This window comes from Chenopodium album, chromosome 16, assembly GCF_948465745.1.
Source record: "Chenopodium album chromosome 16, dcCheAlbu1.1, whole genome shotgun sequence".
Lineage (NCBI taxonomy): Eukaryota > Viridiplantae > Streptophyta > Magnoliopsida > Caryophyllales > Amaranthaceae > Chenopodium > Chenopodium album.
The window spans coordinates 12,840,570-12,891,693 of NC_137849.1; the positions used below are offsets into that span (position 1 = coordinate 12,840,570).

The window sequence follows — 51,124 nt, forward strand, 5'->3', positions numbered from 1 at the left end:
GCACTCGATAAGAGACACAATCTGAGACGTGTTCATATCAAAGACATTTTCATATCAAAGACATTGGAACACTTGCCCTTTTGTACACTTTTATTGCTATTTTACTTTTTGAATTTTTGAGTTTTAGGTAAAATCACTCAAGCTTTTGTTCTTTAAAAATTGCATAAAAAGCACCATCCCATCCCAAGGTTAAGTAGATATGGGTCGAAGAAAGGAAGGTCTATCAGTAGACGAGGCTCAAAGTGGCTTGTCAAGAAAGGATTTATATTTTTAAAAGGGTGAAAGGTGATATGATGTGGCTACAAGGGGTGCCTCAAATCATTGGTATACCTTGTGCTTAGTTCGGCGTTATTTTATTTATTTATTTATTTTTTTGATGCAATGCAATGCAATGATCATATGCAAGAAAATAAATGCTCATTTTATTTAAAAAGTGAAGGGTAGAAATCAAAATCTAAAAAATAAATCTAAGGAGGATGAAGGGTGCCTATGCTAGACTTATTGGGGAAGGGTTTGAAAAAAGAAGAAGAAAGCATGAAATCTTGGTGAGAAGCTTGCCTTGTGCATTTGTTTCATCATTATATACCCTTTTTTTTTGTCAATCACATGACTCAAACTCGATTCAACATGTATGGATGGGAAAAAAGTGTAGTAAGGTGAATGATGTACGGAGGAAGCACGTAAGATGAAGGAATGATATAGATGGAGATATATGGAAGAATTTAGGAATAAAGTGGACCCCAAACTCAAATGACGGAAAGGACGACTCATGCATGAACCATAAGACATGGTCATGGTGACTATATAAAGTGTGTGCTAACACTAGTGAGTGTATGTAACATGTTAAGACTCTTGTGTAAGACCATGCGGCTAGACTATGTGACTAGACTCAATTAAGGACTTAACAAAGGTACTGTTTATTAATAAAATAATTGAACTGATTAGCAAATTGTTTAATTAGACTCGTCGTGATGACTCGAGTAAGAACCTGGAATGTCGCCGGAACAACAGAACTGTCGCCACAGTTTGAAGCTTGTCGCCAAACGACAAATTTGTCTCCAGGCGACAAACAGTAAACTGCGGCGCCACGGCCCAAACTTCTGCGCCATTGCTGGAAAATTAATCTGGGACTGTTTCCAGTAATTTTACTTTAAGGGGACATGCCCACAGTTGTACTAAGTCAGATTGATTACTTTATTAGTCTTTAATTAGTCAAATTAATTAATTAATTAGTTAGACAAAGTCCTTTTTAGTCATTAATTAGTTTATTTAGACTTAAACACAAGTCAAACAAACGGTTAGCACATATAGGGTATGCACAAGCAAAGAATGCACAAATAGTTCAAATAGTCACAATATGATGCAATGATTTGCAACCTAACCATGGCTCTAGTTCTCTAAAGTTCAAGGATATGGGTTAGTAAAAGAGGGTCCATGGTTATGAGTCTGAATGCACCGCGCAGAAGCCTTACCTTTGGAAGTGGTTGCGCGCATGGATGGGACCCCGCAAGTTAAAAACTTGCTTCCACGGTTTGGTGAATTCACAAACTCGGATGTACCCGTCGTTGCCCGGAGCGTTCGATTGGGTAGATGGAGCGTGAACCCCCAGAGGGTTATGTCCATATGTAAAACACATATGGGTTTCAGAAAAAAGAGAAAAACTCAACCAGGAAGTAGAATCGAGCCAACAGTGCTAGAAATGGTCAAAACAAGAAGGCAGAGTTCTGGCTTGGTATTGGAAGAACTTAGCGCCAGACTACAAGGACTGTCACCGCAACAGTACCCCTGTCGCCAAGCGACAGAACTGTCGCCAGGTGACAGAAGCACTTTACAGGCGACAAGCCCTGTTTTCTAGACGCTAGTTCCTACATGCCTCAGCAGGTATCTACGTTCTTAGAATTTTCCAGATTTCCCAGTATTATTTCGATTCTAGTTGTGAAAGATATTTCTCAAGTTTCCTACGTGTAAAAATCCTATATTTTTGACTCATTTCGGATGGTCTGTCCAATGAGGACCTTTTTTTATGCATATGACAATAATGCTAATCAAAATTACGCACATGAAATACTTAGAACTTTTCGAGTCTCATCCGCTCATTCTAAATCATTGCCAAAATAAATTTTAGGAATTAAAATAGAAATCCTCCCCAGTGGAGTCGCCAAAAACTGTAGGGAATATTTCAAGCATTACCCCAAACTTGAACCCCACTGTGATCATACACTTAAGCATGGTGGCGTTCAAAGGGAAGGAAGCTAGAGCAAAAGAGTCGCCAACAAGTTTTAGGAACTTGTAAACCGTTCACAAGTTGAAGATTACACCCCTTAACGATCCAGGAGATCGTCAACTCCAAAAGGTCTTGAACCAAATAGGGTTCGGGGATGAAGGTACAAATCCAACCTAAAAGAGATTGAACCTGCCCTAAAAAGGCCTCTACTTTATTCTTCTCGTATTCATGTGTGCTTTCTGACTAGCGTGCAAACATTAGATTAACCCTAAACCTGTTTATCTATGTTGGTTGAATATACTTCACAAGCAAAACTATTATTAGTGATCACTTGAATTATAATCAAATTAACCCTAAACAAGATTATTAATTATCTTATTAAACGTGATTACAAGTACTAATTCCCTTTAAACATGCATAAAAGGCGTGATCAAGCAATAACAATAATATAATATATCAAGCAACGTAACAATCATCATAATAATTATAATCATGTTAAAGCATAATATTAATAGCAAGATCCTATGCATGATACTAACAAGATTAATAACAAACCCTAGCATGTCACTAAGTAATAAAGAATCAAAGCTTTAACCCTAACATGATACTAACATGATATTGATATAATATTAGAAAGCATAGGAAGCACCCTAAACATGATACTAGAAAGCAATAATAACATCCTAACATGATACTAGGAATTAAACAAATAATAAACATGCTTTCTACAAGAATAGAGCAATAAGACTACATACTTTGATGCCTCATGCCTCTTTCTAATAACAAAATACACGCGTTAGTAACTTCAAGGGAAATAATAAATCAAACAATTAAATTAAATAATTGAAATAGAGACTAGGGACCAAACCCTCAGAAATTATAACCTTTCACGTCTAGGGCGAAGGAAACTTCGAACTCGGCTAGGTGTGTCTAATGCTAATGTATGAGGAATTGTGTTTGAGGGAAGGTTTAGAAAAAGAATAGAGAGAGAAGGAAAGCTTTTAGCTTTAGAGAGAGAAAGAGAGAGATGATTGTTGTAGATTATTGAAAAAAGGGGAGATATGACCTCTATTTATAGGAAAAAAGAGAGTCGAAGAATAAGAAAAGAATCCGAATTCGAATCAAAATAAAACTCGTCGGTCAGCAGTTTTTGCAGATTTTTTTTTATCATAACTTTTGATCCAGAAGTCCAAATAAGTCACATAATATGTCGTTGGAAAGCTCTCGAAGTCTACTTTTCAACCCAATTAAAATCAGATTAAAATCTTTTGTAGATAAAAACATATGGTCGAAATAGTGGAACGGTGTCAGTTTTGGATAGAGTTTCGTATTCCTTTCATATCTTTTTCGTTATAGCTCGGAATTAATATTATAATATATCATTGGAAATATAATTTCAAGATCTATCCAACCATATAACATTTGGATAAAGATTATGAGGCACGAAAATAATATCTGACTGTCTTTGAACATCTTTAAATTCGAATAGAATTAGGACTTAAGAAGGAAAGTTTTTATTCAATTTCAAACTCTTTGATTTTTATCTTTTCAAAAAGGATAATTAAGATCTTTTAGAAACTCATAGAAGCTTCTAATTAATCCTAATTAGTTTAGGAATGGGATTAAACCTTTGGACCCTCCACATGATCATTGGGTCGTAGTAAAATCCGGTTTGGGCCTGGTTTAGTATTTTGGCCATAACTTCCTCATTATTCATCGGAATTGGGCTTATAATATATCGTTGGAAAGGTCTTTTCAACCCCCATCCAACTACACTATTATTGGACCCATTTCACGAACCAAAATAAACTGGACTGCACGTTTTTATAAAACAAGGTGAGAAAAGAAATATTTTCAAAAACAGAAAGAAAAGATATTTTAATAAAAACATCCTCATCACTAGACTTTTCACACTTTCGCTTCGTTCGATATTCAAATGACATGAAAGGTATTCATCACTAGGTTTGGTTTTGGGGAGACACATTTGGGTGTCTACAGTTTCACAAAAGCTTTCTTGAACAGTTCCCCTCTCTTCATTTCAAACCAAGTCGCTTTCTTCTTCATCAGCCATCTATCTTTTGGGTCGGCCGGGAGTATCCCATCCCTTAAGTACGAGATGACTTCATCCATCCAAGAGGAGCTTCTGTCAATGGTTTGTAATGGCTCGGCATCAATACTCCTCTTTTCTTTTACTTCCCAAAATACTGACCTGGGAGTATCACATGATGCCGAGGTTGCTAATTTAGAGAGCGCGTTCGCTTGATGATTTTCTGAACAGGGGACTTGCTGCAGGGTAAAATTTTCTAGGTTCTCGGCCTCCTTTTTAACCATCTGCAAATATGTCACCATGGCCAGCTCCTTGGCTTCATAGTCACCATTCACTTGGTTGACTATCAGCTGAGAGTCTGAGCTTGCATCAACTTTTGTTGCCTCGACCGCCTTACAAATTCTTAGGCCGACCAGTAAAGCTTTGTACTCGGCCTCATTATTAGAGGCTTGGAACTGAAACTTCATTGCATATTCGAACTTATCTCCCTCGGGAGACTGACAAATAATCCCAGCGCCACATCCGGTCGCTGTTGCACTACCATCCACATAAATTTTCCAGATTTGGTCTTCGGCCGGCTGCAAGTCCGGCCGAGTCATTTCAGCCAAAAAATCAGCCAAGGCTTGCCCCTTAATTGCGTTTCTGGGTTCGAACGTGATGTCGAAACCTCTCAACTCTAAAGCCCATTTAAGTATGCGGCCGTTAGCTTCCAAAGTTGCAAACGACTTCTTAAGTTGTTAGTCCGTATAGATCACAATTGAATGCGCCAGAAAATACGGCCGTAGCTTCTTTGACGCCATATACAATGCAAGGCCAAACTTTTCAATAGGGGGATACCTAAGTTCGGCATTATGTAAAACATGGCTGATGAAATATACTGGAATCTGATGACCGTCCCTTTCAACAAGCAGGACGACACTTAAAGAATGTTCTGAAATAGCAAGGTACATGTATAGCTTCTCATTGTTGAGTGGACTGACGAGCCGAGGCAATGTATGCAAATGGCTTTTCAGCTGAATGAAGGCTTCCTCGGCTTCCTCTTTCCACTCAAACATTGCTTTCTTCTTGATAGTCTGAAAAAAGTATCGGCACTTATCCCCTGATCTTGACAAGAATCGGCCGAGAGCGGCTAAACAGCCCGTCAATATTTGCACTTCCTTCATTATCCTCGGCTACTTCATGTCCAAGACGGCTTGAATTTTCTCAGGGTTGTCCTTAATTCCTCGTTGGTCGATCAGAAATCCGAGAAATTTGCCGGACTCAACACCAAAGACACACTTCTTTGGATTCAGCATCATTTTATGCCGCATAAGTTAGGTAAACGTTTCTCGAAGATATTTCAGATGCTCGGCCGACTCCTTGGATTTGACAATCATGTCATCAATGTGCGCCTCCATGTTCCGGCGGAGCTGATCCGTAAAGACCGTATTGACAAGTCTCTGAAAAGTAGCAGGGGCGTTTTTAAGGCCGAATGGCATGACTTTGTAACAGTACAGCCCCTGCTCAGTCACAAATGCTGTTTTTTCTTAATCTTCTTCCCACAATGGGATCTGGTGGAATCCGGAGTATGCATCCATAAAGCTCATAAGAGCATGTCCCGCGGTAGAGTCGACAAAGCGGTCAATCTTAGGCAAAGGAAAGCTATCCTTCGGACACGCCTTGTTGAGGTCTGTGTAATCTACACACATTCTCCAGGTTCCATTCGGCTTCTTAACCAGTACAACGTTGGCTACCCAATCTGGATAATAACATTGCCGAATGAAACTGGCATCCACCAGCTTCCTTACTTCGGCTGAGGCCGCCTGATTCCTCTCTTCCCCGTGATTCCGCTTCTTTTGCCGGACGGGCTTAACAAGTGAATTTGCTGCTAGCTTGTGCACGGCCAGGTTTGATCTTATACATGGCATTTCATTGACTTTAAATGCAAACACATCTTTAAACTCCCTTAGCAGCTTGATTAGGTCGTCTCTAGCAGACCCATAGCTATAATGCCTACCTTGACAATCCGACTAGGTTGATCGGGGTCAAGCACTATATCTTGGTGATCGCCGGCCGGCTGGGGTCTCACTTCTTCTGGCCGACCCACGGTTAGTAACTGCTACGCCTGGTTGGCCATGGCCGACTTACGATCTGGCCGACCTAGTATGCTTGGAGTAACCCTTCTTCGGTTTTTGGCTCGGACAGCTTTCCTTGTCCGCGTACTGTTGTCTTTACCGCCAGCTAATTACACTCCTTAGCCATTTTTTTACTACCTTGAATTGAACCAATTTTCCCGTCCGACCTCTCAAACTTTAACAACATTAGATGGGGGACGATTACAGCTTTTACTGCGTTTAGTGTGGGACGGCCGAGTATGACATTGTAGCCAGTTAGCTCTTTGACCATTAGGAAATGGACAACCATGTCCCTTCCTTCCCCCTTCTGCCCAAATCGGAAGTGAAAATCTATCTGTCCAACTGGGTGAATGATGTTCCCCCTGGATCCCACCAAAGGGTGGGTGATGTCCTTGAGAGCGTCTTCTGGGAACTTCAGATTTTTCAGGGCAGCCAAGCTTATGATATCAGATGAGCTGCCCGTATCGATCAGCATCTGGCTGACTTTTAAATTGGCTATCTTCATAACAAACACCATGGGGTCGTTGTGCAAGACCTTGACCTCGCCTCGGTCAGCCTCACTGACCGTCACCTCTGGAAAGGGTTCAACCTTCACCCCTTCGGCTTGCATTACCTTGCCGAGCTTCCAAGCATCCTGCTTAATGCCCTTCATGGTCGGGCCGCCTGCAGCAAAGCTGCCTGATATCACGGCTACCAAACCTGAATCCGTACTGTTTCCATCATCTTATTTGTCAGTTTGCTCGGACGACACCAAATGTTTCGGGGTTTTTTGAAATCCGTCGGGACACTGGTCACGCACTGCTGGCAGCAAGACTCGGACACCTGCAAAACACGAATATTCCGGTGACGGAATATTCGCCTCAGACGGTCTAGTTAGTAACCGGAAGTCGGAAAAGCTAAAGAGAGAAAGTAGAGAGAAGCTGGAGCTATTTAGTGCTCTATTTAATGTTATGTCACAATCCACCCCTCCCATCATAAATGATTGGGGTATTTATAAGGGTGGGAATTTGTGCTCTTTTAGGGTTTGTGCCCTAAATTTCTGTGTCCTGATTGGCTACGCAATCAGGTGACGACACGTATCAGATGGGGGCGTCGTTTTGCTGCTTTCTACAGTAATTTCGGGATTTGGACTCTGATGTAAGAAAAGCCCTTTTTCTCTCATTTCAGGTGCTCTTTTGGGCTTTGGCACGTGTCATCTTTCCATAGGGACACGTGTTGCCCTTTGATTGAGCCACGTGTCACTACGGGATTGGACCATGTGTAAGGGGTATTTTTACCCTAAACAAGAAGTAATCACAATTTAACTAGCTGCCCTGCCAATATATAACACTTACTAATTCATATTACAGTAGGTTTAAAATTAACGAAACAGGACACAATTTCTTAAGACATAGAGAGACAAATATAAACATGTAGTCAAATTTGATACTATGCAGCAGAAATCATTATCGAATTTATAAAATAAAGTGATACATTTAGAAACTTTTTCACTAGAAAGTAATACATCTAAAACAATAAGAATTGTATATAGATTTTTGTTAATACATACTATTAAATTATAGGGAAATTCTCATTGGTGAACTTTAGTTATTCCATTTTACAAGTGGTGAACATTCTTAAAATTAATTATCATTGGTAAACCTCACTTAGAACTAATAATGAAATGGTAACCTTAATTATAATATAATCTGATTATTTAATCATGGTTAACACTAAAAACCTTATTTTTTAAATCCTGACAAAAAAAAAACCTTATTTTTTAAACAAAAACCTGGACTTCCTAATTTGCCCTTATTTACTTCCTTCAACCAACTGAAATTGAATGCTGAGGTGCATTGAAGACCAAGTTGTATCGTCGTCTCCTTCATTTCATCATCGTCTTCCCATTCGAATGCTGAAGTGATCTGCGAAATTATCACTGAAAAATTTCTAGGGTTACAAAATTCGTATTATAGCTTAATTATTTGGAGGGTAGAGAAATTATTGGAGCGAAATTTAGGGGAATCTGAAGGTAATTGGGGGAAATCAAGTGCGAACAAATTGCGCAAGTGTAGGGAGATAAACTTGCTTGTTAACCATCGTGGTGGAGTAAAAGTGCGATCTTTGCTGCAATTTTATCAAATACAGCGTGAATCGAAGTGAGGTATGTATTTTTATGCTTTCATTTGTAGTATGCCCCTGTTTTTGTTGTTTGAAATGGATGTTGACTGCAACCTTGTTTAGCGTACATGGTATATGTGAAATCGATGTTGTTTAAAGCGAAAGACGTTTTTTTCGTGGTTTATATGTGTGAATTGTATGCAATTGTTGTCAAATTTGTTGGGTTGTTCGATTGTTATCCTGTATGTATCTTATACTGTTGTTGTTTTTTGTCTTTGTGATTGACGCAGAATGGGTGATAATATAGTGTTAAGGTTTCAATACAATGGGATTGATGTGATTATTTTGGTTGAGGATGTTGATAAGGTTAATCTAATAGACCTAATTGTAGAGTATTGGGAGAAGGCAAAGGCAAACAATGTTGAAACCCCTAATCACCCCACATTCCAATATGTGTACAAGATGAAGCATGTTTCACTTCATAATGATAATGATGTGATGAAAATGTTTACAAATTTGCCAGAAAAAAAAAGAGATTTACATATGGGTTGGGTGTGAAGCAAAAGACAGTAAAGTAGTAGCTGCTGCTAGGTCATTGGTTAAGGGTAAGCAACAAATTGAAGCATCTGAAATTGGCAAGGAGAAACTGATTAAGCCTGTAGGTTTTAAGCCTTTAGTTATTGGGCCTACTAAGAAACTAACACCTAGGAAGAGAAAGACACAGGAAAAGGAAGTAGAAGTACAAGTAGAAGCTGAAGTTGTGAGTAAGGAAGAGTTTGAGAGGCATGTGAGTACATTGGGCAATACACAAGAGATAGTTGAACCAGAAATTCTTGATTTTGATCCTGATGAAACATGGCCTAAAATGGAACAGAGATTAGCAGAAGAGGGTTTAGGTAGAGGTAGAGGGAGGAGTAGAGGAAGAGCTAGAGGTAGGGGGAGGAGCAGTGTGAGAGGGAGGGGCAATGTGAGAGGGGGGGAAGAGGGAGAGGGAGGGGGAGAGGGAGAGGAAATGCATTGGAGAACTAGTTCAATATTTCCCCAACACCTTGGGAAGTTGAAGAGCCTGAGCAACCTGGGGAAACTCAGCCCATAGAACCTCAATACATACCCCCAGAAAATCAAATTATTCAAAACACACAGCCTGAGCAACCTTCCCAACACATTGTACCCCCTATTCAGAATGTAGGAGGATTTGGTGCTAATAACAACAATGAATCTTCTAAGTCATCTAGGGTCTCAACCTATTTCCAGAGGAGGGTGCCTAGAACTAGTGCTAGAAGAAAAGGTATTGTGATTAGCAGTAGCACAAGTGGTGGTGAGAGTGATGTGAACACTGTGCAACCAAGTGAGAATTTGGGAGCTGCTGCAAGTTTGGGTGAAGAAACTACTGACACAACCTTGACAGTGTATGAAGATGCTAATGATGATGGTGAATACCAGGAAAAGGATGATGAGCAGTCTGAGGATGTTGGGGATGGTGAGGACAGTGAGAGTTTTACTGATGATGAGGAGCAGGGAGATGATGAATATGGACCTATGGTAGAGGATTCTTTTGATCCATTTGAAGAAGCAGATTTTGTATGTGATGATGACCAGGATGATTACTTGAGTAAACTGTATAACAATGGGGAAGTTTACAAAGATGAGGGGTTTGGTAAAATAGTTCTTAAGGAGTGGCAGCTTTTTGTTGATAAGCAACACCTTAGAGATGTTGTTAGGGATTATTGTATACAGTGTGGGTTTGCTGTTGTTGTAGATTATGCTAGCACCAAAAGATATGCAGCTAGATGCTCTGACATTCACTGTAACTGGAGGGTGCATGCATCAATTTTGCCAGATAACACCACATGGGCAATAAAAAAGCTTAGTAATCCAGAGCATACTTGCCAAGGACTAGAGTCTAGGAATCCAATGGTTAATGTGAGTTGGGCTACTAGAGTGTTGTTGGATGATATTAGGGCTAACAATGATATCCCAGCTAAGTCCTTGAATGAGTTATTGTGGAAGAGATATGGTGTTGACATGGCACAGAGCACACTATACAGAGTTAGGTCACAAGATTTAATGGAAATTCATGGTGGACATGATGAGTCATACAAGCACTTGCCAATGTACTGTGATATCATTAGGGAGCTCAACCCAAATTCAATTGCTCATGTTGTTTGGACTAGACCTGAACCTGAGAGGCCTTTACAGTTCAGCAGCATCTTCATTGCCTTTCAAGCTGCATTGGATGGGTTAAAAGTAGGGTGCAGAAGCTTGATTGGAGTAGATGGGGCACACCTCAAGGGCAATTATGGTGGAGTGTTACTCTCTGCAGTAGCCATGGATGGAAATAATGAGATTTTTCCAGTTGCATGGGCAATTGTGGGAGTTGAAAATGCTGACAGCTGGAAATTCTTCCTTTGGCATCTGAAAAATGCTTTACAAGATTCTGGAAGAGGAGATCAATGGTGCATACTTTCTGACAGGAAAAAGGTAAAAAAGCTACATTTATGTATTGATTTGTGAATATGATCATCATCCTAATATCATTGCTTGTGTTGTTTTTGTAGGGTATTGATCCAGCTCTAACTGAAATTTGGCCTAAAGTGGGGAGGAGATACTGTTGCAAGCATTTAGTGAAGAATTTCAAAGGCCAGTTTCCTGGCTTGCTTATGTTTCAGCTATTTTGGAAAGCTGCTGGGGCATACAACCCTTTTACTTTCAAGAAGGCAATGACAGCATACAGAAGGCAAATCCACTAGCCTTGGTTTGGCTTGCAGAACTAGGCCCACAGTCAACATGGACAAAGCATGCATTCAATCCAGCCATCAAGAATGACATCAACAAATCAAACTTTGTAGAAAGCTTCAATTCTACTCTGGGGGTGGATAGATGTAGACCTGTATTGACCTTGCTTGAAGGTAACATTATTGATTAAAAATGGTATATTTTGAAACTATAACTTAGGCTAATATGTATACTCTACCTTGTATGTAGGTATAAGGAGGTTAACTATGGTAATAATGGCAACTAGGAGGGAAGCTTGTGAAACATGGGTTGATGATTTCTGCCCAAACATAATGAAAAGAATTCAGGTTATCAGGCTTGAGTCTAGATCATGTAAATGCTTGAAATCTGGTGATGGATTGTTTGAAGTATTAGATGGTAGATCTGTACTTGCTGTGAATCTAAAGGAAAAAACATGTGTGTGTAATGCATGGCAATTGTCTGGATTGCCTTGTAAACATGCAATGAGGGCAATTTTGCACTCACATGATGACCCAATGAAATACATAAGTGAGTGGTACTCAGTTCAAAGGTACAAGCTCACCTATGCACATAGCATAAAAGTGATACCAGACCCTGAGCAATGGCCTGACAGCACATATGAAGAGATAGGACCACCACCAATGAAGAGAGGGATTGGAAGGCCTACTAGGAACAGAAGGAGAGAGGAATGTGAGCAAGCTAAGGGGAAAAGGTCTAAGACTATGAAATGTGGCAAATGCCAACAGTTTGGCCATAATGCACAAACATGTCAAGGTGGGCTCACTAAGAAACAAAAGGCCAAAACAGGACAAGCTTCAAATCAAGGCTCAAAGCAACCCAAATCTGGAACAACATCAAAGTAAGCTTCAAACCAACCACCAAAGACAAGGAAAGGAGTTAGTCTAAGCCAACCTGAGCCAGCTACTGTTGTAGCTCCATCACAGCCATTAAGATAGTCACCTAGGACCAGGGCTAAGTCAAGAGTTTCAGCATCACAGCCTTTTTAGATAATTGTAATGGATGCCTTGTTTTTTTGTAATCAAACAATTGTAGGTAGCGAATTCCTGCCATGAACCTTTTTATTTTGGTTATGTTTTGAAGAATTATGGTTTGGTTAACTGTAAAAACATGGGCAGTTGTCCTGTGATCATTTTTGCAATATTATATCTGTTTAATTTCAATTACTTGTCATGTGAGTTTTGTCATGTGAGTTCTGTCAATAGTTCTTGAATACTTTAAGCATAATCAAATAACAGTAATATTTGCTAACAATTTGTTGTGAAATAACTTGCTTTTATTCATGAAAATGCATTACATGATATGAGCTTTGTTCTAACATACCCCCACCATCAGTACAACCTTAATCATCACTTAGAAACTAAAAATAAAAGCACAAAATACATTACCAGGGCCACCTTCACAATCATTTTCAAATATTTCACCAGCTCATCTACCCTATCAATTACCCCCAGAACAGAACGACTAGACTCTACCTCCATTTCCTCCCCGACCCTAATTATATCCCCTTCCTTCAACCAGGCAAAGAAATCGCAGCTTCTGCACTTGAAGAACAGCCTTCGTGGGTTCCTAATAGTCTCTGACATCATAACAGCAGCAATTTGCGGAGGAGAACAGTCACAACGAGTACGCTTCACCCACGCAATGTTGTCATCCATGGTGATTGCCTTCCTACCAGTAGACGAACGACTATTCCTCATCGACATTAGTGGAAATTGGGGGGTAATTGCTGGAAGACAAAGAGAATTGAAGAAATGGAAAAGTTAGGGTTCATGCGAATTGGAGGAAATTGGGGAAAATATAAAGACGCTGGGAGGGGGGAATAGTTTAGGAGGGAATTTTTTTTTATTTTTATTTTTTATAATAGAAGTTTAGGAGGGAATTAGGGAAATAATTTTGGAGGGAAATCCTATTTTTTAGGGCTAAGTTAGTAATTACACCTGTACTTAACCACACTAGTTAAATAATTAGTTTATATTATAATTAAGGTTACCATTTTATTATTAGTTCTAAGTGAGGTTTACCAATGATAATTAATTTTAAGAATGTTCACCACTTGTAAAATGGAATAACTAAAGTTCACCAATGAGAATTTCCCTAAATTATATAACCACAACAAAAATCAATACCATTATAACATATATAATTACAAGAAATTTAAATTACAAGAAATTTAAATACCTTTATTATCCTATTTTATTTAACACCCTAAACCCTTACTCCTAAATCCCAACTACAATAATTTGCACTAAGAAAGATCATATTATATTTTATAGTATCATATTGCATTTAACGGTATAATAAAATTTACTTAACATCCACACAAGTGTTGTCATACATAATAATATATATTTCATTAAAGAATGTGCTAATACCCTTGCTTAGTTGGTTTATGGAATTATTGTTTGCTACGTGACCCAAGTTCAAATCCAATCCAAAGCTATTTTTATAACTTTTTCTTAGGACCATTTGCTTTGGATCTAAATGCTATAAAAATTAAAGCCTTGGAAAACGAATTTCCAAGCTAAGCCATCTAATTTGGACAAGAGAAATGTACTGAATCATAATAATTTAACATTTATTTGTTCAAAAAAATTTAATGTATCAAACTCGTATTTGTGAAACATAAATAATTCACCAAGGGTTATGAAAATGTGATGGAGGGTTAATTTAATCCAAAATGATACTAGTTATATCTCAATCAGCCGCATCTATAGTATAAATAAAATAAAATAACCCTAAAAACTTATCCATTAACTTGTCACAATCGTAGATCAAATCAATTGATAATGTGGGATTTAAAAAATTGACTTCAAAATATTTAATTTCAAAGTTATAGGAGACAAAGTTGTGACTTATTGAAATTGAAATAAAATTATTACACCTTTTATTATGAACTTATTAGAAGCATTATTTTTTAAAAATTATTAAAAATCAAGGAAATTAAAATTGAAATAAAATATAAGCCATTAAGAATATACACGAAATACATTTACTGTCATGATAATTCATGTTATTCCGATATAATATACACACATCAGTTGTTGTTATAACAAATTAAAAATGATTGTTATGTGGATGATTAAGTTATCGCTCTTTATTGTACGACATAAAGACGGTACAAAAACTTCATGAGAGATATTCCAACTAATCCATTAATATGAAAATATTTACTAATAGCTCACTACGGGTTAAGTCCATCAACCACGTCTCTAATGAAGGGGGCTAAGTCTATCAACCACGTATATATCAACGTTATAATCCTCACACATTGATCATTGTGTTAATAATTAATGTATGATTGTAGTATGGACGAGTAACTCATCTCTCGTTATATCGCACCACACAATTTATCGCACCTCACAATTTAACGACAAAACTTTTAAATGTGTAGGATTTATGCCAACTAATTCATCAATATAAAACACATACTAATAATTCACTAAGGGTATCAAAAAATCAGTGGAGGGGTACAAAAAAATTAAAATGATACTAGTTAATTAATGAAATGGGTTAAGTACAACACCAACCACATATTTAGTGCAACACTGCAAAAATGATCCTATAAATTATTTAATGGTCTTTTAAATGTTGATTCAAAAACGAGGTTTATAAATAAAATTTTGAAGTTATTGACCGTATAAGTTGTGACTTATTGAATAAAATAAGCTTATGTCATAATTTACTCCTACTAACCACAAACTTTTTTCCTCAAAAAACATAAAAACTCTGCTTTTTATTTTGACATACTAAGTAAAATTTGTGAAAAAAAAATTAAAATAATTTGTTATAAAAAATAAGTCAAAATCTATGGAGGAAAAAAAAATTTCCTATTATGATGAGTTATTGGTGAGTCGTGACTTATCTATCTATCTATCTATTAACCTATACTAAAAGCAAATCCTTAATAACACTTGTCATTACCTTGTAACAAATTTTCCCGTTTTTTTTACCTTTTTTATTTTTTTATTTTTTATTTTTTTTTATTTTTGCAAAATCTTTAATTTAAGTGACTATTTATATCTTATGATATTTTCTTTTCATATTGACAATCATATTCCATATATATTCAAATGAATTATTTCTAAATATTTTTTATGTACTTTATGTAGTATTTTGTAATATTTAACAACCGTGCATTGCACGGGATTTTGACCTAGTTGGAAATATACTCCGTGATAAATTTTTATTTTGATTCAATTACTTATATTAAAAGATATTAAAAAAATATTAGAACTTAATTACTAAAAGTTGTCAATAAACTATGCGAGTGTCGTGTTTGTAAATTGTGAATTATTTGTGATGTCTTCAATCATTAAAAATAGTAGAGGGCCGGGTGAAAATAAATTTAGAATGATTCTAGTTTAAAGATATGCTAAGTTTAACATCAATTACAATTTTAATTCCAAATAAGAAAAAATGATCCTAAAAAATTGTTTAATGATTCAATAAACCTTGTTGTTGTTCATATCTCCCCTCATCTATGATTTGTATATACTCCGTAATTAATAAGCAAATGAACTATATAAGATCTATAAAATAAATACCCAAAGTTCATAACAATTATCCAACTAATTTATAAAAATACCCAAAAACTATAAAATATAATAAAATTAAGATGGAAATTATAAAGGATGTTATAAATTTCTTGCTAATTGAATCTTCAACATTATCAATGGGAGGATTACAATTGTTTGAGTTGGAATCATCATCTTCAAAACCCAAAATATATATATATATATATATATATATATATATATATATATATATATATATATATATATATATATATATATATATATATATATATATATATATATATATATATATAATAAAACAATGGCGTCCAAGGTGTTAGATTACATAATAAAACAAATTATTTTTTTTTATTTTTTTATTTTTTGAAAGGGAATTAATTTGCTTAGAATAGATTGAAGAATTTAAAGAGACTTGGGATAAGATAACTAAGAGCAACTCCAATGGTTGTAGGTAGGGACTTGCTTGCAATTTGATTAATTCCCTAACTACTAGCTTGACCATTGGAGCTAGAAAACTCAATTAGCTTGGCTAAGCAAATTAATATTGCCAAGCTAATTTGCTTGAGGATTAAACTTGCCAAAATAAAATACTCATTGCACCAATTAAGCTTTTTCCATGTATTTTCTATCCAACAATTACTATTAAACTAATAGCTAGCCATTAGAGCAAAAAGTAGCTAAAATGATAATTATCTTAAAAGCTTATGTGGCATGGCAAACTAATTGTCAAATTAGCTTGCCATTGGAGTTGCTCTAATGGTGGAAAGGAAGATAACTTTCTCTCTCCTAATTACAAGTCCCAAAACAATGTTGGCAACTTGGCGCTATATGAAAATATCGCGGCCACAAGGTTCATTTGGGTGGGAAGATGAAGAAAATTTCCCTCCTAATTTTCTCCCCTAAAATTTCATTTTTCCTCTTTTATTTATGGGACCTGCTTATTTGTCATAATATTATTAATGGTGTATAATATTCTATTGTACACTATGTGTACCTCTAAATTATTTTTTATTTTTGTACCGAAGATAACGGTCGGACAAACTATTAATAAAGGAATAAAAAAATCCGAGAGTACATAATGTCGTAAACCGCCTATCAGACATAATCGATAAAGGGCTACCACTCCACTTTGGACCAAGTAAAGGATGTAATCATAACAGACTAGACCACAATTTTGCAAATGGATTGATAATATGGCTGATCCACATGTTCATGTAATGTGTATGTGTGTAAAAGAGGTGTTAACACATACTTGTACATCCGATAATGGCAAGTTGGTAACAACATTCGTATTATTCAGAAAAAGGAAAGCGCCAAATGTGCGAAGTTTCCATTGCTTGTTTTTCTTTGAATTTCTCAATCTTTTCTTATTTCTGGGTATTATTTTGCTCTTCTTTTTAGGATTTCATTTGCATTTGCTTCCACGAAACCCTAGATTTTGAATTATGGGTCTTTGGGATTCTCTACTCAACTGGCTCCGAAGGTAATTTCTTCTTCAAGTTTTGATTTTTCCAATTTTTAACTTTTTAATTTTTTGTTTAAGCTATTGTAATATGTTTATGAATTTCATGAATTTTGATTTTGATTTGTGTTTTTATGCATCTGGGTATTGGAGTTATGTTTAGTTTAGTTGAGAAAAAATTGAAGTTTTTATGCTAAACTTATAATCACTTCATATTCATCAATTATATTACTTTTGCTGCTGTTTGAGATTATAGATTTTAGGGATTTGGTTTTAGTCATAGGTTAATTAGTTTTTTGGAATCCAAGTATGATGAAGGGCTAATACCTGTAAGCTAAAAATGGTCTAAATTTATTCCTCCAATTTTTTTGAAAACACTAGTAGTCGGTGGACATGTTAGACTTGACAAACTTCATGCTCATCTCGACTTTCCGGTGAGCTTTTTATGATTGATAGCGAAATTGCAATGGAGAGCGAATATGCGACATTACGATTTATGAAGCTGTTCTATAAGCCTCTCCTCTGTTGAGATCATAGTAACCTTGAATATCTTGCCTGAAATCGGTTTCCCTACACCGAATCCTCTAGAGACATGAAAATGAACTTGTGTAATTTTTCTTGATGCCATTATATCCAAGAATCCTACATGCTACTATAGTACTTTGTCTATGTATTATGTAATGAGTATGGATCTTATGATGTAATTGTTAGGTCATTATTGATTAAGTGTATACGAAACTTAAAGTCCATGGTGAAGTGTTTGGGAGAACATGTCAAACACATTAATGGCACAGATAGATTCAACGTGAATGATGAGCCTTCATTGCCTAGGAAACAAGATGCTCAAATCGACATTATCGCTAATGATACCATTTTATATGCGTTGTGGTTGTTTTCATTTGTCGTACTTGTCCTTTTTATGTTGTTTTTGGTTCGGTTTACAAGCTGTCTAGGTAGTCTCTTGGTCATATTGATTTAGTGTATTATTGGGAAAACAGGTCAAGCACATCAATGGTATACATGAAGCAATATTTTTAATGAGATTGATGAACTTTATTGTCCAGGAAATTAAATAAGATGCTCTAATTGTGATATTGACCCTATTGTAAGAGACTTAGATTTGTAATCTTCTAAATTTCTTATTTTGATTTTATAATTTCCTCAAGAGTGACCTATGAACTAGAAAAGGTATTGCCTCCATTTTTTTTTTTATGATGCTAACATTTTGAATTTCAGGCTTGCTGATACAAAATTAGATCATTAATAATATCTATGATTATTAATTTGTAAAAATTATAAAAAGTTTTTGAACCTAAAAAACCAAAAACAAAAAGATAAAAATTATAGTGAAATGAATCTGACAAGATCTCACATGGTTTTGTTTTTCCTTGCGTAAATTTCACCAATGATGGTCAATGGTGCAAAGTGTTTACAAATAATACAACGGGGTATTGATTTTGAGGAAAGACTTCTGATTGAGGGTCTATTGGGGTTTTATGTCTATGCATCTCAAGACTTGAATTTGGTTAATAGTTAATTCCTATCAAAGTTAACCGTAAGCTTTTCTTCCTCTCCTGAGGAAAAAGAAATGTCTTCTTCTAGCTTGTTAAAAATACAAGCATAAAGGGATATGCCACTGCTGCAAGTGACATGCCTGTGTAGTTGTCTAGATGAAGATCAACATGTCCATCTTAAACTAATCAATCAATTTATGTGAACTTGCCTGTGCTGTTAACAATGAGCTGAATTTATTGAAGTTGGTAAGAATTCCAATGCCTATGTGAGTTTATATTTTCTACAAGTCTAAGAGGTTAAATGTAGAATCTTACTAAAACATGAACCCATCTCTTTTGATTTTTTGGGAATTGATTTTTTTTTTTCTTCCTTTCTAATTTAACATATTAAGACGTAATGTTAATTGTAACTTTTGTAAGTGCCTATGGTGCGTAGGGATGATTAAAAGGAGGTTGGCGGGGTGGGTTGGGGGAGCGAAGTGAAGGAGTGCAAAATATAATTGCAAGCTCAGTATAAGACTTTAGACTTTAGACTTTCAGTAACAGGGATGCTTAAATTCTACCCTGAACACAATAGATACTAAAAGCTGGAAATTTGTAAAGCTTGTTGACATTTTGTTTATATGTCTGACTAAGACTCCATTTCTTATTTCTTATCTTATAAAGATTAAGGGTTTTATTTATTTATTTATTTTTTTTCTTTATAAGAATAAACTATCGCAGATTCTATGAATGAACCAAGTCCTTTGGTATATTATTTCTATTATGCGTTGCAAAATTGATTACTTGGTATCTTTTACTGCTAGACGAGAAGCATGTAAAAAACCTAGTTAATGGGAAGTTTGGATTGAGTTTGCTATATTTGGTTGGGTGATGAGCCATATAGTGTTGTATTGGTTTAATTCAGGAATATCTATCAGATGTCAATGAACTTATTATAAAAACAGTTGATTAATTGTTATATTTGTTCTTCTGAGGGGTGGAGCCAAGGGGGGGCTGGTGGGAGCCATGGCCACCCCCTTGGCTCAAGATAAAATTTAATTTTGCACATACTTGTTATAAGTTTAAGTGTAGAGGAGTTGGTTTTTACCATGTCATAGTGGATAAGATGTCAAGAGTTCAAACCTTGCAACGAGCATTCTAATTTATTTTTTTTTATAGTAAAAGTAATCAATTCAATAATATATAGTTACAAAATTATACATACATAGATATGATATTGGCCCCCCTTACTTAAAAATTCTAGCTCCGCCATCCATCTCACAATTAACTTTGACAATACTATGTATAAATGTCCCATTCTTTCCATTGAAAGAACAAGTCAGTACTAAATTTATTTATTTATTTATTTATTTCCCATTTTCACCTGCCATCACACCAACCATTTCCTACTCTTTAACTTTTACTAAATTTTTATGTCTCCATGCACTTTCAATCATTTTATTAACATTTAAAGACTGCTCTAAAAAACCATTTCAAAGTCAGCAATGAAGTATATTCTAGAATGGATGGATTATTAGTCTTCAGATTAGTTAAATTTTGTTCTTGATGTAATTCGGTTATTTTGTATCAATAATATTTGTGTCTGATTTGGCTTATTTGAATCTGGTTATGAGGTAAGGTAAGTAAATGGCTTATTTGTTGTCTTTACATAATCTCAAGACATTGAGATAGATAGCAAATGATCATTTGCTATTTTGAAAAATAGTTGGTAAATTTTTTTAGCAGCACTGAAGCTGCTTAATTTTTTTTCTTTTGTTTTACCAGCTCTTATTCTTTGTGAATTGTTGATTAATCTTTCTTTTTTAAGCCTCTGGTGCTTTTTCATATCTCTGTCCACTTTCAATCATTTTATTTGATTCTATGACTATTCTAAAAATAATCATTGATAGTCAACCGTGAAGTATTCTTGGACAGATGGAGTATTAATCTTTAGATTAGTTCGATTTGGTTCTTGACATAATTGGGCTCTTTGTATCGATTATTGTTTGGGTCTGATTTGGCTAAATTGGATTGAGTAATAAGGTCGGATTGCATGAAACTTATATGCAACACTTGAATAAAGCTGTCAAGCTCTTTTTCTAAAACCCAAATGTCAATTGTAGGGGGTGAAATGATTATAAGAAACCATGGAAGATCTTGTTGGCCAATCCCATTTATTGTCAGTTTGCGTAGCTATGGCATTATACTTAGCTTTCTATCGTGATTTTGTCGTGTTTTTTTAGCTAATTTCTTGAGGTTTTTCTGTATCCTACTCATACATGTTTAATATTATCAAAATAAAAATTGCAATTGCAATGCAGGGGTTAGATAATGATTGCTTGCTTGAAGCTCATAATTTCTTGTTTTTGTATTTGTCTGTCAGCTTATTTTTTAAGCAGGAAATGGAGCTATCCCTTGTTGGCCTTCAAAATGCAGGAAAAACATCCCTTGTTAACGCAATTGCTGTGAGTATTGGCATAACTTTTTGCTTGTTTCATTTACTTTTTTGGATTCTTTTGACCATTTTTGCTAATCTGTTAACAGACAGGGGGATACAGTGAAGACATGATTCCAACTGTAGGTATCTTTACAAAGAGAATTTTTAAAGTGTGTATCATCTTGCAAGTAACAGCTTACACTTTAAAACCAGGTCGGATTTAATATGCGCAAAGTTACTAAGGGCAACGTGACTATAAAGCTTTGGGACCTTGGAGGCCAGAGGAGGTTTCGCTCAATGTGGGAGCGTTATTGTCGTGGTGTCACTGCAATTGTGTAATTCTTCTCAATCAATGGACTTGTTACATTTCTCTTTTTAACTCTTTTTTTTTTGTGTTAGTGCGATAATCAATGTGGGGGATAAGATTATAAGTTTGATATGTTAACTTGAATAAATAGAAACAAATCGTTGCCAAGGGAACATCTTTTCAAGTACAAAATTGCCTTTTAGTCTACCAGTGTCTGTAGGTTCTTTCTTTCGACGTTGTCCTTTCCTCATTGTACCCCAAACTAGCCTATGTGTATGTTTATTTTAATCCACTAGATTCTGATTGCCTTCCGAGCTTTTAAACGATACAGATTACTAAACTATGTTACCATGCCGATTCATGTCTTCATTGAATTGCCTCGTGTTTATGTTTAATGAAAAAAAATACTTCAGCTTAAAATATGTGTGAAATCATTTTTTTAATTAGTATTATCATCATCATTATACTTTTAGTTATTGTAATTTAGTAATGACTAGCAAGATAAGTTTATTTTGATTCATGAGACTCATTGCAGAATAGATTCTTTTCTTCTTTGGTTGCGCTTCTGGAACATTTGAGTCTTCCCAGATGCTTATGTCCAACATTTATGCGACTGTCTTTTTGATCTGTATTTCGGTGCCAAATAGCAGAAGAGTACTCATTCTTCTTTGCATCACATGTAGGTACGTAGTAGATGCTGCTGATAGAGACAGTATCCCGATATCCCAAAGTGAGCTACATGAACTTCTGGAAAAGCCATCGTTAACTGGGATTCCCTTGCTCATTCTTGGCAACAAAATTGACAAGTCAGAAGCTCTCACACAGCAAGCATTAATGGATCAGCTGTAAGATCATTAAATTTGCACTCCTGCTATGGTTCAACTTATCTTAACTTGTCATTACTAAACTATTTAGAATGTGTTTCTAGCTTGTATGATTTTTTTTCCCCCCTGAAATACAGAGGCTTACAATCAATCACTGATAGAGAAGTTTGCTGTTACATGATCTCATGCAAGGACTCCATAAACATAGACAGCGTCATCGATTGGCTTATCAAGCATTCAAAAATTGCCAAATGATTGAAAGCCAAAAAAAAAAAAAAAAAAAAGGCTAGTCATTGTATGTTTGATCTAATTGGTATATGTGGTTCAAAACAAACAGTTCAATTGGCATTACGTAAGCGTGACGTATCAGGATGCAGGAACTATGATCCATTTTCATGCCTCTTCAATCAATTTGCCAGCTTATACGTAGCTAATGTATGCTAAGCTATTATTATTGGTTTTAAGTGTTAGGCTGTTATATATTTTTTTGAATATGTATTAAATTTGATTTTCATGTGCGTCAATAAATGCAATCTTTGACAATTAGTCCCCTGGAGCTGATAATTTATTTATTATATGTTGACTAATCTTTACTCTTCTTAACATCATTGGACTTATAATACTAGTAATGCTTTCTTCATTTCTTGTTACCTAGGATTCTAGGAAGGATCTTGTTTACATCATTTGTCCATTGCAGCTTAATAGGTTGAATACAATTGTGTCAATTTTTGTATTGTGTTTCGGATAGCACAATGTGGTTGTATTTTCAGACTTCATATGAAATAAGGAACGCACTTAGGGAGGATGCCATGGGAGTTTTGATTCGTTGTGTAATTTCTGTTTTTGGGTTTGACCCTCATTTGCACCAAAAAAAAAAAAAAAGAATCATTTCTTTAATTCAGAAGAATGTATGCAAAAATATTTAATGGAATGTGGTTAAGTTTTTGGAGTTGAAAATATTTTGAGATTCTGTAGAAATTTAAAATGAAAATACTCCTTATGTTAAAATAATTTGTGCATCATATGCTGGATATTTCAATAAAAAATATTAATGTGATGTTGAATATTGTTGATATAAGTCATTAAATTTTCAACTTAGGGCTTGTTTGGTTCACCTTATTTTTTCTTATTTGATCTAGTCTGGTCTGATATGATCTGGTTTGGTTTGATCTGATCTGATTGTCTAAGTTGACTAAACTTTGACCTTAAATGTACGATAATCTATAAGGAAAAAATGTATCAAGTTCGATCTTGTTAGATTCGTAATAATGTGTATTTTATTAATATATAATTTTCACAATTTTTTTATTACAAAATTAAAGTTATTTAGCGATAAAAAACTGCACATAAAACGATGATCTGATTTGAACTTATTTTTTCTGATCTGATTTGAACTTATTTTTTCTGATTCGATCTGATTTAATCTGAACTTATTTTTTCAGAAATAAGTAAAAATAAGGTGAACTAAACAAGGCCTTATTCTATGAAATTGAATAAGCAATTGAGTTATTGATAAAAGTTATAAAATTGTTGATATAAGCTATTTAATTGTTGACATAAACAGTTGAATCCCTTATATAAGGGTATGTTCTCATTTATTGAGCCGAGCTGAACTGTTTATGAGGGAAGGAAATTAGGAACTGAGCTGAACTAAACTGAACTGAAATTAAGCTGAATAGAACATCCCCTGTTATTACATTGTCGATGTTAAGTCATTTTATTATTAGAATTACTTTTTTGTTTAGAAATTTATTAAATTGCTAAATTGTGGAAATTATGTTAGGAACTACCACTAAATATATCATTTTGTCAACTATTTGCTTTAAAAAAAAGTGAAAAAATTACACCACCCTTAAATTTTAGAACTTTAACTAACACTATCCATTTGTATATTCCGGCAAGAATCTGTGCTGAGTAGCGCTCAATTTTTTACTCCTAGAATAGGTTATAGCCCTCATGTGTATTAGTATATAACTTATATTTCCATTGATTTTAATCCTTGTGTTTTTATATTACTTGCTTAGCAATTATATTTTTTTCCCAAATACTTTTGTTTGTTACTTTTCAAATTTATTTTTCTTATCACTGGCTTATTTTACTCTTTATGTTTTCTCTTGCCTAGCTTGCTTTTTTACTTTTTTAAAATACATTTGCACTCTATGTTGTTTACTTTCCTAATGAATCCTGCTTGTTATAATGACAATTTATGTTAGCTGACCCCATATCAATTTGAGATTAAGGCTTTGTTTTTTTGTTGTTGTTGCATTATACTTCTATAATTAGGTAGATGCTACCTCTGTTTCGAGTTAAGTACTACAATTTGAATGACATTTTTTTCAATAGACAACTTGAATTTTAAATACTAAAAATTAAAAATAGTTGATATTGACTTTTACATTGAGATAAGTCTAAAAACACAACATTTGTTTTTAAAGTTTAATAAAAAAAAAGAAAGACAAAAGTAAAGACATGCAGATTATATAAAAGTTACTCCAATTTTTTGTATAACCTATAACGGAAGAAGTAACGTTCAAGTTTTTTAGGCGCCATTGGATCTTTGGATGTAGTATGTAGATAATGGCTAAGATCGCAAACATTCTACCAAACTCTTGAAAAAATCACCCTTAAGGCCAAGGGGTTGACTATTTACTGATTCCACAAACATTATTTACTAGGAATGATTCTTATATGAATATGAAAAGTTCTCCGGTGAGTATACACTAATTCAACAACTCTTATTTATTTACTTTGTATATTTTAAATTATGAAAATTAATAGTAGGAGGACAAAACCAATGAAATTAAGGAATTTAAAATTGGAATAATTTCTTAGATGATAAGTTTTTATTCGCATTTGACCTATATATATTCACCTATAATATATCTACATTTAGCCTGCTATTCCTCTGACAATCAAATGAGAGACAAATCGATGGATCATGCATAGACATCACTTACGTAAATTAACACAAACCTCATTATTTATAAATGTTAAACAAAATTGCAAGGGACTCATTGGCACGGCACGACATACCCTACACGATCTCTTATATACAACCTGCCTTAGTATCACATTCATTGACAAGAAGTTCTTTAAACGAATAACAAATTACAACCTATTAGGGCTAAAATTATTCCTTAGTACCATATCTCTTGGCTTGCTAGCGCTGCCCATGCCTAGCTCTATACCATGCTCACCTCACCTCATTGTATAATGTATATGCCATTACAGTATCTAATTTCATTTTGGGTGTATTAGGCCAAGGGAACGTTGTTAAAGGACAAGAGGGCCCACAATTAAAAGATGAGAGAATAAAGCTAAGTCATAATATACAATAAACACGTTGTCTTAACGTGCAATTAAGTGGGTATCACATCTAATCCGGCCCTCCAAACACCTGTATGCATCTAAACAGGAATCAAACACTAAAAGTGGAAGTAGTTGTTTAATCTAAAAATAAATTCTACTTTTTGTTTGAAAAAGAAATCAACATTACTTTTACTTTCAAGACTAACATTTTCGGTTGTTCAAAGAACTAATCAACTCCCCTAACTTCTTTCCACATCAAAAGAACAATGTTTTATCTACTTCGTTTTTGTTTTTGTTAAAGTTTCACCAAATTAATCTTGCATCAAAAGCAAATTCCTAGAAGACAAAAAAATAGGACATAGTATTAGGAAAGTGGTACCAAAGAATAATTGGATCTAATCACGGCAACAAAATCAACCGGGGACACTTTGAGGCTAGGGCCCCCGTGGTTCCAGTTCAATAGAACACTTCTCTCGATAACATATTACTAGTATAAGAAAAGGTATTATGAAAGTAAAGAGAAAAAATGAGGATTTATGAATTATTCACATTTCATCTCCACACAATCAACAATCAATGATGTTGAATGTAAGTACAAAAACATTGGAATAAAAAATTACAAGTGAAAAATAAAGATAAATGGTTCCTGAAAATAAACAAAATTAATGGGGGGAAAAAAAAAAGAATTTAAAAAATTAAAAAAAATGAAAAAAGAAGAGAAAAGTAAGTACACAAAGAGCGTTGATGGGGGGAATGAATCTCAATCAAACAAGGAGAGTTTTAAGAATAAACAAACAATTTTGAATATTTCTATAATTGAGGTAAACAATTGTAAGAATTGATAGTGTTTGTTATCAATTAATGTTGCTGGATGGACGGATGTGCGCACCTGGCACGGATTGTATAGGGAGGATTAGCTTGGTTTGGAAGGTGTATTTTCTGGATCACTAATGATGTCTGCAAGCGGGTCTTGTCCAGACGATAACGTAGATTGGCAAATTTCCTCAACGCGGCTGGTTACATCACCCATTGATGGTCGACTATCTGGGTATTGGGCACAACAGTCAATTGCGAGCTGCAAGAGCTTAACCATCTCCTCCTCGACATTCTGATATCTTAGGAGCTCCATGTCAAAGACTTCAGCAGCCCACTCTTCTCGAACAACGGACTGCACCCACCGTGGCAAGTCCACCCCTTCTTCATTCAAGAGAGCATGGGTAGGAGCCTTGCCTGTAAGCAACTCCAGGAGGAATATACCAAAACTGTACACATCGGCCTTCTGAGATACCCTACGAGGATCAGTGATCTCTGGTGCACGATATCCAGCTACACGGTTTGGAGTTGCACTTGGACTTGCAAGTTGTGCAAGGCCACTATCTGACACTCGAGCTTCATAAGAGTTGGTAAGAAGGATGTTAGATGACTTTATGTTACCATGAGAAGCTGTGGGGTTCAGTGAATGGACGTAAGTAATGCCACGAGCAGCTCCTAGAGCTATTGCAGACCGAGTTTCCCAGTTTAATGGTGTTCTCCCACCTCCTCTGTTACCTATTGAAAAGAGAAAAAAAAGACAAAATTTTCTGTTATTTTCTGTCGTAAACCTTATTTACATTTACTGTAAACAAGCAAATCTTCTGCAAGAACTTTCAATATACATACATATCTACATTGTCAACATCAAAATCCTCAAACAATTCATGATTGTGAAATTGAGAAGAAAGTGGGGCACATATTATTAAACGGATCTTTTGTTGTAGGCTACAAACTACGACACAACAGAAAACGAAATAACTTATTAAAACAACAGCTAACAAGTAGCATCAAATGCCAAATCATCAGTTGCGACATTAAACTTCATGTTAACGATATACCACACAATTAGTGTACAATTATGATTTGGTGAAGGTTAGATGATAAAAGTTTAAGTAGAAACCCCAAAACACAACATACCCAATACACTATTTTCCAGGCATGAACTTGATGTACAACCAACTTCATAGACACCCACTAACTAAATTAGCAAAGAACATCAACACCAAAAAACTTAAGCAACAAGATTACACTCCCTAGATAAGAATACGCGCTTGATCATTGACCAGATCTCAAATCCGAGATTGTATATAATATGGACTCAGAATATAAAAACACTTATCATTACTCAAAACGCAAGCAAGCACTTTTAGTAATTAAAACAAGATTTCCAATAATCAATGTAGTTGTCTCAAACCAGCAAGGATTTTGAACTCCTAGCCATGTATCGAACTTCTAAACACCTCGAAATGATTGTATTGTTTCTAACATACTTAGGTCCAATAAGAACTGCAGTGCATAGTATACAACAGAAAAAAGATCCAGAAATCATGAGCAATGCATAATCATCATGATTCATGAAAGCAATAAAAAGTTCACAATAGACATAATAATTCATTCAATCAACCAAAAGCAAACAACAATACTAAACAAAAATCTACAAAAATTGAAACACATGAAAAAAATAGTAGTTTCTTACCATGTAATAGAGCAGACAAACTGCCCATTGGGAAGTAATCATAAACTAGAAGCTTCTCATTAGCACTACAATGGTAAGCTCTAAGACCCACCAAATTCTCATGTTCTAATCTTCCAATCTCCTCGAGGTTCTCCCTAAATTCTTTCTCCGTTACTGTCACATCCTTCAATCGCTTCACAGCCACCGCCACCCCGTTATCCAACGACGCCTTGTAAGTCGTCCCGTAGTTGCCTTTCCCCAATACCTCAGCCGACGCCCTCAACAAATCATCCAGATCGAACACTCTAGGCCCATTACCGAAAAACACCAATGTCTTGTCCACACCACCTCCACTCTTAGCACTGGATTTAGCAGCAGCAGCTGCAGCAGCCGCGGCCACAGCACCCGAGCTCTCACCGTTCCTCTCAGCAGTTCGCTCCTCTGCCCCTGACTCCACATCAGATTGCTTAGCACCACCACCACCAGTAGCACCAGCAGCAGCAACTGCATCCACAGACCTTGTACCAGGCTGTTGTTCAGTCTTTTTCTTTTTTCTACAGCAGCAGAAGAAAATCAGTAGCAGAATCACCAGCAATGCGATCACGCAACCAATTACAATCCCCGCGATCGCCCCAGCAGACAACTTTTTCTTCTTCTTCTCCCCACCATCACCATTTCCACTATCATTCGGGTTGGCAGAAGGTGCAGTAGCAGCACAAGCCGTCAGCGAATTCCCTTCAAACGCCGTCGATGGCATCCCACAAAACTGCGAAGGGATACTCCCAGTTAACAAATTATGAGACACATTAAACTGCTTAAGATTACCAATCTTCAAATCTGGAATCGAACCCGTCAATTGATTACTCTGTAAATACAATGTAGCTAAATTAGTCAGATTATTAAACCCTAAAGGGATCCCACCGGAAAATCTATTCCCAGCCAAATCAAGCCGGAACAAATTCTTCATCGAGAACAAAACCGCCGGAATCTCGCCGGAAAGATTATTATGCTGAAGATAAAGGTACCGAAGCTGCGACAATGAAGAGAAATCATTCGGAATATTCCCGGACAACGCATTATACCTCAGAGATAAAAAATTAAGCGAAGTAAGATTCCCCAAAACATTGTTCGGTATTCGACCTATTAATCCGACCCCGGGCAAGTGCAGCTCGACAACACGACCGTTTGTATTACATTTTACGCCTTGCCATTGGCAGGCGTTGGAAGAAGAGGTGTTCCAGCGGCCGGGGAGGGCGGCTTTGAGAGCGGACAATGCGCGGGAGTCGGAGGGGTTGGCGTCGGCGGGGGTTGCGGAGGGGAGGAGGGAGAGAGCGAAGGTGATGGCAAGTAAAACGACTAGTAAGGGTGGTTGTGGTCGGAGTTTGGTGGTTGACTTCATTGTTGTTGGAGAAGAGGAGGAGATCGGAGAGAGTTTTGGGTTTGGGTTTGGGTTTGGGTTTTGGTTTTGGTTTAATTGTTGGAAACGGTAATACGTTGCATTTTTCCACACGGAGAGAAGGAGAGAGAAAGAGAGGGGACAGTGTGTATAGACAGACTAGAGACTATAGAGAGAGTATAGATTATAGAAAGTGTGGAAGGAGAGATTGGAGATGAAGATTGGTTTAAGTGGGGTTACCGAGTTAATTAAAAACTACGGACTCACTGCTGTGTACTTATTAGTTGTATTTATTGTATTTAATATTTTTCTTTAAGATTCGCGTTATACTTTCTCCGCTTTATAAATATTATACCGTAAGTACTTAACATGGGTCCTTAACTTTATTCTACTCCTTTCGTCTTAAAATAAAATATTTTTTTTACTATTTACATACTCCCTCCGTTTCTTATTGATAGTTCCTTATGGGCAATTTTCACGGAAACTAATAACACATGAATAAGTAGTAATTTAAGTACATTGGAAAGAGATGGGAAAGTTAAATTTACACAAATATCATTGCAAATCAAAGGAAATTTTGGTAAAAAAAAATTAATATTAATAGTTGTTGGAAAATACAAATGGAGTGAACATTTTGTAACTAAAATTTAGCCATAGGGGATAGAGGAAGTATTAATTTTAATTTTTTTAATTTTTTTTTTCTTTGCAAAGTAATATAAACAAACTATAAGGCCCCGTTCACTTCACCTTATTTTTGCTGAACTGAAATTATTTTTACTGGATTGAAATTATTTTTGCTGAACTTAAATTATTTTTACCGATTCTCTATTATATTTTTTCTTTAAGTTTACTAATTTTACTAAACTGAACTTATTTGTACTAAACTGAAATTAAATTTACTGAATTGAAATTAATTTTACTGAATGTTATTTTTTTAAGGTGAAGTGAACAGGAACACTCACATACTAATTGCGAATAGATTTTGGATTTTATATAATTAATAATTGTAAAAGTTGCATACTGTTTGTTTTATTTGTATAATCAAATGAAAAAAAATAAATAAACAATATCAAATCTTTAAATTCGATTGCCTTTCTTAATTTTCAAGATTTGATCTAATGGTCTAAACTATTTTATTTTTGTAAGTATGTCAACAATATCAATAAATAAATCTTTTATGATTTTGTCAAGATCTACAAATTGATAAATTTTTAATTCCCTAATTTTTTTTTTCTCAAATAAATAAATAGATAAAGTAAATACGATTTGTAAATTGTGTAATGCATAACTTCAGTCTTCAGGTATTGATATGTTCGTATACCTCTCCCATCTCTTATATTGTTTTTTGAAAAAAAATTTATTGTTTGATTTGTGGGATTATGGGCTGGAAATGAGATTATAAAAACCCAATCTCCATAAACCAATGTTTGATTGATGGGAATTACATTACAGAATGGGAATGGGCATTGTTTGGTGGAAATGATCGGATCAAAGAGTGAGAATTCTCAAGTTTAGAGCATGTTGACATTTATTGAACTGAGTTGAACTAAATTGAACTGATTCGAGCTGAACTGAATTATAAATAAAAGGGTTTGAACACTTGACCTCTTGGAAGAGAGATTATTGTCTAACCATCTAGGCTAATAGCCAATTATGCTTTAATGTTGCACACTAAATAATATTATACTATAAAAGTATTGAAAATACATACTACATATTATTAAATGCTCGTAAAAATTAGTTGTTGCACAACTATAAAAGTAGTATTCTAAGGCAACGCCCGGGCTACTCACTATTTTTTTATTATAAAATAGTATAAGATTTGAACTCTCCTCACTACGCCACATCACCCATGCAACTACTCATAACGCCATATGGCTCTCCCTTCTATTTGTTTTCATTACATGTCAATGTGTCATGCACTAACAATAATAATAAAAAATAAAATAAAAATAAAATAAAATAGTTCACCACAAGATTTGAACTCAAAATCTCTAATTCTAGAACTAATTGTCTTACCACCAAGCTACGTGATTTTTATGTGGTCTTTTGAATACAAAATATTAATATATAACATATGACATTATAAACAACAAATTTAATTAGAAGAAAATTGAACCATAAATTACAACATATATTACTGATCAGTTTCATATAATAATCCGGGACATCGCCCGGGCCCAAAAACTAGTTTTCAATCTCATATCCATTAATATGTCAAACAAGTGATTGAGAATATTTAATGATCCACAATTCTCATTCCCACTTACACACCCTCTATTCCCCAAATTTTCATTCCTCCATGCTAAGCGACTTAGGGTCTATTCTGATTTATTGAACTAAACTGAATTGAACTAATTGGAGTTGAACTGAACTAAATAGGGCTGAAATGAATTGTTTATGAGAGTGGAAAATTATGAACCGAACTGAAATGAACTGATTGAAACTGAATTAAATTGAACTGAACTGAAATTAAGCTAAAGAGAATAAGCTCCTAGTAGAATTTCAATTTTCTTGATCATTTAGGCCGAAAGCAATTTAATTTTCCTTTTTTTTTTTTTTTTTAAAAAAAAAAAAAAAAATCCGAATATACACCCTAAAAATCTTCTAAATCTTCACGCATAGTGTATATGTTCAGTCATGGTGGAGAGTTCCCCCAAGGCCCCAACCCATATAATGCGTTAATACTATGCAATTGTTAAAAAATTTACAAAATACATTAGGCACCTACTCCGTATTAATTATCATCAGCTTATGTTTTGGGATTTTACATTTTTACACTTGTGAAATCAGGGACAGAGAGTAATGAATTTCTATTACAAGTATTTCAGGTCCTTTTGAAACGGAGGATTAAAAAATGAAAAAAATTAAAGTATAATAAAAAAAGTTAATGGGTTGGAAGATTAGTTGTTTGATTGCTGGTCAGTGGTCATTGTCTTCTGCTTAAAAACAATACTTTTTCTTTTTCTTTTTCTTTATCGAATATGTAAACTGGCCTAAGTTTAATTTCTTTCTCATTTATGTTTTGTTTTAGTGATTGACTTATTGGTACTGCACTAATTTGTGGCGAAACTGAAAACGAGGAACACGATTCTTTATCTTTTTCAGGGGTTTTTAAGGATTGGAACATGAATTCGGTTAAAATTACTTTTTTTGGTCTTGGTTTGTGATAAATTTATATTGGATTTGATTGATGTAATAGGGACTAATACTTTTGGAAACCATGATTCTTTGTTATGTTTAGAGGTGTTAAAAACTGACCTTATTGATCTAATTTGAAAAATTTTGATTTATGTTTTTACTGATATGAATACAATAATTTAGCAAAATTCACGTTTGAAATAGATCTGACCTGATGTGACCTTACCGAACCAACCCGAACGCTCGAATTGACACTACCTCTACAACTCTACTCATAGTTTCAATAAATAAAATTAAAACTACGTAAAATAATATTGATAGTAAAATACTTTAGTGCTCGTTTGGTCAACATGGAAATTAATTTCATGGGAAATAATTTCCTTCACACAATTCCTTTGAAATGGCCCTAAGGGCCTGTTCACTTCATCTTAATTTCAGTTCACTTCAACTCCAATTAGTTCAGTTCAAATCAGTTCATAATTTCCTTCTCTCATAAAGTATTCATTTTAGCTCAATTCAGTTTAGTTCAGTTAAGCTCCAATGATTTCAGTTTATCTCAGTTCAGTAAATGTGAACAACCCCTAAGTTATTTGGTGCTTCTACAAAAGTTGTAATTCATAGGAATTTTGAATGACCAAGCAAGAGGTGGCTAATTAATTTCTCAAATATTGTGAGAATAAAGTTCTAATTTCATAAATATACAATCTCTCCATTTTCGTCCATTTTCACCTTTTGTTGTCCAGGCCCATGTCTTGACACTTTCATGACACGCCTTGCTATTTTCAATTTCATGTTAAGTCATGTTATGTCGCATAGACTTAAGGCCTGTTCTGATTTACTAAACTAAGCTGAACTGAACTGAACTTATTGGAGCTGAACTAAACTGAACTGAGTTGAACTGAATAGTTTATGAGAGAAGGAATTAAGAACTGAACTGAACTGAACTAAAATGAACTGAATTTATTGAAGCTGAACTGAACTTAACTTAACTGAAAGTAAGCTGAAGAGAACAAGCCCTTACCTAGTCTCTAGCTAATTCTCATCTTTAGTGTGTATTAGCTTATTAAGTACTTGTTAATAACTATTCAAAAAAGGTACTTGTTAATAAACTTGGGCCCTGTTCTTTTAAGCTTTTAGGCAGAGCTGAGCAGGACAAATCAGAGCAAAGCAGATTTCAGCAGAGCATAGCAGGGCTAGGCTTCCACACACTGCGGAGCAGAACAACTCTAAAGAACAGGGCTTTGCAAGTTTATAATGAATAGCGATAAAATTAATATTCAGCTATCTATTAGAAATATTTTGTGTGGCATAATTATATTATTATTTGTGTGGCATAATTATATTAAGAAATATTATATGTGACATAATTTATGTGACGTATATTTATTTCCCAAAAATTTCACACATTATATTCCCTACTCCATCATACACTCCAATATCAAATCTTTAGTATCTTTCGCAACACCAATATGGCGAATATCCAACACCTACCAACTCATAATAAAGTTATGAACTTATAATTGCAAGAGGCTCGACGGCTTATGCACCGTTTTTTGTCCAAGTATCTTAATAAGATACAGTCACACATTAAACCATTAGGTTCAACTTTACACCAATAAACAATTACATCGTACACTCACCAACATAAATAATTCTAATAGTATATTAAAAAAAAAATTATAAAAATACAAAATAAAATAAAATAAAATAAAATAAAAAATTGATTTTTTTTTTTTTTATATGTTGTTGATTTTCGAAAGTTCCTCACAAAAGCGAAACACATCTTCGTATCCACCGCCAAGAGCCAGCAAGCTATTTAAGTGTAGTAGCTGGTCCATTATTATGTGTTTATTTTATGTACATATTTCAATCATTTCTTTATGATATAACAATAGTATTATACATGCAATTTGTATAAGTTTCTCGAATGTATAATAAATAAATAATATAATTGAATGATACAGAACAAATTTTAAGAAAACATTATGGTATTCGAGATACAAAATGGATTGTTTAATTCCTATTGTGTAGGCTTAGTTGACGTTAACCGTGTCTTACGAGTAGGGTGAGTATTGAGTAAGTAACAAGTTTCTACGACATTGCCAAAATGACAAAACTTTTTACCAATTTGGCAAAGACAATTATATCATGATATCAAGGTAGAAATCTGGACATTGACAAAATTTTGATTATTGGCCTATAAAAAGGGCTATATTAAAGTAGACTAGGAGAGTTTGTCTGATTACACAAATTCTCCAAAAAAAACGGATGTAAGTTAATTTATTATAAGATAGGTTAAACTTATCTTTAGAATATTTAAAGTTACCCTTTATATTAAAAAAAAGTTATTATTTTTCTAATTTATAATTAATAAGATTAATCATAGGAAAAATGAAAATTAAAAATCCAACCTTTAAACTTTCTTCTCTATAAAATCCAACCTTCATTTAATTCCACAAAAATCCAAATTTTATATCCACCTTCACTAACAGATCCATTATCTATTGATGACCAGTTTTTGTAAGTTTTATGCTACATGTCAGCTATTAATAGGTCTATTATTTTTTTTAATTATTAAAAAACAAAAATAATTAAAAAAAAAAAAAATTCAGATAACCCAGCCCCACCCTCCTTCCTTCACCACTCCATCCCCATCGGCCACCAGAATCCATCAACCCCTTGACAACCACCATTCCCCCAACCAGCCAATAACACCACCACCTCCACAAATCAGCCACCTTTTTCCCCTTCCCCTTCGCTGTCGGCGCACGGCACAACTTCCCCGTTCGCGCCCAGTCATCCCCCAATTGCCGGCGACCCTAAACTGACCCCCAGCCCCTACCCCGGCCCGACTCTTTCTCCACCTCGACCACCGCCTTATATTACCATCTCCTTCAATATCCTCCAACCCCATAAAAACGTCTGTAATTTCCCAACAATAAAACCCAAAACATAAATTAAAATAAATTACCCAAAAATTGAAAAAAAAAAAAAAAATTAATTATGGATAGTGATTCTTGGGCTGCTTGTTGTTGGAGCTTTGATTGTAGTGTGGGCAGTGGTGCGGGGTTGGGTTTCAGAGCGGTAGGAGGGTGGCGCTTGGGGTTTAAAGGCAGCAGTTGGGTGTGGCTTGGGGTCTCAGGCAGGGAGGCGAGCAAGGGCTGCAATTTTTGATGCGGTGGGTTGTTGTGGTTGTTTCCATTTTTGTGGTGGAGGAATTGGTGGGTTGTTGTGTGGTGGAGGAGTTGGTGGGTTATTTCTGTTATTGAGGAGGGAGGAGTGAGAAAGGAAAGTAAGAGAATTAAAAAAAATCTTATTAACCTGTTTAACAGGTCAAAGGTCAAATGGATTTGTTAGTAAAGGTGGGATACAAAGATTGGGTTTTTGTAGGATTAAGTGAAAGTTGAATTTTTTAGAGAGGAAAGTGCAAAGGTTGAATTTTTAATTTTTATTTAGTCTTTATATTATGTAATCATGAATTTATAAGAAACTTGGTTTTAAAAAAATGAATCTAAATAAATTAGACATTAAAATAAAATTCAAACCAATAACAAATTAAAAGTTACCCTTTAAAAGGTTAAAGTTACCATAAAGTTACCCTCAAACTGACCGTTTTACAGTAAAATTAACTTACACCCGCCTTATACAAGACTGTCCAATTATTATCTAACAAAATTAATACAGAGTACTAGTTAGGTCCTTAGAGGCTTAGACCTAGGTCAAATTGAATATTCTATTTTAACAAAAAGAAAAATATGTTCTTTAAAATCTAACTGGATGAAAAAGAAACCAAAAAAAATTCATATTTTTTTGTTTTTAATTTTAAATCAGAAAAATTAGATAAATTCTTATATGTGTCTGGCCACACGACATGGACAATCATTATGAGGGTTACTTTGGTAGGAGTTATTCGTTAGTGTTGCAGGTCGGAGTTAATTTGTCCTTGTTATAGGAGTTACTCGATTAGTGTAGGGGTTACTTTGTTAGTGTTATGGGGTTTACTCAGTCAGCGTTACAAAGGTTACTTGTTCAGTATTACAGGGGTTACTCGATCAATATTATAGGGGTTACTTTATTCTTTTACAACCGGCAGCCACACACAAAACGAGGTTGTTTCTTATTTTTTTTCCTTCTAAAGAAGAAATTAATTCTTAATAAAGCTTAGTTAGACTATCCATTTACTACTAAATGAGTAAATGGGCACTAAATTATAGAGTTACTAGGCCATTAGGACATTTTTTTTTCCATATTTATTAGAAATTACTTTTGTTGTTTCCTAGTGCATTAAAAAAAAGAAAAAAAAAAAATCAATATCAGACATTTATCAAATGTGATCTATATGCAAATTGATTTTCTTTATTAAATATCAAATCTGTAATATTTTAAACTTATAAAATCTAATCATATTAAAAATTGCTACCATTAATCCCAACTTTACTCCATCCGGCAATATTAATCTCAACTTCAGTTTATTCACTATCACTCCCAACTTTGCACCCTATGAATTTTTATCACCCCCAAGTGATGACTTAGTTACGGTTGAAGAGGTAAACTTTGCTCACTTGTCATTATTTGCACTCGTGTCGCAACATGATAGGTTAAAAAAGAAAAAAAACAATATATATATATATCACCATCCCCTCATCCTTCCCTTCCTTTAGCCACGGCCAGCTGCTGCCATGGCAGCCCAACCCCCTTCCCCTGGAGTGTCGACCGCCGCAGTCTTCTTCTTCTTCTTCTTCTTCTTCTTCTTCTCCATCATCCTTCTCTTGTCCTCCCTCTTCTCTTTCTTGGTCTTCTTCTCCTTCTCTGTCCCCCTTTTGTCTTCTCCCTCTTCTCATTCTCCGTCCTCCTTGTTTCTCGTCCTCCCTTTCTTTTCTCTCTACTCATTTCCTAACCAACCGAACACCGCTGCCGCCACGCCAAACCCCCCGCCGCCCTTCAACGCCTAAAGCCGCCCCACCCTGTAGTTGCTTTTGATTTTGTATGGTTTTTAAGGTCAATTTCGACTAGAGTTTTCATGGTAAATAGGCCAAGAGGTTCAATTCGAAGCTAATTTCTAATTTAAGGTATGTTTTCCTGTTCAATTTCTTTTGGGTTGGATTTGTACCTTCATCCCCGAACTTCCAGTCATGGTTCCAGACCTATTGGAGTTAACGATCTCCTGGATCGTTAAGCGGTGTAACCTTCACCCTGTGAACGGTTTACAAGTTCCTAAAACTTGTTGGCGACTCTTTTACTCTAGCTTACTTCCCTTTGGACGCCACCATGCTTAAGTGTATGATCACAGTGGGGCTCAAGTGTGGGATACTTGAAATATTCCCTACAGTTTTTTGGCGACTCCACTAGGGATGGATTTCTATTTTAATTCCTAATTTTTTTTTTGGCAATGATTTAGAATGAGTGGATGAGACTCGAAAAGTTCTAAGTATTTCATGTGCATAATTTTGATTAACATTGTGGCATATGCATAAAAAGGTCCGCATTGGAAAGACCATCGAAATGCGTAAAAAACATAGGATTTTTACGTGTAGGAAACTAGGGAAATATCTTTCACAACTAAAATCGAAATAATGCTACGAAAAAGCTGGAAAATTCAAGAACAGAAAGCTGCCGAGGCATGTAGGAATTAGTGCTGAGAAAACAGCGTCAGCGCCAAACGATGGCGCTGTCGCCTGGCAACAGTCTTGTCGTCTGGCGACGGTGCCAGCGTCTGGCGACAGATGCTATTTTCTCGCGTTGAACTCTTCCAATACCGAGCCAGAAGTCTACCTTCTTGTTTCGATTAGTTTTCTAGTACTGTTTGCTCGGTTTTACTTCCTGATTGAGTTTTTCCCTTTTTTCTGAAACCCATATGTATTCTACATATGGCCATAACCCTCTGGGAATTCACGCTCCATCTACCCAATCGAACGCTCCTGACAATGAAGGGTATATCCGAATTTGTTGAATTCACCAAACCATGGAAGCGAGTTTAACTTGCGGGGTCCCATCCACTCGTGCCAACCCTTCCAAAGGTAAGGCTTCTGCGCAGTGCATCCGGACTCATAACCATGGACCCTCTTTGACTAACCCATATCCTGAACTTTAGAGAACTAGAGCCATGGTTAGGTTGCAAACTCATTGCATCATATCGTGACTATATGACTACTTGTGCATTACCTGCTGTGCACATTTTATGTGTTTTTCCTAACCGTTTGTTTGACTTGTGTAAAAGTTAAATAAATAAATCAATGACTAAAGGACTTTGCTAATTTAATTAATTAATTAATCATAAATGATTAAAGTCTAATAAATTGATCAAACTTAACTTAGTACGACTTTTAGGCTTGTCCCTTTAGAGCAAAATACTCAAAACAGTCCCAGATCGATGTTCCAGAATGGCGCAGAGATTTGGACTATGGCGCCACGCACTAGAGATGAGCGCCAGGCTACGATCTCGTCGTCTGACGCTGACCCTTAGCGTCTGGCGATAGTTCTGTCGTCTGACGACAGCCTGTATTTTTGCTCGAGTCTTCGCGACGAGTCTAATTAATCAGTTTGCTTAATCGGTTTAATCAGTTAATTAATGATAATAGTCATGTTTAGTCCTTAATTAACTCCAATCACATAGTCTAGTCACATGGTCATGACACGAGTCAAACATGTCACCTACACTCCCTAGTCTTAGCACACACTTTGTGTATATGTCATCATGACCATGTCTTAGGTTCATGCATGAGTCGATTTTTTCCGTCATTTGAGTTGGGGGTACATTCTATTCCTAATTCTTTCATATCTCTCCATCTACATCATCTTTCCATTCTCTACATGCTTTCTCCATATCACAATCTTCATTCTTCCAACCTCCTTCCATCTATTGCATGTTGAATAGAGTTTAAGTCAAATAATTAACAGTAAATATCCCCAATTTTCCTTCCCACAGCACTTGGTCAAGGAGAGAAGGACGATTAATCAAGGACAACACCTTCGTTCAACTACTACTTTTTGACAAACCCATAAATCGGAAAAGAAAAGCCAAGAAGATAATGGTGTGTCAAGAAGAAGTTAATGAACTCAAGAAGGACGTGGCCAACCTAACGGAATTGATGAAGAATATAGCTCTTCAAGTTAATGACCCTTTAAGGCAACAACAAATCGAGCTCATGCAAGAAAGTTTGAGCAAAATATCCAATGACTATAGATTCCAGGACATTAGCTCACAAGGGGTCTTAGTAGATAAGGAACTTCTTCCGCAGAAGTTCAATGCCAGTGACATCCCTAGGTTCAAGGCAACAAATAATCCTTACTTCCACTTAAGAGAGTTCGAGACAATAATGAACATTAAGGGGATAGGTAGGAAAATCTTTCATTCACTGTTTTCTTTATCACTCGAAACCGTTTGTCAACAATGGTTCTTTTCCTTTGACAAAGAGAAAACCTCTACTTGGGATGCCATTGTAAACGCTTTCATTGATAGATACAAGTGCAACATTCAAGATGAAACAGACCATAGACAACTTGAGATGCTAAATTAAAGCAAAAGGAAAACGAAGGGTTCACTTCTTTCTTCAACAAATGGAGGGAAACTTCTGCTAATATGGTTAAGGTTCCTACTGAAAAAGAGTCTGTAAGGATGTTCATCAAGAATATTCAAGAAAAATATGCAAAGCACTTAAAATACCAACACAACTTGAATACTTTCAAGGTTGTCTATAATATAGGCATTGACATTGAAGACGATCTTTTGAAAGATAATAATGCGAAAGGAAAGAAGAACGACCATCCTTTTTCTTCCTCCCCCATTAATGAAGTACATGCTACGAACACCTCTAAACAACGAATCCAAAGGTCGAAAAGAGTGTTCACTCCACTCGGTATGAGTTATGAGGAAGCTTTCGAAAAGCTACATCACAAAGGACTAGTCATGCCCATAGGACCCATCAACGACCCAGTTCCAGAAGCTAGGCCACCTAAGTGGTATCCTAATAAACACTGCAAGTATCACCAAGGAAAAGGTCACGACACTGAGGAGTGTTGGAAACTCAAAGAAGCTATTCAAGACCTGATCGATGACAATAAAACTTCTGAGATTCTAGCCATCGCAGAAGATCAAACATCCTTCGATCCTTCACTCCTTATCACACTTGTAGGTGAGCCCATGATCGAGATAGCTTATGTAACCTCTATTGATGAAGTGGCCATGATTGAGGAGGATGAAAGAATCTTCTTAGATAATACCGGGAAAAATTTGTCAAGTCTAAAAGAAGACGTTCGAAAATTGCAAGATGTCATTGCCATGCTCTTGAATGTGGTAGAAGGACTAGCAAATCGGATGATGGTTATCGAACAAAATTTTCACCAAGGATTTAATGAAGAACTCAATGCTTCTAAGCCACGGGCAAAACGGACCATTGAAGAATACACACCAATAGAAATGACTTATGATGAAGCTTTTGACTATTTTCATGATCAAGGTCTCATTCATCCCGTTGGCCCCAGTCAAGATCCACCACCAGAGAAAGGATCTCCCAATTGGGATCCAAACTCTTATTGCAAATATCATAGAGGCCATGGTCACATCACTGAAGAATGCTTCACCCTCAAAGACCGAATTCAAGATCTTGTTGATTTAAATCACCTTCATGTTCCTCTGAGCAACATGAAGGCCAAGAATAGTAACAATAATAACAGTGGATGGAAAGAAAAGAAGAACGACAATCCTTCTTATTCCAAAACTACCCACTCAAACAACGTTAGCACGTTTAACTTGGATGAGGTCCTTGTCATGAACAAACGAGGGCAAAAGAGAAACTTCACACCTATTGGCATAAGTTATGACACATCATTCGATCACCTTCATGCTAAAGGTCTCATAACTCCTATTGGACCATTTGAAGATCCACCAATCGAAAGGAGGACGGCTAGCTGGAACCTCAATGCACACTGCAAATACCATCAAGGTAGGGGTCATACTATTGAGAGCTGTTGGAAACTAAGGGAGGCCATCCAATATTTGATTGATAATAACAAGCTTCCCATACCTCCAGCCGGCAAGAAGACCAAGTGATGATAAGGCACAAGACACGAGGCGAGCTTCAACGACAAGATTTCGTGACCTCCTTTTTTATTTCTTTTATTCATCCTTTCCCCAATAAGTCTAGCGTAGGCACCTTTTATTTTCCTTAGATTTTATTTTGTAGGTTTTTTCTTCTCCCTTAATAAAATGAGAATTTCTTTTCTTGCATATGATTATCGCATTGCATTGCATAAAAAAAAAAAAAATCCATGTCGAACTAAGCATAAGGTATACCAATGATTTGAGGCACCCCTTGTAGCCATATCATATTACCTTCCACCCTTCAAATATACAATCCTTTATTGATAAACCACTTTGAGCCTTGTCTAACGACATACCTTTCTTTCTTCAACCCACATCTACCTAGATGGGACGGTGTGCAATTTATGCAATTTCCAAAGAATAAAAGCTTGAGTGATTTTATAAAAATTTCAAAAAGCAAAAAAATAATAAAAGTGTACAAAAGGGTGAGTGTTCCAATGTCATTGATATGAACATGTCTTTGATAAGAACACGTCTCAGATTACGTCTCTTATCGAGTGCTAGGTACCATGCCTGAGAAACATGAATGCCAAGTGAGTGATAGACCGCATGATTGGGATTGCCCACACTTATCAAAAAAAAGAATTGGATAAAAATGAAAAATGATAAAGCAAAAAAAAAAGAGAGAGTTCAAAGTGAAAAACCTCAAGCATAATAATACAAAGATTCAAAAGCAAGGTTGCACACCTTGGGGGCTTATCTAGGGTCTTGAGCCTTTATCCCCTTCTTTTTCAACCTTTAGCCTAACCACATTACAACCCATCAAAAGACCTCTTTGAGGTATACACATACTTGTGCGAGGTTTGGCTAGAGCTATGTTTGGCCTTATTCCTAACGGATACGTAGGCAACCTCACATCGAGGTGCGGCCATAATAAAAAATTCACATTCATGCATGATCATATCAAGGGATCTCCTATGCTCATGCCTATCCATTTAGAGCTAGACTTGGGGGCTTGATCCCTACATTATTAGCTTACCTAGCCTAAGAGTCATCATTATTTGACTCTTTCTAAAAAAATTTCCGTACACTTAGCCTTTGCAGCCTAGCTTTAGTATCACTTTCACACACATCACAGATACATGACCAAACAATCCTACCTTTAGGAACCCTTTTTCATGAAATCTTAACACAACGTTGAAGCATGCACGCCTTGTCATATTAAAATCACTCATCACTCAACATTGCATCACCAAGTATGAAGTACTTAGCGTCCTTGCCTAAGTTACCTAAATACTCTCATTATCAAGTCAACAATTCAGATAGCCGAGGATGAATTAATCCTTTCACTATGAGATACAACGTGGACGCATACACTTGACTAAGCTCATTCAATATGCACCATCAAACACTTGCTTCTTCCTTTTTCGTGTCTTTCTTTTTCCGGAGAAAGTCGGTACCCTCCACAAAATATGACGGAAATTTTTTACTTTTTTGCATTTTTCGAGTCGCACAATCACATTACAATGCACACACGAGTCATGTACGTTGAGTCATGTCACCTCGAATTGAGTCTAACACATGTGTCAAAACACATTAAATCACATAAGAGTCACACACGTGTCAAAACACATTGAGTCAACCTCAAGTCAGTCAATCACCTTAGGTCAACCCTAAGAAAAACACCAGCAAAGTCTTTTGGCAATCTTTTGATCTTTACAGGATACAATCAACAAAGCTCCTGTTCGCAGCCAACCGAACCATCTCAATAAACATTCCTATCAAGCTCTTTTGCTCAGAGACGTGTGGGCATCCTATTTAAGCTCTTTTGTTCAGAGACGCGTGGACATATCAAAAAGCTCTTTTGCTCAGAGACGCGTGGACATATCATTCAAAGATTTTTGCTCAGAGACTCTTGGGCATCCTATCAAAGCTCTTTTGTTCAGAGACGAGTGAAGATTCCTAAAAAAGAAGCTCTTTTGTTCAGAGACGAGTGAACATCAACGGCGACGAAGCACGACCACAACATCAACAACGGCAAGATGACGTTCCCTAGCTTGTGGAAGGTTGTCACAACAACAATGCAACAACAAAAATCGGTTACTCCAGAGACGTATGCTCGACGGTGCAAGATACACGTTTCTTAACTCTTTTATCTGTTTAACTAACGTTAGTTTGCAGGTACAGGCATTACAAGAATGATTTAGGATCGCAGAACGTTCTGAATCATTCTCCGTCCCTATCGCTACTTTGACTTTCATTTTCAAAACTTGCGTTTCTCCAAACTCAGTCAAAGTGGGGGATTTTGTAGACAACCGAATATGTCTCCCCAAAACCAAACCCAGTGATGAATACTTTTCACGTCATTTGATTATCGAACGAGGTGAAAGTGTGGAAAGTCTAGTGATGAGGATGTTTTTATTAAAATATTTCTCTTTCTATTTTCAAACATATTTCTTTTCTTACTCTATCTACACAAAAATAGCTAGTCCAATTTGGTTTGGTCCATGATAAGGGTCCAATAATAGTGTAGTTTGATTGGGCTTGAAAAAAGCTTTCCAATGATATATTATAAGCCCAATTCCGATGAATTATGAGGAAGTTATGGATTAAATCAAGTTAGGCTCAATGATTTTAAATGTGGCCCGATGATCTAGAGGAGGGCCTATTAATTATTATTCCTAAAGTAATTAGGATTGATTTTGATCTTCTAGGAATATCTAGAGGGTTCTCTTTAATTCTAATGAGATTAGGATTTATAATTGTATTTTAAAAAGATGTTTTATTTTGAATAAAATATATTAAATCTGATTTTAAATCTGCTTGGACGCAGAATTACCTGTAACCGGTTTAAAAAGGTGATCCCGCGTGTAAAAGCGCGTTGACTTTTAAACCAGCGCAAGACGACAGAGTCGTCGCCTGGCGCTGACTTTAGTCGCTTGGAGCTGACCTTCGTCGTCTGGCGACGAGCTTGTCGTCTGGCGCTGACTCCTGTCGTTGGCGACATGAGGCATTTTATTCCGAATATGATTTTCTTTGATCATGTGCTATTTTTTCTATAAATAGGGTCCTAGACCTCCGTTTTCCATCATTCACAATTCACAACCATCATCTCTCTCTAAAAGCTAGAAGCTTTCTCTCTCTCTATTTCTTTTTCTAAACCTTCTCTTTTACAAAATTCCACATACATTAGCTCTAGACACACCTAGTCAAGTTCGAGGTTGCCTTCGCCCTAGACGTGGAAGGTTGATAATTTCTGAGGGTTTGGTCCCAAACCTTATTACAATTCTTTGATTAGATTTACTGTTTTAATATTTTCCTTGAAGTTACTAACGCGTGTATTTTGTTATTAGAAAGAGATACGAGACATCGAAGTAAGTAATTTAATTATTTTATTAATCTTTTGATATAGAAATCATGCTTAGATTATTTTGTTGATTCCTAGTATCATGTTAGGATGTTTTTTGCTTCCTAGTATCATGTTTAGGGTAATAACTAAAATTTCTAATATCATGTATGCTTATGATGCTTCCTATTTCTTTCCTAATATCATGTTAGTATCATTTTAGGGCTAATTGATCTTTAATGTTTAGTGACATGCTAGGATTTTTTTATTAATCTTGTTAGTATCATGCCTAGGATCTTGCTAATATTATTATGCTTTGAGATTAAGAATATTATTATTATGATGATTGTTATTATGTTGCTTGATATTATTATTATTGTTATTGCTTGATCACGCCTTTTATGCATGTTTAAAGGGAATTTGTACTTGTAATCACGCTTAATAAGATAATTAATAATCTTGTTTAGGCTAACATGGTTATAATTCAAGTGATCGCCAATAATAGATTTGTTTGTGCATTAATATTCAACCAACATAGATTAAACAGGTTTAGGGTTAATCTATTGATTGCATGTAGTCAGAAAGCGCACATGAATACGAGAAGAATAAAGTAGAGGCCTATTTAGGGCAGGTTCAATCTCTTTTAGGTTGGATTTGTACCTTCATCCCCGAACTTCTAGTCATGGTTCCAGATCTATTGGAGTTAACGATCTCCTGGATCGTTAAGCGGTGTAACCTTCACCCTGTGAACGGTTTACAAGTTCCTAAAACTTGTTGGCGACTCTTTTACTCTAGCTTACTTCCCTTTGGACGCCACCATGCTTAAGTGTATGATCACAGTAGGGCTCAAGTGTGATGCTTGAAATATTCCCTACACTCTCTCTTCTGCTTCTCTCTTTTTTTGGGCCTCTTTTTTGGCTAGACAAACCAGGAAAGCCGCCTCGACAGGATGGGCAGAATGAAGATGAGGATCATTTGGATCCATAGACCATTCCTCAGCTACGTCCTAGTTGATGTTGGGATCAAGGTGGAAGTTGAGACGCAAAACTATCTTGAAGTTGTTGTCAAAACCCTCGTCATATTCTTCTTGGGTATAGATTTTCACTTCCAGAAACTTCTGAGCAGCCTCAAGGTCAATTTGGGCCTAGCAGCCACTTCTCCCTAAGTTTTCAGCCGACCTTGAGTCTGAGAAAGATCAACATCTTTGGCTTCTAGCTCAGCATCCTTAGCCTGCAGCTAAGCGTCTCTAGCTTCCAGTTCAACTCCAGCTTCAACAAGCTCAACATCTTGAGCTTCCAGCTCGTTTTTGAGCCGTTGAATCTCAGCCTCGAGCTCAAGCTACTTTTAGCTGGCTGTAGCTTCGGCCTGAGTAGTCTTAGCCTTGAAATCCTCGACCATCAAGCGCCGAGTTTCAACCTCGTGCTGAACTCTCTACTCGATCTGAGCCTTGAAGCTGGGAATGTCTTCAACCACATACTCTTGGATCAATGCTTGTCCTTCATCTATCTAGGGGAAGATGTTCTGCTCCATCTAATGGTAGAAGTTCTTGAAGATGGAGGCCATTTTATCCATTTCAGCTTTATAATCGGCGATCGCCTTTTCAGCATCTAGCCGCTTCAGCTCATTTATGTTCAGGAGGCCCTCATTGTCTTCAGCCTTCTCTGCCTTGGCTTTCAGCTCGTCGTTCATCTTCATAACCAAGAACTGGTTATAAACGACCTGTGAAAGTAAGGAACAACAATTAGCTAAAGTTTTTTTATTGAAAAAAAAGAAACGAAACTTAAGTAAAAAAGCTTAAGTCTAGAAAGATTTACCTGCATCAGAAGCCTCTGGTTCTTAGCAAAGGGGTCTTGAACCTTGGCAAAAGGTTCAAATTCACCAGCGGTAGCCCTAGTAGTCCAAACCTTGGCCTTCTCTAGCTCAAACATGCTAGAGAGGTTACCAAAATATTCCCTGACCGAGCTACGCCGGTCGCCGGGACTCAAAGACGATTTGGGCTCGTTCAGGGACTGGCACCAAGGGGGCAGAGCCAAACCCCATCTCAACAGATTGAAAAGCCTTGAAGGATTCAATAGCCAAAGACGAAGGCACATTGACATTCTTGAGCTCTTCTGCCTTCTTCTCTTCTACGGTCTCCTTCAGACCTTTAAGATCAAAATTTTTGGGCCCCTCGCCCAAAATCACTAAATCATCATCATCATCATCATCATCATCCTCGGGCTGGTTTATTAGACTGTTCAGGGCATCAGCCTCTCGCTGAACATCATCAGCGAATGGCTCGGTCACATGCCGAGGAGACGGAGGGATCTAATTAGAGGATTGACCCTCCCGAGTCCCAATCAATTGCTCTGGTTGGGGAGTCTTCTGTTCAACCTCCTCTTCCCCAAATGCTTTGGGAGGAGGAATCTTTGGCAAAGTGGGCCCTATGGCAAGACCCTTAATAGGGGGATGAGTTTTCTCTTTTTTTTCCTTGGGCTTGTCCTCCTCAAGCAGAGGTTTCTTGGCAGGAACGGGGGCAGGCTGAAACTGCCTAGGGTTAAAGACAACCCTTCTTCTTTTTGGCCCAGACATTTTCTCGTCTTAAGAAGGTTCTTCCTCGTCAGGCTCTCTTCTATTCCCTTCTTCTTCGTCAGACTGTAGCTGTACGGAATATTTCAAGAATCCCACACTTGAGCCCCACTGTGATCATACACTTAAGTATGATGGCGTCCAAAGAGAAGGAAGCTAGAGCAAAAGAGTTGCCAACAAGTTTTAGGAACTTGTAAACTATTCACAGGGTGAAGGTTACACCCCTTCACGATCTATGAGATCGCTAGCTCCATAATGGTCTGGAACCATGACTGGATATTCGGGGATGAAGCTACAAATTCAACCTAAAAGAGATTGAACCTGCCCTAAAAATAGGCCTCTACTTTATTCTTCTCATATTCATGTGCATTTTCTGACTAACATACAATCAATATATTAACCCTAAACCTGTTTAATCTATGTTAGTTGAATATTAATGCACAAACAAATCTATTATTGGCGATCACTTGAATTAAAATCACATTAGCCTAAACAAGATTATTAATTATCTTATTAAGGGTGATTACAAGAACAAATTCCCTTTAAACCTGCAAGAGAGGGCGTGATCAAGCAATAACAATAATATATCAAGCAACATAACAACAAATCATCATCATAATAATAATATTCAATCTCATCAAAGCATAATAATATTAGCAAGATCCTAGGCATGATACTAACATGATTAATAACAAATCCTAGCATGTCACTAAACATTAAAAATCAAATTTTTATCCCTAACATGATACTAACATAATATAAGAAATAGGAGTCAACCTAAGCATGATACTAGAAAGAAACAAATAACATCCTAACATGACACTAGGAATTATAATAATATAAATATGCTTTCTAAAGAAATATAGTAATAAAACAACTTACTTTGGTGCCTCGTATCTCTTTCTATCAAAACAATACATACGTTAGTAACTTCAAGGAAAATATTAAATCAAACAATTAATTTAAATAATTGAAATAAGGATTTGGGACCAAACCCTTAAAAATTATCAACCTTTCACATCTAGGGTGAAGGCAACTTCGAACTTGGCTAGGTGTGTCTATAACTCGTGAATGCAGTATTGTGTTTGTAAAAAGGCTAGGCTTAGAAAGAGGGAGAAAGAATAAGCTATTAGCTCAAGAGAGAGAAGAGAGAAGAGAAAGATGATTGTTGATGATTGAAAACGGGGAAATACGACCCTATTTTTAAGAAAAAAATAGTCCGAAAATGAACAGAAAAAGACCGAATCCAATGTGGAATAAAACTACTTCTATCGCGGCGCGATAAAGTCTAGCGCGGCGCGATGATTCTGTCGTTTCGCGATGGTTCACGTGTTTTTTAAAATCCGTACAGAGTCCTTAATCTAATTAAATTAGACTAATTAACGTTCGTACTATCTTTTAAAATCAGATTTAATTCTTTTAAAAACACTTGTTTCATTCCAAATAAAATTCTTTATTTTCTAAAAATATAATTATTAATTTTAATTCCACTAGAACTTAAGAGAACCTTCTAGATTATTCTAGAAGATTAAAGTCAATCCTAATGACTTTCAAAATAATAATTAATGGGCCCTCCACTAGATCATTGGGCTGTATATAAAACTTGTTTCGGGCCCAACTTAGTATTTTGGCCATAACTTCCTTATTATTCAACGGAATTGGGCTTATAATATATCGTTGGAAAGCTCTTTTCGAGCCCAATCCAACCACACCATTATTGGACCCTTATCATGGACCAAACTAAATTTTACTGGACATTTTCATAAATAGAGTATATTTTCGAAAACAGAAAGAAGTATTTTTATATAAAACAACCGCATCACAAGACTTTTCACACTTTCACCTCGTTCGATAATCAATGACGTGAAAGATATTCATTACTGGGTTTGGTTTTTGGGGAGACACAATCAGGTGTCTATAGTAGCAGAAGAAATAAGAGGGCAAAGAGCAGTATGAGCACTAATTTTAAGTTAAAAAAAACATGCAATAAACTGAGAGAAGTGGGAGAGCACTAGGATAAGTCTGGAAAGCTCACCGAAGTTTTCAACAGGCGCTCGTCCTCAGTAGCCCTGTCGTCTTCTTCAGCTTTCTTCTCTTCAACTTCAGGTTCAGCAGCAGAAGTAGAAAGCCCAGCAACCCTTGTCGCCCTCACATCAGCAGCAGTAGTAGAAGAGCTAGCTCCACTCCCAAATGCCTCGGTAGCTCTGGGTACTTCAGTTGCAGTAGCCGCTGTTGTGGCAGTAATCCGCTATTCAGAGCTAAGAAGGAAGAAAGGATCACACTTTTTCCACCAAACTCTCTACTCCAGATACTCGACCGCGCTGACTATTTCGAGCTTCTTTTCGTGCAAAGACATGGGACGGTTCTCCTTCTTAGTGATCTCGGAAGCGTTGTTCGTCACGTTCCTGGCTGCATTAATTCCTAACCAATTATAGTCGATGCCGGAGTTTCCCTCGTGCAGCACTGAAACACCGAAACTCAATGGTTAGCATAGCAAAAACAAGCATTAAAAGAAGAAAAATAGGATTATGAATGTAAAGTCCTCGGCCCCAGCCGAAGCCTCTTACCGCCTTGGTACTTGCGGCTGAGGCCGATGACGGCGAGTACCTACTCCTAGAAAGCATAATGAAAGCGATAGCCAAGTGGAGGGCACATGAGTCATTCGGCCCATTCCACTAGGGTTTTTCTTCTTACCGAAGAGAGACAGCTGAACTAGGTTGGGGTCCTTGGCCACATCAATCTCATCGGGCCCAATGTTCTACATCTCAAGATCAGGCTTCCTCAAGTATTAGGGGGCACCGAAAAAGTTCGAATGTTCATCATCCGAAGGTGCCCTAACCCAAACCCATTGACCTCTTCAATCCTTATCTGAGGTGTCATTCGACCAAGTCATGAGATACCCCCTCACGCTTTCAATTCGCCACCAACCACTGCCGTGATCCTTGTCTGATTGAAGGTTCGGCACTAGCTTGTGAAACCTTTGGAAACAGTGCAGGTTCGGCGTGAGGGCATTAAAAAGGCACACCCAGAGATATATCATGATCCTTCGAATTCTGACAGGGGTTAACTGGCACAGGGAGATGTTGTATGCATTCAACACTTGTATCACGAACGAGTGCACGGGAAATCAGAGCCCGTTCTGCAGTTGCCGAGTATAAATCCCAACGTATCCAGGAGGAGGGCGATTAATCCTATCTTCCATAGTGGGCATTCAGCACCAGTACCCATCCTCTTCCATTGCGCCGTAAAAGATCTCAATTTGTTCGGCGAAGTGGTAGATGGGGTCCTTCTCCACCCACCAAGCATAAGGCTTGGTCATCATTATCCCATAGTTCTCATGCACATCGCCCCACTCTTCTTCTCCCGAGGGTAAATCTCAGGGTCTAGGAGCTGAGGATTCTCCTCGGACAGAGGTGCTTGCCTCTCCCGAACCTCGGGGAGGCACGGACAAGAATGGCATCGCACTAATCACGACCCGCTAGAAAGGGCAGCGGTCTTGACCCCGAGACGAA

The 51,124-nt window shown here is 36.3% G+C and overlaps 3 protein-coding genes across 4 annotated transcripts; 2 read left to right on the top strand and 1 right to left on the bottom strand.

The window, feature by feature from the left end:
* The first annotated feature begins 11,496 nt into the window (after positions 1–11,496).
* Positions 11,497–12,105, top strand: LOC145583910 (uncharacterized). The gene has a single exon (XM_081640861.1). It carries the CDS (start codon positions 11,497–11,499, stop codon positions 12,103–12,105), a length of 609 nt encoding a protein of 202 aa, XP_081496987.1.
* A 4,941-nt stretch (positions 12,106–17,046) lies between these two features.
* Positions 17,047–22,867, top strand: LOC145584925 (ADP-ribosylation factor-like protein 8c). 2 transcript variants are annotated; one of them, XM_081641711.1, is made up of 7 exons: positions 17,048–17,117; positions 17,200–17,281; positions 21,140–21,221; positions 21,301–21,333; positions 21,407–21,528; positions 22,184–22,345; positions 22,462–22,867. In XM_081641711.1, exons 2-7 carry the CDS (start codon positions 17,244–17,246, stop codon positions 22,577–22,579), a joined length of 555 nt encoding a protein of 184 aa, XP_081497837.1. In that variant the 5' UTR covers positions 17,048–17,117; positions 17,200–17,243; the 3' UTR covers positions 22,580–22,867. The 2 variants fall into 2 exon arrangements, with proteins under 2 accessions (XP_081497836.1, XP_081497837.1); XM_081641710.1 differs by having other exon boundaries at positions 17,047–17,281.
* Positions 22,868–26,199: 3,332 nt separating this feature from the next.
* Positions 26,200–29,733, bottom strand: LOC145584926 (putative inactive receptor kinase At3g02880). Its single transcript, XM_081641712.1, has 2 exons — positions 28,143–29,733; positions 26,200–27,181 (listed from the first exon to the last, which is right to left on the bottom strand). The coding sequence occupies exons 1-2, from the start codon at positions 29,518–29,520 to the stop codon at positions 26,547–26,549; spliced, it is 2,013 nt and encodes a 670-aa protein (XP_081497838.1). The 5' UTR covers positions 29,521–29,733; the 3' UTR covers positions 26,200–26,546.
* Positions 29,734–51,124: the final 21,391 nt, after the last annotated feature.

Excerpts from the sequence above, each read along its gene's own strand:
- LOC145583910 (XM_081640861.1), top strand. The coding sequence starts at position 11,497 with ATGGCAACTAGGAGGGAAGCTTGTGAAACATGGGTTGATGATTTCTGC.
- LOC145584925 (XM_081641710.1), top strand. The coding sequence starts at position 17,244 with ATGGGTCTTTGGGATTCTCTACTCAACTGGCTCCGAAG. Across the intron at positions 21,334-21,406 it reads GTGAAGACATGATTCCAACT|GTCGGATTTAATATGCGCAA; the intron begins GTAGGTATCTTT and ends CTTTAAAACCAG. Across the intron at positions 21,529-22,183 it reads CGTGGTGTCACTGCAATTGT|GTACGTAGTAGATGCTGCTG; the intron begins GTAATTCTTCTC and ends CATCACATGTAG.
- LOC145584926 (XM_081641712.1), bottom strand. The coding sequence starts at position 29,520 with ATGAAGTCAACCACCAAACTCCGACCACAACCACCCTTACTAGTCGTT. Across the intron at positions 27,182-28,142 it reads TTTGTCTGCTCTATTACATG|GTAACAGAGGAGGTGGGAGA; the intron begins GTAAGAAACTAC and ends TCTTTTCAATAG.